General features: G+C 47.5%; 2 protein-coding genes across 6 annotated transcripts; one reads left to right on the top strand and one right to left on the bottom strand.

Annotated features, from left to right (window-relative positions):
- The first annotated feature begins 20,607 nt into the window (after positions 1 to 20,607).
- On the top strand, positions 20,608 to 43,367 carry LOC146772216 (spindlin-W-like). 5 transcript variants are annotated; one of them, XM_085639735.1, is made up of 6 exons: positions 20,675 to 20,747; positions 26,186 to 26,344; positions 28,768 to 28,812; positions 31,334 to 31,587; positions 34,194 to 34,427; positions 36,834 to 43,367. In XM_085639735.1, the coding sequence occupies exons 3-6, from the start codon at positions 28,793 to 28,795 to the stop codon at positions 37,037 to 37,039; spliced, it is 714 nt and encodes a 237-aa protein (XP_085495861.1). In that variant the 5' UTR covers positions 20,675 to 20,747; positions 26,186 to 26,344; positions 28,768 to 28,792; the 3' UTR covers positions 37,040 to 43,367. The 5 variants fall into 5 exon arrangements, with proteins under 5 accessions (XP_085495863.1, XP_085495860.1, XP_085495861.1 ...); XM_085639737.1 differs by lacking the exon at positions 26,186 to 26,344 and having other exon boundaries at positions 20,608 to 20,703; XM_085639734.1 differs by lacking the exon at positions 26,186 to 26,344 and having other exon boundaries at positions 20,641 to 20,747.
- A 131-nt stretch (positions 43,368 to 43,498) lies between these two features.
- On the bottom strand, positions 43,499 to 50,985 carry MICOS13 (mitochondrial contact site and cristae organizing system subunit 13). The gene is made up of 4 exons (XM_085639738.1): positions 50,801 to 50,985; positions 48,962 to 49,118; positions 46,673 to 46,724; positions 43,499 to 43,674 (listed from the first exon to the last, which is right to left on the bottom strand). Exons 1-4 carry the CDS (start codon positions 50,827 to 50,829, stop codon positions 43,577 to 43,579), a joined length of 336 nt encoding a protein of 111 aa, XP_085495864.1. The 5' UTR covers positions 50,830 to 50,985; the 3' UTR covers positions 43,499 to 43,576.
- Positions 50,986 to 64,558: the final 13,573 nt, after the last annotated feature.

The raw sequence follows: 64,558 nt of genomic DNA, 5'->3' as shown, positions 1-64,558 counted from the left end.
CCCCAGGCGTTGTCTCACTCCCAGGTCCAGTGAATCAGGGGTTCCATCTACCTTGAGACCTTCTCTGGTACGGGGATCTCCAAGTCCCGGCTGCGTTCAGGGACCGGTCAGGTGGTTGAGGGTGGTGTCACTGACGAAGATACCCTGGCAAATCCTGAGATCTGTCCATTCCCTGTCCAGCGCAGCCACCTCCCCACTCACGTGCCTTACTCCTGACTGACTCCACAGCCCCCTCGATTCTAAAATGGCCGCCCTCCTGCCACCTCTATTTATCACCTTGGGCTGGACTTGCCAGAGGGGTCCAGAAGGTTCTGGAACCTCCCATGGCAGTCATAGCCCAGGTGCTGAGGTGACAGTTGGAGCCACCATTTTGTGAATCCTACCTTCCTCATCTATCTACCTCAGGGGAGCACCTTAAGCCTTTCCCTCATGTGAAGTGGAAAAGACACCCAGAACCTCTACATCAGCACCAAAAAGTTAGGTAGACAGAAAAAATGAGAAGGGGGAAAGGGACAAAAATAATAAAATGAGGAGGGAACTGCCAAAGGGCTGACAGGTCTAACACGCGTCCCCCCCAGCTGAAAGTGGGGAGAGCTACCCAACCCCTTGGGAGTCCTCTTCACTAAGGCGGAAATACCTGGAGAGACCGTCAGCATTGGCGTGGTCCACTCCTGGGCGATGTTCCACCCTAAAGTCCATCCCCTGTAGGGAAATGGACCACCTCAACCGCTTGGGATTTTCGCCCCTCATTTGCATCAGCCACCTGAGGGGCCGGTGGTCGGTCTGAACCAGGAAGTGCGAGCCAAACAAGTATGGCCGCAGCTTCTTCAGAGCCCACACCACCGCAAAAGCTTCCCTCTCAATTGCACTCCACCTCTGTTCCCGGGGGAGTAGTCTCCTAGATAGGAAAACCACCGGTTGGTCTAGACCCTCATCATTGAGTTGCGACAGCACTGCCCCAATACCGTGCTCCGACGCATCTGTCTGGACGATGAACTCCTTAGCGAAGTCAGGGGCCCTGAGAACAGGTGCCGCACACATGGCCTTTTTCAAGGTGTCAAAAGCTTGTTGACATCCCTCGGTCCAGATCACCCGTCGAGGGTGCTTTTTGGAAGTGAGCTCAGTCAAGGGAGCCACGATGGTACCGTATCCCTTGACAAAGCGTCGGTAGTAACCAGTGAGGCCCAAGAAGGCCCGGACCTCCGTCTGTGTCTTGGGGGGCTCCCAGGCCATGATGGTTTCGATCTTGGCCTGGAGGGGTTGCACCTTACCCCGACCCACCAAGTGACCGAGGTACACTACCGACCCCTGCCCGATCTGGCACTTACTGGCCTTGATCGTCAGACCTGCCTGCTGCAAAGCCTGAAGAACGGCCTGAAGGTGACTCAGATGGTCGTCCCAGCTGCGGCTGAAGACAGCAATGTCATCCAGGTACGCAACTGAAAAGGCTTCCATTCCAGAGAGGACCTGGTTCACCAATCGCTGGAACGTAGCAGGGGCGTTCTTGAGCCCAATGGGCATCACACAGAACTGGTAGTGACCCTCGGGTGTGGAGAAGGCTGACCTTTCCTTCGCTCCATCCGTCAAGGAGATCTGCCAGTACCCGGAAGTAAGGTCAAAGGTACTGAGATATTGGGCAGCTCCCAACCGGTCAATGAGCTCATCTGCTCTCGGGATAGGATGAGCATCTGTCTTTGTCACTGAATTCAGTCCCCTGTAATCCACACAGAACCGGAGTTCTGGGGTAGTGCCCGGTGGGGCAGCTTTGGGTACCAGTACCACCGGACTGGACCAGGGACTTCCTGAAGGCTCAATTACTCCTAGCTCTAGCATCTTGGTAACTTCCTCATGGATGCTAGCCTTCACCTTATCCGACAGTCGGTAGGACTTGGACTTCACAGGTGGGCTGTCCCCTGTGTCCACATCATGGGTACACAGATGAGTCCTTCCCGGAATAAGGGAGAACAAGGAAGCAAACTGCTCCAGTACCTGGCGACAGTCCTTCCGTTGTTCAGGAGTTCGTGACGGTGAAAGGATCACTCCCTCCACCGATCCATCCTTCTCTTGGGACGCAAACAGATCGGGAAGAGGTTCACTTTCCTCTTCCTCTGACCCATCAGTCACCATCATTACCGTGACCTCGGGTCTCTCTTGGTGAGGCTTGAGGCGGTTGACATGGAGCACCCGATGGGGCTGCCTGGGGGTCTTAAGATCTACCACGTAGGTAACCTTGCCCTTTTTCTCAACCACCTCAAAGGGACCTGACCAGCGATCCTGGAGGGCGCTAAGCTCTCCAGGTTCCATCACCCACACCTTCTGGCCAGGCTCCAGCTCCACCGGGTGAGCGTTTCGGTCATACCATTCCTTCATGACCGTTTGGCTGGCTTCTAGGTTTTCAGAAGCTTGCTTCCACAACCTAGCCATTTGGCTACGAAAGGCCAGCATGTAGCTCACAACATCCGGGGGAAGTTTTCTGGGAGTCTTTTCCCATCCATCCTTCACCAGGCTGAGGGGTCCACGCACAGGGTGCCCGTACAACAACTCGAAGGGGCTGAAGCCCACTCCCTTCTGTGGTACCTCCCTGTACGAAAACAGCAAACAAGGTAGGAGGACGTCCCATTTCCTCCGCAGGCTTTCGGGCAGACTCCGGATCATGCCCTTTAAGGTTTTGTTAAACCTTTCCACCAGACCATTAGTCTGGGGGTGATAAGGAGTGGAGAACCGGTAGGTAACTCCACACTCTTTCCAGATGGCCCGCATGTAGGCCGACATGAAGTTGGTACCTCTGTCCGACACCACTTCCTTGGGTAATCCCATCCGGGTAAAAATTCCCATAAGGGCCTGTGCCACCGCAGGTGCAGTAATGGTCCTCAGAGGGGATAGCCTCTGGGTACCGTGTGGCATGATCCACCAGAACCAGGATAAACCTGTGACCGGCCGACGTTGGTGGATCCAATGGCCCGACAATGTCGATGCCCACCCTTTCAAAGGGGGTACCAACGACAGGCAGTGGTTCCAGGGGAGCTTTCAGCTTCACCCCTGTTTTCCCACTAGCTTGGCAGGTTACACACGTCCTACAAAAAGTATCGGACCTAATCCTCATCTGAGGCCAGTAAAAATGAGGGACAAGTCGAGCAAAGGTCTTGTCTTGTCCCAAGTGTCCTGCCAAGGGTATTTTGTGAGCCAGTCCTAATAGGAAGGCTCGGTAACGCTGGGGAACTACCAAGGCCCGGGATGAACCATGCACCGGAGCCTTGGGTTCGCTATACAGGAGTCCATCTTCCCAGTATATGTGGAAGTTCCCCGAATCGTTACCCGCTGCCTGGGCTTCGGCCTGCCGCCGTAAACCCTCAAGGGTAGGGCACTCCTTCTGGGCCCGACAAAACTCTTCCCTAGTAGGTCCTCCCTCCACCTGCCAGTCTGCAGGGGTAGGTAAGCCCTCCAGGGACGTTACATCCCCCTCCGTAGACTCCGGGACCACTTCAGTTGCCCCATCCACCTTTGGAGGGTCAGATGCCGGGGCAGGCTTCCCCCGTCCCCGTCTACCCTTTCCGGCAGCTGGTTGGGCCTTTGTCCCAGGCTCCAACCTCTGTGAATCCCCTCTTCGGGTGGTCACGGACCGAGTGTGGGCACACGTCCACTCAGGGGTCCCCAACATCTCCATGTGGGCCCTGAACTCAACCTCCTTCCACGCCGAGTGTTCAAGGTCGTTTCCCAACAGGCAGTCGACCGGCATGGCAGGGCTGATCGCAACTCGTAGAGGACCCGCAACCCCTCCCCACTCAAAGGGAACCTGGGCCACCGGATAGTGACCCTCGCGGTTGTCAGCCATCACAACCGGGTGGACTACATTGGGGACCACCTGCTCCGGGGACACCAGCTGACTCCTTACCATAGTCATGCTGGCTCCTGTGTCCCTCAGAGCCTCCACCCTCTGGGCATTGATGGTGACCCATTGCCTGTACTTAGTAGTATTCGAGGGCATCTGGGTCTTAGGAACCATCTCACAATCCCCTAAGGACACTAGGGTTAGCCCTGCCCACTCACCTCCCTTATCTAGGGGCAACTCCTCCCCGAGCACTACACTCGCCACCCCAGGGGTCTTTCCTCCAATGGGAGGGTGTGGTCTCTTGGGACACTTGGCATCCCCCTTATAGTGCCCAACCTCACCACACTCATAACATCGGACAACCCTAGGCTGCTGACCACGGTCAGGATAAGGGGGTTTGTGGGGACCAACCTTAGGAGGGAATCCTCCTCCCTTCCCTGGTGAACTCTTTTGGGGGCCTTTAGAGAACTCCCTCTTTTTGTCTCCCCCCTCTTTCTTCTGGGGGGCGCCCTGTCCAGCCCCTTGGAAATTCCCTCCAGTCCCTTTTGAGGATACCCGGGTACTTGCCCAGATATCCGCCTCCTCTGCAAGCTTCCTGGGATTAGTTAGCTTGCTGTCTACCAGGTGCTGACGCAGCTCTGGAAAACTTTTCTCTAGGAGGTGCTCCTTTAAAATTAAATTGTACAGTCCCTCATAGTCCTTGACATCACTGCCCTGCACCCAGCCCTCGAAGGCCTTCCTGGCATAGTCCAAGAAGTCCACCCAATTCTGAGTGGACAACTTCTGACTGCCCCGAAACCTCTGCCTGAATTTTTCAGGGGTCAGTCCAAATTTCCTTACTAGGGCTACCTTCATGACGGGGTACCTGATCTGGTCTGGCTGTTCTAGCGCTAACAAGGCATCCCTCCCCACCGGAGGCATATACCTATACAGGCCACCCCCCCCACTGGGCTTCGGGGACCCCATGGGCTCTTAGAGAGACCTCATAGGCAGCCAGCCATTTTACAATATCATCCCCTATACCATAGCTAGCAACCACATCTTTGGGCAGGTAGGGCCTGGACTCTCTCGGGACTTCTCTCGGTATGCTGCCACCATTAGGACTGCTGGGGGTTCCAAGTTGAAGGGCTTTGAGCTCTAACTCTTTTAAGTGAAGCTCATGGAGGAACCTCCTCTCCTCCCTCTCCTTTTCCAACCGGGCCAGATCCATTCTAAGCTGTCTCTCTTCCCTCCGATCAACTAGGTCAGCAGAGGACAGGCTCCCCCCTGAGGCTCTACTTCCCACTCTTGATGGGGCCCTGGACCCAACGTCCATATTAGCGCTCCCAGGGGGAAGAAGGACTTCCGGTTCTTCTAGGAGATCTAGTCCTGGTTCTTCCTCCCGTTTCCCGCTAGGGTGGGCCATAACCCAGGCTCTTAAGCTTGCCTGGAGCTCTGTCTTCTTCGCCCCCTGCTTAAAGAATACCCCCCGTTCCTGGCAGAACTCCTTCAATTGGGCCACTGTATACTCCTCCAGCCTACCCAATTCGAATTCCATCCTGCCAGATGGGACCCCAACACAGTTAACAAGAACTTTACTCAAGAAAGGGAATATACCCAGGACAATTTAAAAAAAATCCTCCAATTAGAAAACAATCTGGAGAAAACTCCAATCAAAACAATCCAGTGTAGGTGGTGATGCGTGCAAAACTGCTACCAAGCGGATGCAAGCACTGAATAAGAATCCCACCGCTGAGCACCAATTTGTTAGACCTATGTCCTAGGGGTAGCTTGGCTCAGGTCAACAGGCTTACACCTCCCTCTGGCTTCTCATGCTTGCATCCTACCCAGCTTGCAATCTGGCGCAGCCTCACCCAAAAAGGACTCTACACTGATTAAAGGTAAAGCTTTATTAAAAAGACTTTAATACCTCTCTTCCTTGTTAGGCTCAGATAATCAATTTCCTATTAACATCTCAGTACATTTCCAAATTAACATTTCCCCTCTATGTCGGGGCACCCGAGGTCTTACAGTACACAATAAACTTTTCATTCAGTGGTTTCAAAAACAGAAGCTTAACCCCACTACTACTTTCCCTGGGCCGTTGTACAGCACCTGGACACTCTAGGAGGTTTCACAACCACTTAATTTAAATAACAGCTTCTGATGCCTTTCATTGTAGCCATAGTAACAGTCCTGGCAACTAGAGATTAATAAACATTCCAAACAGTGCATTTCATCACAATATTACTTAGGCTCTAATCTCCTCGAGGTCTGTGTTTGTCCCCTAGGGGACTCGGCTCCCAAGAAAATAAAGTTAGCAGGTACTTCTACGATGCACCCTGAATTCAGCTGTGAGCCTCGTAGAACTCGCTCTCCCCCTCCCCTCTTTACCAGGCCCAGCTTACGGTTCAGTCTCGTTGTCCTCTGCTCCCGGTGTTCTACCAGAACGGGAACTGCGGTCCCCTCACACCGTGAGAGTCGGGTCTGTTCGTTTGGGTGGAATCATTTCCCCGATGGACGGCGAGAACCGGGAACTTCCACAGGTTTCCCCGCCAACTGTTGGAACAGTGCCTTCCCCCCTCCCTTCGCTACGGTTCCTTGACAGCCCGTCACGATGAACTTAAGTGGGGGCCCCGGCTGGTTCTCGTACTTCCTCCTTGAGCGCCAAGGCAATGTGCAGGCTTCCTCACTTTCCTCAGCGAAGGGCGGCGCTTCGGCCCCTCTTCACGTGATCGGAGGACGGCGGCCTGGAGGCCGGGCCCGCCCCCTCACCTCTCCAGCCTGCTTCCTGACGCGACTCTCGATAGACCTCCAGCGGCCTCGCCGACTCCCGGCCCCTCACCTCTTCAGCCCACGGGGCACTTCAAGTCCATTCAGAGGACCACCGGCCACTCCACCATCACAGGGTGGCGAAGGGGTCCACTTCAGGTAGGGACTTGACGCAAGTAGTTTACGGGGCAGTGGGGGGGTTTCTGGCGCTGCACTGTGCTCTACCAGGAAGGCTCCGGGAAGGTTGGACAATATAGCCCAGTCCTCCTACTGCGGGCTGCGTTCCACTCTTCACCCACCAAAGACACAAAGGGGGGTTAATGGGTGCCGGATCCCACACGGGGACAGTGACAGAGGCCGGATAGACTCTCGGGGCTTGGGCACGATCACCTCTGCTATCTGTCAGAAGGGGGTTGGCCACACCCGGCCAGTCCTGTAATCCCAGGCACAATGGGTTCGGGGAATAGGTGGCCCCAGGCGTTGTCTCACTCCCAGGTCCAGTGAATCAGGGGTTCCATCTACCTTGAGACCTTCTCTGGTACGGGGATCTCCAAGTCCCGGCTGCGTTCAGGGACCGGTCAGGTGGCTGAGGGTGGTGTCACTGACGAAGATACCCTGGCAAATCCTGAGATCTGTCCATTCCCTGTCCAGCGCAGCCACCTCCCCACTCACGTGCCTTACTCCTGACTGACTCCACAGCCCCCTCGATTCTAAAATGGCCGCCCTCCTGCCACCTCTATTTATCACCTTGGGCTGGACTTGCCAGAGGGGTCCAGAAGGTTCTGGAACCTCCCATGGCAGTCATAGCCCAGGTGCTGAGGTGACAGTTGGAGCCACCATTTTGTGAATCCTACCTTCCTCATCTATCTACCTCAGGGGAGCACCTTAAGCCTTTCCCTCATGTGAAGTGGAAAAGACACCCAGAACCTCTACATCAGCACCAAAAAGTTAGGTAGACAGAAAAAATGAGAAGGGGGAAAGGGACAAAAATAATAAAATGAGGAGGGAACTGCCAAAGGGCTGACAGGTCTAACACGCGTCCCCCCCAGCTGAAAGTGGGGAGAGCTACCCAACCCCTTGGGAGTCCTCTTCACTAAGGCGGAAATACCTGGAGAGACCGTCAGCATTGGCGTGGTCCACTCCTGGGCGATGTTCCACCCTAAAGTCCATCCCCTGTAGGGAAATGGACCACCTCAACCGCTTGGGATTTTCGCCCCTCATTTGCATCAGCCACCTGAGGGGCCGGTGGTCGGTCTGAACCAGGAAGTGCGAGCCAAACAAGTATGGCCGCAGCTTCTTCAGAGCCCACACCACCGCAAAAGCTTCCCTCTCAATTGCACTCCACCTCTGTTCCCGGGGGAGTAGTCTCCTAGATAGGAAAACCACCGGTTGGTCTAGACCCTCATCATTGAGTTGCGACAGCACTGCCCCAATACCGTGCTCCGACGCATCTGTCTGGACGATGAACTCCTTAGCGAAGTCAGGGGCCCTGAGAACAGGTGCCGCACACATGGCCTTTTTCAAGGTGTCAAAAGCTTGTTGACATCCCTCGGTCCAGATCACCCGTCGAGGGTGCTTTTTGGAAATGAGCTCAGTCAAGGGAGCCACGATGGTACCGTACCCCTTGACAAAGCGTCGGTAGTAACCAGTGAGGCCCAAGAAGGCCCGGACCTCCGTCTGTGTCTTGGGGGGCTCCCAGGCCATGATGGTTTCGATCTTGGCCTGGAGGGGTTGCACCTTACCCCGACCCACCAAGTGACCGAGGTACACTACCGACCCCTGCCCGATCTGGCACTTACTGGCCTTGATTGTCAGACCTGCCTGCTGCAAAGCCTGAAGAACGGCCTGAAGGTGACTCAGATGGTCGTCCCAGCTGCGGCTGAAGACAGCAATGTCATCCAGGTACGCAACTGAAAAGGCTTCCATTCCAGAGAGGACCTGGTTCACCAATCGCTGGAACGTAGCAGGGGCGTTCTTGAGCCCAATGGGCATCACACAGAACTGGTAGTGACCCTCGGGTGTGGAGAAGGCTGACCTTTCCTTCGCTCCATCCGTCAAGGAGATCTGCCAGTACCCGGAAGTAAGGTCAAAGGTACTGAGATATTGGGCAGCTCCCAACCGGTCAATGAGCTCATCTGCTCTCGGGATAGGATGAGCATCTGTCTTTGTCACTGAATTCAGTCCCCTGTAATCCACACAGAACCGGAGTTCTGGGGTAGTGCCCGGTGGGGCAGCTTTGGGTACCAGTACCACCGGACTGGACCAGGGACTTCCTGAAGGCTCAATTACTCCTAGCTCTAGCATCTTGGTAACTTCCTCATGGATGCTAGCCTTCACCTTATCCGACAGTCGGTAGGACTTGGACTTCACAGGTGGGCTGTCCCCTGTGTCCACATCATGGGTACACAGATGAGTCCTTCCCGGAATAAGGGAGAACAAGGAAGCAAACTGCTCCAGTACCTGGCGACAGTCCTTCCGTTGTTCAGGAGTTCGTGACGGTGAAAGGATCACTCCCTCCACCGATCCATCCTTCTCTTGGGACGCAAACAGATCGGGAAGAGGTTCACTTTCCTCTTCCTCTGACCCATCAGTCACCATCATTACCGTGACCTCGGGTCTCTCTTGGTGAGGCTTGAGGCGGTTGACATGGAGCACCCGATGGGGCTGCCTGGGGGTCTTAAGATCTACCACGTAGGTAACCTTGCCCTTTTTCTCAACCACCTCAAAGGGACCTGACCAGCGATCCTGGAGGGCGCTAAGCTCTCCAGGTTCCATCACCCACACCTTCTGGCCAGGCTCCAGCTCCACCGGGTGAGCGTTTCGGTCATACCATTCCTTCATGACCGTTTGGCTGGCTTCTAGGTTTTCAGAAGCTTGCTTCCACAACCTAGCCATTTGGCTACGAAAGGCCAGCATGTAGCTCACAACATCCGGGGGAAGTTTTCTGGGAGTCTTTTCCCATCCATCCTTCACCAGGCTGAGGGGTCCACGCACAGGGTGCCCGTACAACAACTCGAAGGGGCTGAAGCCCACTCCCTTCTGTGGTACCTCCCTGTACGAAAACAGCAAACAAGGTAGGAGGACGTCCCATTTCCTCCGCAGGCTTTCGGGCAGACTCCGGATCATGCCCTTTAAGGTTTTGTTAAACCTTTCCACCAGACCATTAGTCTGGGGGTGATAAGGAGTGGAGAACCGGTAGGTAACTCCACACTCTTTCCAGATGGCCCGCATGTAGGCCGACATGAAGTTGGTACCTCTGTCCGACACCACTTCCTTGGGTAATCCCATCCGGGTAAAAATTCCCATAAGGGCCTGTGCCACCGCAGGTGCAGTAATGGTCCTCAGAGGGGATAGCCTCTGGGTACCGTGTGGCATGATCCACCAGAACCAGGATAAACCTGTGACCGGCCGACGTTGGTGGATCCAATGGCCCGACAATGTCGATGCCCACCCTTTCAAAGGGGGTACCAACGACAGGCAGTGGTTCCAGGGGAGCTTTCAGCTTCACCCCTGTTTTCCCACTAGCTTGGCAGGTTACACACGTCCTACAAAAAGTATCGGACCTAATCCTCATCTGAGGCCAGTAAAAATGAGGGACAAGTCGAGCAAAGGTCTTGTCTTGTCCCAAGTGTCCTGCCAAGGGTATTTTGTGAGCCAGTCCTAATAGGAAGGCTCGGTAACGCTGGGGAACTACCAAGGCCCGGGATGAACCATGCACCGGAGCCTTGGGTTCGCTATACAGGAGTCCATCTTCCCAGTATATGTGGAAGTTCCCCGAATCGTTACCCGCTGCCTGGGCTTCGGCCTGCCGCCGTAAACCCTCAAGGGTAGGGCACTCCTTCTGGGCCCGACAAAACTCTTCCCTAGTAGGTCCTCCCTCCACCTGCCAGTCTGCAGGGGTAGGTAAGCCCTCCAGGGACGTTACATCCCCCTCCGTAGACTCCGGGACCACTTCAGTTGCCCCATCCACCTTTGGAGGGTCAGATGCCGGGGCAGGCTTCCCCCGTCCCCGTCTACCCTTTCCGGCAGCTGGTTGGGCCTTTGTCCCAGGCTCCAACCTCTGTGAATCCCCTCTTCGGGTGGTCACGGACCGAGTGTGGGCACACGTCCACTCAGGGGTCCCCAACATCTCCATGTGGGCCCTGAACTCAACCTCCTTCCACGCCGAGTGTTCAAGGTCGTTTCCCAACAGGCAGTCGACCGGCATGGCAGGGCTGATCGCAACTCGTAGAGGACCCGCAACCCCTCCCCACTCAAAGGGAACCTGGGCCACCGGATAGTGACCCTCGCGGTTGTCAGCCATCACAACCGGGTGGACTACATTGGGGACCACCTGCTCCGGGGACACCAGCTGACTCCTTACCATAGTCATGCTGGCTCCTGTGTCCCTCAGAGCCTCCACCCTCTGGGCATTGATGGTGACCCATTGCCTGTACTTAGTAGTATTCGAGGGCATCTGGGTCTTAGGAACCATCTCACAATCCCCTAAGGACACTAGGGTTAGCCCTGCCCACTCACCTCCCTTATCTAGGGGCAACTCCTCCCCGAGCACTACACTCGCCACCCCAGGGGTCTTTCCTCCAATGGGAGGGTGTGGTCTCTTGGGACACTTGGCATCCCCCTTATAGTGCCCAACCTCACCACACTCATAACATCGGACAACCCTAGGCTGCTGACCACGGTCAGGATAAGGGGGTTTGTGGGGACCAACCTTAGGAGGGAATCCTCCTCCCTTCCCTGGTGAACTCTTTTGGGGGCCTTTAGAGAACTCCCTCTTTTTGTCTCCCCCCTCTTTCTTCTGGGGGGCGCCCTGTCCAGCCCCTTGGAAATTCCCTCCAGTCCCTTTTGAGGATACCCGGGTACTTGCCCAGATATCCGCCTCCTCTGCAAGCTTCCTGGGATTAGTTAGCTTGCTGTCTACCAGGTGCTGACGCAGCTCTGGAAAACTTTTCTCTAGGAGGTGCTCCTTTAAAATTAAATTGTACAGTCCCTCATAGTCCTTGACATCACTGCCCTGCACCCAGCCCTCGAAGGCCTTCCTGGCATAGTCCAAGAAGTCCACCCAATTCTGAGTGGACAACTTCTGACTGCCCCGAAACCTCTGCCTGAATTTTTCAGGGGTCAGTCCAAATTTCCTTACTAGGGCTACCTTCATGACGGGGTACCTGATCTGGTCTGGCTGTTCTAGCGCTAACAAGGCATCCCTCCCCACCGGAGGCATATACCTATACAGGCCACCCCCCCCCACTGGGCTTCGGGGACCCCATGGGCTCTTAGAGAGACCGCATAGGCAGCCAGCCATTTTACAATATCATCCCCTATACCATAGCTAGCAACCACATCTTTGGGCAGGTAGGGCCTGGACTCTCTCGGGACTTCTCTCGGTATGCTGCCACCATTAGGACTGCTGGGGGTTCCAAGTTGAAGGGCTTTGAGCTCTAACTCTTTTAAGTGAAGCTCATGGAGGAACCTCCTCTCCTCCCTCTCCTTTTCCAACCGGGCCAGATCCATTCTAAGCTGTCTCTCTTCCCTCCGATCAACTAGGTCAGCAGAGGACAGGCTCCCCCCTGAGGCTCTACTTCCCACTCTTGATGGGGCCCTGGACCCAACGTCCATATTAGCGCTCCCAGGGGGAAGAAGGACTTCCGGTTCTTCTAGGAGATCTAGTCCTGGTTCTTCCTCCCGTTTCCCGCTAGGGTGGGCCATAACCCAGGCTCTTAAGCTTGCCTGGAGCTCTGTCTTCTTCGCCCCCTGCTTAAAGAATACCCCCCGTTCCTGGCAGAACTCCTTCAATTGGGCCACTGTATACTCCTCCAGCCTACCCAATTCGAATTCCATCCTGCCAGATGGGACCCCAACACAGTTAACAAGAACTTTACTCAAGAAAGGGAATATACCCAGGACAATTTAAAAAAAATCCTCCAATTAGAAAACAATCTGGAGAAAACTCCAATCAAAACAATCCAGTGTAGGTGGTGATGCGTGCAAAACTGCTACCAAGCGGATGCAAGCACTGAATAAGAATCCCACCGCTGAGCACCAATTTGTTAGACCTATGTCCTAGGGGTAGCTTGGCTCAGGTCAACAGGCTTACACCTCCCTCTGGCTTCTCATGCTTGCATCCTACCCAGCTTGCAATCTGGCGCAGCCTCACCCAAAAAGGACTCTACACTGATTAAAGGTAAAGCTTTATTAAAAAGACTTTAATACCTCTCTTCCTTGTTAGGCTCAGATAATCAATTTCCTATTAACATCTCAGTACATTTCCAAATTAACATTTCCCCTCTATGTCGGGGCACCCGAGGTCTTACAGTACACAATAAACTTTTCATTCAGTGGTTTCAAAAACAGAAGCTTAACCCCACTACTACTTTCCCTGGGCCGTTGTACAGCACCTGGACACTCTAGGAGGTTTCACAACCACTTATTTAAATAACAGCTTCTGATGCCTTTCATTGTAGCCATAGTAACAGTCCTGGCAACTAGAGATTAATAAACATTCCAAACAGTGCATTTCATCACAATATTACTTAGGCTCTAATCTCCTCGAGGTCTGTGTTTGTCCCCTAGGGGACTCGGCTCCCAAGAAAATAAAGTTAGCAGGTACTTCTACGATGCACCCTGAATTCATCTGTGAGCCTCGTAGAACTCGCTCTCCCCCTCCCCTCTTTACCAGGCCCAGCTTACGGTTCAGTCTCGTTGTCCTCTGCTCCCGGTGTTCTACCAGAACGGGAACTGCGGTCCCCTCACACCGTGAGAGTCGGGTCTGTTCGTTAGGGTGGAATCATTTCCCCGATGGACGGCGAGAACCGGGAACTTCCACAGGTTTCCCCGCCAACTGTTGGAACAGTGCCTTCCCCCCTCCCTTCGCTACGGTTCCTTGACAGCCCGTCACGATGAACTTAAGTGGGGGCCCCGGCTGGTTCTCGTACTTCCTCCTTGAGCGCCAAGGCAATGTGCAGGCTTCCTCACTTTCCTCAGCGAAGGGCGGCGCTTCGGCCCCTCTTCACGTGATCTGAGGACGGCGGCCTCCAGGCCGGGCCCGCCCCCTCACCAGCCTGCTTCCTGACGCGACTCTCGATAAACCTCCAGCGGCCTCGCCGACTCCCGGCCCCTCACCTCTTCAGCCCACGGGGCACTACAAGTCCATTCAGAGGACCACCGGCCACTCCACCATCACAGGGTGGCCAAGGGGTCCACTTCAGGTAGGGACTTGACGCGAGTAGTTTACGGGGCAGTGGGGGGGTTTCTGGCGCTGCACTGTGCTCTACCAGGAAGGCTCCGGGAAGGTTGGACAATATAGCCCAGTCCTCCTACTGCGGGCTGCGTTCCACTCTTCACCCACCAAAGACACAAAGGGGGGTTAATGGGTGCCGGATCCCACACGGGGACAGTGACAGAGGCCGGATAGACTCTCGGGGCTTGGGCACGATCACCTCTGCTATCTGTCAGAAGGGGGTTGGCCACACCCGGCCAGTCCTGTAATCCCAGGCACAATGGGTTCGGGGAATAGGTGGCCCCAGGCGTTGTCTCACTCCCAGGTCCAGTGAATCAGGGGTTCCATCTACCTTGAGACCTTCTCTGGTACGGGGATCTCCAAGTCCCGGCTGCGTTCAGGGACCGGTCAGGTGGTTGAGGGTGGTGTCACTGACGAAGATACCCTGGCAAATCCTGAGATCTGTCCATTCCCTGTCCAGCGCAGCCACCTCCCCACTCACGTGCCTTACTCCTGACTGACTCCACAGCCCCCTCGATTCTAAAATGGCCGCCCTCCTGCCACCTCTATTTATCACCTTGGGCTGGAGTTGCCAGAGGGGTCCAGAAGGTTCTGGAACCTCCCATGGCAGTCATGGCCCAGGTGCTGAGGTGACAGTTGGAGCCACCATTTTGTGAATCCTACCTTCCTCATCTATCTACCTCAGGGGAGCACCTTGCGCCTTTCCCTCATGTGAAGTGGAAAAGACACCCAGAACCTCTACATCAGCACCAAAAAGTTAGGTAGACAGAAAAAATGAGAAGGGGGAAAGGGACAAAAATAATAAAATGAGGAGGGAACTGCCAAAGGGCTGACAGGTCTAACAATGCCCCTGCGCCTGAAGCTGCAGCCCCTCCCTCTGTCACCTTCAAACACCTCTTAACAGCTCATGAAGGGCTGAAGGTGTGAGGGTTGCCATTCCGCTGTGCCTCTCCAATGCTGCTGGGTATCTGAGCTTTGGTACTGCATCGGAGTCTGTTACAACGAGTGTTGTGCTGCGGCTGCAATCTCCCACATCCTGCGCGGCGGCCCTGGCTTCTCATCACGGCGCACCGGGGTGCCACAGCGCACACTTTGGGAACCACTGCCATATGAGCTAAATCTCCACCCCCCCCCAACCTGTGGACTCAGCTAGAAAACTTGGGTTTGATAATGAGCTATCTTGCAAATCCAAAGTCTCTTCTGCCTGTTTTGGTTAACTGAACATGCTCTGCAAAATCCTTCATTTTCTCTTGATTCCCGTCGGACCATTATTCATGCCTTGATCACCTCACATCTCGACTTGGCAAATAGTCTTTATGTGGGGGCACCAGCATATTTGATTAGACGCCTGCGGACTGGTCAAAATGCAGCCGCTAGGCCGATACACAACATCCCATAGAGATATTTGATTACACCCCATTTGAAGAAGCTCCATTGGCTTCCAGTGATCAAACGTATTCAAGTCTCTTGTCCTGGCTTTCAGAGCGCTTCAGGGATGCGGTCCAGCTTATCTCAGAGCTCGACTCAAGCACTCCCAGTCCAACCGTCCCCTTAGATCGAATCATCTCCGCCTTTTGGCGACTCCCCGTTTCCTCCGGTCCAGAATGGGTGGTAGAGCCTTTGCAGTGATTACTGCCAAAACCTGGAACAGCCTGCCACTCTCTCTGCGTATGGCCGAGTCTGAAACAATTTTTTGATGTGTTCTGAAGACCTGGCTGTTTTCTAGCCCTTAGCCCCTTTCTGGTTCCTGCAACTGCCGCCAGTCTTAGCGCCGGGACACCCCCGTTGGGGGTAGCTGAGCGCTTTATAAGTTTCTAAATAAATTGGATCATTAGCAACACCACAGTACAGAAGGTGAGATGCTAATACTGGGGGGCTATCACCATTTCAAAAGTAATATTCTCAGAGGTATGAGATCAATCCACCCTAAAATCACACGAGGCATGCTTGTCTGCAGCTCAATGTATTTGCCAGTGACCGCATAATTTTGATAGTGTTCAAGCATTTAACTAAAAATGCTGGTGACTTGAGGGCGATGATTTAAGGCCCAACAAAGGTTTCTCCAAGGATACAGACTAATGCATTTGTCTGTCGTCCCCACAATGAGGACCATCCTTCCCTAAGCCAGTGCTAGAGGTGCCTCTGAAGTTCCCAGTGCCAGGGGGTGGGCTTCCCAGAGGCAGGTCTGCCCCTGAACACCCAAGTGCTCATGTCAAACGCCTGGTCACTCGGGTAATCCTCTCATCCCTGAAGCTCAGTGCCCAGTTTTCCAGCTTCTCCTCTGCACCCAGGGCCCCCTGGCCTGGCCAGGTCTGTTGTAGTCAATTTATCCCTGAAATGTATTATGCCGGGGGTAAGCATATGGGCCTCCCAGTGCTCATTTAGCCCATGGAACTCCCTGTGCCAGAGAATGGGTCTCCCGGAGACTGTTGTATACCTGGAAGTCCCTGTGGTCAATCTACCGCTGGAACTTTTTACGCCTGATGCAGGGAGGGCATCCAGAGGATGCTCTGCCTCTGAAGTTCCCTGTGCTCCAGAGGTCACTCTGTGCCTAGTGCTTCCTGTGCCAAAGGCTGGTTCTACTCAGAATGTTCTGCTTTAGAGCTCCCTGGGCTGGGTCTCCCAGAGGCGCCGCTGTCCCAGGGGCTCGCTGTGCTAAAGGCTGGGTCTCCCAGAGGTCAGTTTGTGCTTGGTGCTCCGTATGCTTCTCCAAAATCTCCCAATGGTTATTCCTCCCTGGCCCGTTATGACTTGGGGGCGGGAGTCTGCCAGAGGTCACCCTCCCCATCTCTATGCCAGTCACCCAGTGGTTACTCTCCCCCTAGAATTACTTGGGCCTAGGGCAGGGGTCTTCAAACTGTGGGGCGCGACCCCCAGGGGGGCCGTGGAGTGATGCAAAGGGGGTCGCGCCTTCCCAGTCACACTTCTGCTCAGGCCCAAGGGCTTCAGCCCCCCCCCCCCACACACACACTTCCCCCGTCCTGTGTCTCAGCCCGGGCTGCTGCAGTGAAACTTGAGCTGCTGGGGGCTCAGGTGGGCAGTGTCTGGATTCCTATCTCCGGCACCCGTGTTTTTTCACAGGTCTTTAAAGACCATTTAACATGCCTTTGTAAACTGCTTACAGAGGCTTAGGTTTTTTTGCTGGTTCCAGTACCCCCTGGGTCCCTACTGTGCCTATTCCTTACATTTGGATTTTACATTCACTGCCGTAGTGTGAGAATGCATTTCATGGAAAGGAATACAAAGTTGGCTTCCTGGGGGCGCTGTGTGTGAAAGTTTATTGTGCTTTGGAAGCACCTGCTGCAGCGTTTCTTTCCCCAGCAATTACCAGGCCTCACATAAATGTCAAGATAACTTGTGTGATTAATTATCTTCCTGGAGAGAGATCAGAATGTTGTATAGTTGAGGTTTTGACTTAGGTGATGTTAGTGCAGAGGGTTAATATGCCTGCTGCAAAGAACGTGTACCAAGTAGATTGCAGAGTGCGTATGATGTGAAGAGATCAGCAGGTTACTGCTTTCAAAAGAGACATCCTTTTGTTACTTGCAATTTATAACTTAAAGTCCTAATAGAGAATAGTGAGCTATTAACTTTCATCCTAGAACAGCATGCACACTACAAAGAATACATTATTAGACCATTGATTAATGTTGCAAAAAGGGTTGATTTGGCTAGAAATCAATTCTTATTATTAAAGAAAACTCCCAACTATGCCGTTTCTTTTTCGACTCTGCGTTTGTGCTTCTCCACACCAAGCACTCTTGAACTATACTGCCTACCAGTATGGATGACATGTGACTCCTATACTTTTAGTCCTTTGGCTTATGTAACATTTCCTATACACTGATTTACACACTTATGATTGATTGTCTCTGTGTAATGTGTGTGTGATGCAAAGTGCTCGGACACCCTACACTGGTATGAGTGGCACTATATAACTAATTCAATGCATCTGAGAGTGTGGGGTTATGGAGACTTGGTCACTGTTAAAGGGTGCTAGTGAGAGAATCCGTGGTGGGGGTGGTCATTGTGGGGGGCACCAACAAACATTGTCGCACAGGGCACCACCAGCACTAAAGCCGGCCCTGGGAAGTATGCACAGATAAGCGCTGAAAATACCGCTTTAGGTGACTGCTTTTTTTTGTACCGACTGGGCCACCAAAATAATCTGCTGGCAACCCTAACCATAGGACTGGAAGTTTGTTGCAGGATCAGCACATTATTTATTTCCTTCACCCTCGATCCCCGATTAATGCCGCAATAGTTTAACTTAGATATTAAAGTCTACGCCCCCGTCAATAACATGCTGAGTTACTTCATGGGTCTGGGAATGCACCCTGCATTCAGACAACTCATTCCTCATTCTCGCCCTTCATTGTCACGCTCACCTTGCACTCACAGCGATCACAATGCACTCACACTGATCACCATGCACTTGCACCATTCACCCGCTCACCTTGCACTCACAGTGATCACAATGCACTCACACTGATCACCATGCACTTGCACCATTCACCCGCTCACCTTGCACTCACAGTGATCACAATGCACTTGCACCATTCACCCGCTCACCTTGCACTCAGTGATCACAATGCACTCACACTGATCACCATGCACTTGCACCATTCACCCGCTCACCTTGCACTCAGTGATCACAATGCACTCCCACTGATCACCATGCACTTGCACCATTCACCCGCTCACCCTGCACTCACAGCGATCACAATGCACTCACACTGATCACCATGCACTTGCACCATTCACCTGCTCACCTTGCACTCACAGTGATCACAATGCACTCACACTGATCACCATGCACTTGCACCATTCACCCGCTCACCTTGCACTCACAGTGATCACAATGCACTCACACTGATCACCATGCACTTGCACCATTCACCCACTCACCTTGCACTCACAGTGATCACTCTGCTCTCAAAATGCACTTGTCCTGCTCACACTATACCTCAACCTGCAGTCACACGAGTACACTACTCATCCTGCACTCATGTGACACTTCACTCACCTGTCCCCCTCACTACTCAATATGCAACTCACTCAAACAAGCCCATCAGTAATCATACATTCATTCATCCCATTCTGAAGTTGCATCCGCACCCAAAATGAGAGAGGACAGCAAGGGAGTGAGAGAATTTGATTGAAGAGGTCAGGGATGAGGAGAAATGTGAATTGCCAAAGAGAAGTGTGGACACGCAAGAAGTGAGTGTGATCCAAAGGTGAGGGCTTCTGTTAGAACAAAGGGGAGATGTGAAAGAGGAATGGGGGGACTGGAGAGGTGTAAGATACAAATAGACAAAAATTTGAATGAAGAGACGAGGTGAATGAGAAGTGCTGAGGGGCACGAGAGGTGACAGGGCCAGAGAGGCCATGAGATACATATGAGAGACTGTTAGAGATGAGGGCAGTGAAAGGACAGAATGGCAATAGGTGATTAAAGGTGAAGTGAGAGGTTGAATGGGGAGAGTTCAGAAGTTGTAAAAAGGGGTGAAAGAAAATGACCTGCAAAGTGAGAGAGAGATCCGGGATTAGGAGAGGAGAGAGGGATGGAAGGGAGGGGGTGAGGGGAAAGCTGCATGGGTAAAAGGCTTAACTCTACACAAAACCGCCAGGGTTTTAAGGGACCCCTGCTTCTTCCGGTCAGGGCCAGGTGAGCTTCTAATGTGGCAGCACGTATTGCTGCAGAGTGGAAGGCCCTTCACAAAGGTTGACTTGAAATCTTTCTGATGATAATTGCTGTATTTTGGTTATAAATGGGTACTGATTGGGTGAAATCTTTCCTCAGCGTTACTGTGTGTAACAAATATCAAAATAATGAAGCAATGCTATCCCAAAATACGCGGCATCACATAACCTTATTTACATTTTCATCCCACGCAATTTAGTCAACAGGTTTAGACATTTTTGTCAAGAGGGGGTCCTTACGCCTCAAAATGTTGACAGGGGGGTCTCGGCATCCAAAAGTTTGAAGACCTCTGGCCTAGGGGGAAGGAAAGTTCCAGAGGTAACTGGCCCCCGTCCTCCCTGTGCCAGTCACCCAGTGGTTAACTACCCCCTGGAACTCCTGATGTCTAAGAGGAAGAGGTCTCCTGCTCCTGGACTTACCTAAGCCAGTCAGACAGTGGTTAATGTTTCCGTGGAACCCCCGATGCCTAGGGCAGAGATTCTTCCCCTCCCTATGCCAGTCTGCTGGTGGTCAATCGTTACTTACTTGGAAACCCCGATGCCTAGGGACAGTCTCCCCATGTCCTCCCTATGCCAGTCAGACCGTGGTTAATCTTCCCTTGGAACCCCTCATGCCTAGGGACAGAGAGCCTCCCCCTCCCTATGCCAGTCAGACCGTGGTTAATCTTCCAGTGGAACCCCCGATGCCTAGGGGTCTTCGAGAGCTCGCACTTCCCTCGTTCTCCCGGTGCAGGAAGCTGGGTCTCTAAGGGCCCTCCCTGCCCCTCGAGTACCCTCTGCCAGGCCCCCGGACCTCCACAGACCGGTCCTTCCTGAGGGCGTCCTGTCCCTATGCTATGCACGGACCCCGTGGGCTACTCTGCCCCGGAGGTCCCTATGCCTGTTCTTGAGACGGTACCCCCGAGGGATTTTCCTATCCCTGACCGCAGACACTAACATCCCTTGCCAAATAAAAGCCGCCGGACCACCACTTCCGGAGCATATTCGGACCCTTTCCGGGTCAGCGGTGGGCACGGTTTCTAACAGCGTCGTGCATGTCTTGCTCATGGGCGGGCTCTTTCTCTAACCAATCACCGTGTCTACGGCACAGGAATCCGCCGAACCCAGCCCAGCGCCTTGGCGTCGTCTGTCGATCAGTATAATCCGGCGTCCCCATTGGTTGCCACGGCCTTGAGTCGAAGAGGTCGGTTGGTGGCTTCGGTGCACCGGATCCGGTGGGAGTATAAGGTGGGGAGGGGCGGGGGGTCCCTGACACCGTTAAGTGGAGGGGGAGGATGGTTTGTGGTGCTGGAAATGGTAAAAATATATTTTTGTGTTTAAAACACCGTGCCCCCAATAAATGGACAATATGAAGGGATGCGATAATAAATCTTTTTTGAGTTTCTTCATTTGTCAGAAACAAGCAACATTTTAAAATATCTTTCTGGGTCGAGGCCTCGCCTGCAGTGATCCTTGTTTACCCTGCAAGTTCCAGGTTTTAATAGCTGCAGGATAGCCCTGGGGGTTAGTGCACTTGCATATGATAGCTGCGTGCAGTCTAGCAACGGGACAGACTCAGTAAAATTTCATAGTGGTTAATGCATGCTTGTTAATTAAATAATACATGCTTAGTTTACTGATTTGCCCGTGTTTGCTGTCTTGCATGGATTTGCATGAAGTTTAACAGTTGATCAGCTTATGCATCTAAGCTTCGGCATGCCAACAACCCTGCAAGGTACCACGCATCAAGCGTTAGATTGACTCATTTCAGTGTGGTGGTCCGCATTTCCGCCATGAAATGCAGTGTCATGCATTACAGTGCCTCAGTTGTCAAGCGCTGGAGTGTTCTATACTGTAGATGCAGTGGCAGCGCAAGGTGCGCGTTGCTCCCTGCAGGCTTGGGGGGCGCAGCTGCTGTAGCTCAGACTGCACAGTGCTACAATGTAACACACTTTGCATCTGATACTAGTACGGTATTAGCAATGCCAATCACTGACTTCCGAAAGGTCTCCGTGTCTGTGCCCAATGGCAACACAGATAGTTAATTGTGAGACACATGGTTAATAATAGGTGGGTCCGCCCGCTCCTGCTGCGGTGTGAGCGGCCGGGCCGTGGTAGCAGCAGTTAAAGTTTTAGCTGCTGCTGCACAGTACAAATGCTGGGCAAATGGCACTGCAGTTTGTCACTCACACCGCTGTCATGATCTCGGTGAGTCCTGCGACGCCGCAGTAACTGACCTGCCACCGTGACCAGCGACTCCCCGCTGCTCGTTGTGAACCTGGGTCACCACTGGAGGACCAGACTCCAAGGGGCGGCGGCTGAGGCAGTGTTTGTGTGCAGCTGAGAACTCAGGGCTGAGCCAGAATTACCACAGGAGTCCATTGGTCCATGGAGTCCATGCAGCCATGGGGCCCACCAATTGCTGTGGCTCCAGCTTGCTCACCGGCCGCCGAAAGAAGTAAGTGTGCCTGACTCAGAGTCCTGCGTATAGTAGTTGCTAACTTGGTAAGGCTGCTAAAATTTGCTTCATTCTGAGCTGGCTGCCATGCCCCTATATATTTCCCTCGTCTGCATTGCTTGATTTTGCTTATAAGAAAGTGTCACTCAGCTGTTAAAATGCCACTCATAATTTCACTGAAGTTATGAAAATGTTACACAAAGCAATCTGAAATCTTGGCAGCTATGTGCCAAGGTTCGTGGAGGTTCATCCATGAGAATAAAAAAGTTAATGGGGTGAAAAAAATAGTGTTTCTCATTTTCGCTCCTAATGAACATTTTCCACACATCTATGGTCCTAATTCCTAAACAGATTTACATTAAACGTGGCGTAAAAGCAGTATTTTACTCTTAACGCTTGCTTTCATTGGTTTGATATAAATCAGTTCTGTAGTTTTTGAGACAATAGCATTTAAAAAAGTTGCTGAGCAGATTTAAAATAGTTCACACTCTTCCATTCGGGACTCGTAAATAATTTGCCATTTGTGATTTCAAAAAAAAAAAAATCATGTGATTGGGTGAGGGAGCCTTTCCACCCCCATGTTCCCTTTTGGATTTCTGGTACCAGACTTAATAACACTGTTCCAAAAGGTCCTATTAGCTGCCACAAGAGGAAACATTTATTTTCTTTTATAGCAGGCATTACAGGACCTGGTGCACAGTCCCTGTGTCATGAACAAAACAAACAAGCATTTGCAATGCAATAGGTCTCGTATTTGTTAAAGTTAGAGTTGTTGACTTTGAAAATTACAATGTTTTTTACTTTTGTTTTTTTATTTGCAGTCATAAATATATTTGCATAGCGCAGTTGCTATTGGTATTAAAAAGTAAAAAACACTGTCCTTTTTAACGCCAACAGCTGTAACTTTAAGAAATGCGAGAACTATTGCATTGCAAATGCTTGTAGAAAGCTACTGATAGGAAGAAGAGAAACAGGAGCGAGCTTAATGTGTAAGTCAAAAACCTGGAGGGGAGAGGGTTATAAGAGAATGAGAGGAAGGCGGCTAGGGAAAAGAACGACGGGTAAAGAATATATATAGTGAGGAGTAGAGACAAGGGAAAAGAGAAGATAGGAGGTCAAAACAATAAAGAAATGGGAAGGAGACTGGAGTGAGAGAGAGAAAAAAATGTGTATGCCGAATAATTCACACTTTTCTCAGTTTGTAATGGCTGTTAATAAAAGGTGTTTCCGGTGACTACTTGCTTGTAACTCAAATATTGACCTAAGGAGAGTAAAAGTACAAGTCCAGCAGTGGTTTGAACACAAGACCTGAATTTCACCCCAGATGTCAACAACAAGCGCTTAACTCGCTGAGGCATCTTGACTGAGTTTTGTACTGTACTGCATATGCTTTTACACAGTACTTTCAATGCTGTTTGCAACGCCGAAGCGCTTTTTTGGGGGGTCCGCTTGCATTACTTAAATAGCCCTGGCATGCTTGTGACTGCTCCGGTTTTCATCGGTTCCAGAGCTCTCTTCGGAGTGCACAGCTAAAGGAAGGCTGTTTGCGGCTCCGCCTTTATGAGATAGCTTCCTCCACGCATAACACGCACATGACGTAGTAAGGCACGCTTCACACAGATAAGAAGCATCAGTAGGACAAGCTCACATCACGTATATCATGAGCAGCAGTAGGGCAAATTTTAATCGTAGACTGTCACCAGTGTTGTGAATCTTAACCTACCAAAGTGCCTCGATGTCCAGAAGGCAGGGGTAGACCTTCCTGTTAATATGCCGTTCCCTAAGAGGTGGATTGATGTATGTCTAACACGGTAGTGCACAGCCATACATTATGGACGGAACAATTGACATTTACTAAGCTATAATATATATGCATTGAATTGGGCAGCTTCGTTTAAATCATGGAAGTTTCCCACACTCAGAGGCAGTGCACTCCAGTTACCTCTGCACAGGATAAACCCCCCTCAAGCTATTTACACAAGTGTGAGTTTGTGCTGGGATATTGTTGTTACATGTTGTTCTATTGATAGAGGATTAATCCTATTGCCAGGTAAAGACTTGCATTTTTACAGTGTTTTTTTTTTTACGACCCACATAGATAATTGATGCAAAAGACAACCAACCGTGGCTTCACCTAGAACGCTTTCAGAATGACGTCAGTATGGGGAAAAACGCAATGATGTGCGGTAGACTTAGCGACTTGACCTGAGAGTACAAATATCGGATTTACTTTACTCGTCTTTGTTTATGTATATACTTAAGTTCATTGTAAATACGTGAGACAAGCTGCGGGACGCTGAGCTGCTTCCTGGACACTGTGTCCTCTTATAACGAGGCAGCAATCAATAGCCCTGAGAGTCAAGCTGAATCAGATAAAAGAGCTTTTAGCACATCCAGAGATCAGGGCAACAAGCCCGCGAGTGGTGCGCGCGCCACAGCGAGCGATCTGTTTTCAATTATCGCGCCCGTGTCTGGGCACGATAATTGGAAACAGATGTCGGCCGTGCGGGTAACAGACACCAATAGGCCATGGGCGGAGAAACGCGACCACCTTTGGCCTATTGCGTGCTGTCTTTCTGAAAAAGACGACCGCAAAGGCCAATCCCGTGGACCAAAAGGAATCGCACATGCATGAGCGTGTGCGATTCCAGGCTCTGATTTGGAACCCGCTACAAAAGGACTCTCGCTGCGCGAGCATTGCTACGCACTGCATCGCTTGGCGCAAGACCTAAAAAGGCACGTAACTGTCATGAACCTGATTCATGAATCCAAAATAAAGTTAAAGAAAGAAAGGCACAGCCAAAGGCCAAGATATATGGGCCAACCCTTGCGCATTGGCCTCAGGCCAGGCTCTCTGTCCAGAGCCCTATGGCTTTGCACCGCAGGGGTTGTTTGCCCAACAGCAGCAGGTTGGGCTCAGGGCTTGGTGGGGGTTGGGCATCCCGCGGTATGATGGGTACAGACCCTAGCTGAGTTCTGCACTCAAACCCAGTTGCGCATGGACAAAGGCCCCATGCCGTGGAGGTTGCCTCCTGCATCCAACCCCCACAGTGCACAGCCAAAGGTCCTGTGCAGTGCGAGTTGCATCCCATGCCCAACTCCTGCAGTAAATGGCAAAAGACTGTGCACAACGGAGGTTGTTTACCTGCAGCAGGTTGGGTTTCGGTTTTGTGCTGCAGGGTTGTTAAGTAAGTACTCTGCAAAAAACCGACTGAAAAGCAAATATTAAAAACTGGGCTATGGTCCTTACTCGAACTTGTAAAACCCCTGAAATTCACCAGTTATGGTTACCAACATACACAATACATGCCATAACTAACACTGAATGTCAGTGGTTTCACATGTTTGAGCTAGAACTATTACAGAGTTTCACTGAATATATCGGACATTCTTACAATGCATGCATGCATGTTAGTTAGATACAGCGGTAACAAAAGTAAAAACCTGCCTACAAATCATAGTTAATCTTGTAATCATTTGTGAAGAGACAAGCAGATTGTCTTTGTTTTCTTCATGGCATTGACATCAGGGTGTTAGGTTCCAGATAATATCCAGCCATGAGGAGACTTGAACAAAAAGGCTTCTGATGGCACTTTAAGCAATACATTTGTGTGGGATCTAGCTGGAATTGAAAATAAGAGAATTCCTTCATCCCCTGCAGGTTTGCTGCTTTGCAGGCAACGCAAATAATATGCAGATACAGCTGAATGTGTCCTGAGACGCATTCAGCATATTCACTGGAGCCAACCAAGATCTGGCTCAATAAATGCTGCCATGTACGTCTGGATCCCCCTATCTTTTACAACATTGCCGCCACCTCCTTTGGAGCTGGGGCAAGGAAGTGCTCTTTGGGAAGACTAAGGCAGAGGGGTGGGGAATGTCAAAGGTGCTTGTGGGAGAGAGGACCAGTTTCATATAAGTAAACACTACTGTTGGTGTCAGAGTTGTAAGCTATGACATAAGTGAACACACGGCTGAGTCATATCACTTACTGCAGATCTAGTCGTATCACTAGATAATGGCCTATGGTTAATTGGGTGAAAGATTGGAATTACTAGATAGCCCTTGTTGAACAGTTGGAGACAAGTGTTAGTAACCCTGGTTGAGTTGGACACCAGCAGTTATAGACTGTTCTGAGGAATCTGATGGTTTAGGAGTTGGCTTCTGTGTGAAGGGTGGGGTGGTCTCAGTTCCCGTAAAACTGGATTATTGGAATTTTGTGCTTCAGGTGCAAGGTTGGGAGACGTAGAGATGTATGTTGGGATACAGTTGTACGTGGGGTCTGCTGGCTGCGCCATGGTTCTTCAGTGGGATGTCGTAAAGAAGACTTAACACCAGCCATCTGTCTCTGGGTCATCTTCAACACTCACCCAGTTGGACATTTTAGGTGAAGGCATTAAAATCTTTTATAGATTGTCTAATTGTAGTGTGACTGCCTTATAAAGATTTATTTTTTCTACTGTACTTGAAATATTGGAATTAACCGTGTTATAATATATCTATACGCTGTATGTTCTAGTCTTCCTTCTTTGTAACTGAAATCCATTAAATGGGTCACAGGGTCCTTGTATTTTGACTTGCACCACATACTATAGCTAGAAGCCCAGGGCAGCTTTGCTTGCAGAGTGCAAAATGATCGTAGCCTTAGTGACTGGGCACTAACCCCACCTTTGCTTCCCTGCACTGCTCCTGCACGTGGCGATCTGGCAGCTTGTGTGTCAGAGGCTCAACAGTCACTGTCAACTCCTGACTTCAACTTCCATATCACAGACTACTTTCTTTTCCTCTACCGTTGTCTATGTCTCTCTCTCTCGTCTTGCTTTTGACACAGTATTATACAACCAGTCTGTTGCCCTCCTCATCTGCCCTGCATCACCTGCAAGCCCGCCATTGGCTGTCCATTCCTGCACAATGTAGCTGCTTTCTTATGTTGGTCATTGTGAGTTGTTGTTTTTTTTCCCCTTCTCATCGCCTACCTTTATCTGTCTCACTCCCACTGTCCCCAAGGTCCCTTTATGCAGCTTTTTAGCTGCGCAGATTTCACAGACCTTTAACATTGGAGAAATGTGTCATATTCCCAAAACTTGTTTTTTAAAAAATTATTATTTGTTTATATTTTTTATAACCTGGGATGTAGACTCCGTTTACCCTTTAGAATGATGCCCTTCATTCTAAACTATACGTTTCTGTTCAGTCATGGCCACCTAACCCTTTCTTACCTTATGCCTGACTCTTACACGTTCCTTATCAAGTATCTTAACTTTCTCTTGCTCTTATTCAATATGTTCTCAGCACAAGACTCAACACTCGCCCTCCCCTAACCATTTATTTCAACCAAACCCTTTATCTACCCAAAAGCTGGTTCTCTACTGTTGTCCTCAACAATCTCCTGGACCAAACCCCTCTCCCTTCTCTTGAGGCTGGCACTGTTCTGTTCTTACTCCTCTCCCCACCCTTTTACCGGACCAAAAGTCTTTCCCCAGCTATGAAGGTGGCACTGATCTTTGTCTACCGATTTCTCTGTACCTAACATTAACCCTTTCCCTAATGCTAGCTAGCATTAACCTACCCCAGTCATAATCCTAACTCACCTTTATTAAACCAGTTCATAGCCACTCTCTAACACTAACCCTTACTTTATCCTTAGCACTGATTCTAGCACTGGCCTGAGGTTCCCATTAACCCTCACAATAGGTATATAACTTTCTCTCAAGTAGTTGTTTACTCCACTGCTATTACAGTCCTGTTCTTTCCGGAAGCATATGGTATGGTTCCACGTGTTGCGGTACCTCCACTGGTGCTGATCTTGGGGGTAACCAGAATAACTGCCCGAATCCAGCTAGCAACCTGTGAAAGCGTTGCTAGGGAGCTTGACAACCTGCACATCTCCTGGTTCATCGCAGTGAATCTACGCCCATGGATATGTGCCATGTTTGGTAACCTTGTCCATAAATCCGGAAGGTTGTCAGGTTTGCCAGCTTAAGAAGTAGGTTACGAACTAGGCAGTTTCAGTTGTAAACACCCGCAAGACCGGGGAAGTCTTCGAAACTGGGCGAGACCCTCGTAATGTGTAAAAGAAGTTGAAAATCTGGTAGATGAGACTGAAACTTGGATGATTGAGGCTGAGAACAGTCAGGCTCCAAACTGGGACTAACGTTTGTTGAAAGAGGGGCAAAAGCAGGTCCAAGAGGGTAGAACATGTTTAAAAGTGAGACGACAATGAAGAGGAGCTTAGCAAAAAGGCATACATGTTCATGAAGACTTTGCGGTAAGCAGACATCTCACACGAGAAGAGTGCTGTGTTGTACGCTCTGTGTACTGTGTGAATTTTCAAGGCACAACAAGTTGAAAGATGAGTGCAGCTGACCTTTGAGTTATGGCTTGTGGAGGCGCCTGGTCCTTCATGCACTCAAAGCACAAACACTGATCTGCTGCTGTCGTCTGGGTTATTCGCCTTGTTTATGAAACCAAAGTCCTTGAAGGGCTGTAGGAGTGCAGTGGGGGAAATAAACAAGTCTGCAGGCCAGGATTCTGCCGCCTTGTCTGTGTACTCCACTGGTTTTCAAAGTGAAGACCTTGAAGGGCTTAAGGCGGGCGTCAGAGCTTGCTTCGCCTCTCACGTCTGCAGCTTCACTCTTTCTTAGAGGCATGGAGCCCTGTGCTGCAGGTTATGTATTACAATTTGCAAAGAAAGTGAGCTCCTTTTCAACCAAAATCTTACCTTACTGAATCGGTTTTAGAGACTCCAATGCCTTTTGTAAATCTGCGATCTATAATACTTTACTGAAGATGTAAACCTTCTTTTCTCAGCAGTGTGAAGCGCTCCAAGTCGGCCATGGCCCCAAGAAAGATAAGGTATGTTTGAAGATAAAGTATTTGTATGTACCATTTTTATGGCAGTTACACAGTCACTGCGCTTGGCTAATTCTATCTTTTTGACCTTGGGGAGGAGTACTCTCATGTAGGTAACAGATTTTTGTTTTTTAGTCCAATGAAAGCTGGGGTTGGGGTTAAGGGGTATTGTGGTGCACAGAACCGAATATTGGCTTATTTTAGGTGATTTGGATTCAGCAGAAAAAGACATTGATTCCTAAATACGTTCTAGAACATTTCACTGAGAAGTTCCACCATTTTAAGTGTGCAATCTCATTTGATCACTTTTTGTTTAATATCACCTATCGTGTGTAGGTACCTTTTACACCACGAAAAAGGTGTTATTTAATTACAATCTCTCAAAAAAAATTCACTTTGGTATTTGATGCCGAATAATACTGATTTTTAAAACAGCTTTTCCTTACAGAAAAAGTTCTTGTCACTTCTGTTCTTGCTTGACATGTTTTTACACATTTCGTGTTTGAATATTTAATCAATAAAGTGAGTGGCACTCAATTTGAAATCAGCAACGTCCAAAATAACAATTTTTTTAGCCATGCGAAATTTACTTATGGTTGGAAATTCTGCACATCTGGACTTTGTATTCCTTCTTTTACTGTCTTCTCCTTCATTGTTCAGTTCCCTCCATACAGGTGGGCGAGATCAGAGAGAGAACATTTTGAAGTGTATGTCGAAGGTAAAGACGCAGTTCATGTTACCGTGGCATAGCTCTCACCTTGCTGAGGGAAGGGTAGCTGACCACACAATGGCAGTGTTATTGTACTGGGAGTCTCGCGAGTTCCTTGGATTTAAGGAAAACCTCTGTTCCTTTCTTTGTTTGCCACAATGCTGTCAGCCTAGTGTTCCTGTTGTCTCTACTCCCAAGGTTTCAGCCCTGTGATTTCATTCTACAATGTAATGCATTGTGGTAGTTGCAGACTGCGTTTGCCTGCTTTGAACCGGTTGAACTTACGCACCTTATAAAACCACCAATTACTAACAGAAAGGCCCAGGACTGGAAAGTAGTGACATTGAGCGAACAGGCAGAGAGGGGTCGGACGGGATTATTTTTGTCTCCGGGACAACGATTATTGCTCCTAAAACTTTCAGTTCCTCGAAGTAATGTGTTCTTAAGAGACCACGCAGTGATATCGGTGCAGGTCTGCCTTTGAAAACAAGGGAACTAGACCAGACTGTAAAATAAATTAGCTCATGAAAGTTAAACCCTGGGAGCGTACACGTCATCGTGCTGCACTAAGCCTTATATATTAGTTTATGACTTAGTGCTGCTTAACCGCGAGCCATGGCGATGCTTTTTACAGCGATTGGCTTAATACATAGGGCTGGGCGACGTTTGTTGAGCTGGCAATTTCTGTAACAGCATTGTACGTATAACACTAGGGCATGAACAAAGATATGTAAAATTGTAGGAAAGACCTAGGGTATTTAACAGACAGCATAGAAATAAGATTACAAATGTCAACTATGAGGAGCTTTCAGACAGCGAGATGTTCAGCATCATGTACTGAACACAAAAAAATGCACCAAAAACATCCGGGAGAAATTTTCAAACTCTATAGAGTGTTAATGCGTTTTCATTCGAGGATCCAGCTTGAATTTGAAATGATAGACACAACTGACTTATGACTGATCATTGTCCAGCCCGGCCTTTCAGAATTGACCCTGACATGTCACGGACTATGCCCAGCACCACTGAATATTAGCAAGTCTTTTACTGGGTGAATGGGTATTTCTCAGTTCTGCTGCTCAGTAGGTTTTAACGCTGACATTTCATTGGTTTTCTCCAAGTCTGCCTGTCTTTTGGTTCAGACCGTGACATGAATGCATTGCTGCCAAAGGGCCCGGTTTCATGTATGCCACGTTGACACAGCATGGGCATTTTAATCAATAGGACACTGCCTTTTTAGACCTCAAGTCCATATTTGTCCTTAATCTGTGGGCTCCAGAGTTTCAGCATCTTGGCTGCAATTGGCTAAAAAGCCAGACCTTGTTGCGGATACTGCACTTGACATGGGGCCACGTAGCCAATTCGTGACTGACTGCTCTCCAGGCCTACCAATCAATCGTAGGATGGCTATAGAGAGCAATGAGATATGCAGTAAAATGCAAATTGTGTTTTTTAGAAAGACCAGTGCAATAAGTATTGCAGAGATATGAAAATTATACAGATCTGACAATTTTTAACTATGTATTTCAATTTCCTATTACCGCATAAAAAAAAAAAATAGACGAAACCTGAAACACCTCACTAGCTGGCTCTCACACACACAAACCTACAGAATTTCAGCATTTGCTTGCTCCTGATTGGCTAGCCAGGAGACCTTACACGATAATGCGTTTACAAGCATTTTGGAAAAAAATTACACTTCTGGTCTGTCTCTCATTCACAGGGACATGTCACTTGGTAGGGCACCCATGACTTTCCCCCGCTTTATCCATTGTGTCCACATCATAGCAAACCATTCTTTCTTATCCCTTATAGGAATCGCAGTGCTGAGGACTCTGAGGATGTCGTCGGGGGCCTGCAGGGGACCAACCTCATTGGGGAGAGGGTACAACATGGCTGGCAGGAAAACAATGGCAAAATCAGCCAATGGAAAGGCTTGGTGCTGGATCAGACGGCAGTGAATCCCGGCCTGTACTTGGTGATCTACGATGGATTTGACTCTGTTTATGGGATTGAGCTCTTCAAGGATAAGCGGGTGAAGAAACTGAAGATCATCCCTAGAAAACCCTGTGAGTACAAACCCTTGACCCATTGGGGTCCAGCACACAGCTGCACACAATGAGACACAATACAGTCCTTGCATCACATCTGTGAACTTTGAGGTTAACACATGCATATACTGTTAATTTTGAAATGTGAGGGATTGATTAAAACACATTGGAAGATGGTAAGGGGAAGCCATTGATTACACTAACCATTGTGTTAGGCAGGAGGTGGGGGAAGCAAGCCATCTGAGTATCTGAAAAGAGAAACAGTTTTTATGGACTGATAAAAGAAGTTATAAAATCTTCGTTGACCTGCTTGCTGCGTTTGGGTGGATCAGAGAAACGAAGGGTGGCTTCCGCAACTTTCTCAAAGTAAAAGTGCCATCAACCACCCAGTCTGCCTGGTGGCCATTGAACAGACCAATTTAGGGAGCGCTTTGTTGTTGTCCACATACAGCCTTCCTCTCCCAAGCAGTGAACCCCAGAATCTATGAGTAATTTAGTTTTTTGTTCCTTATATGGAGACCTCCCTCGGTTCCTTCTTGTCCCTGCAAGTCTTGTATGTTATGTTATGTTAAAAGCACTTATTAAGCGCGCATACACCAACAGTTTCTTGGCGCTCGGGTAAGGATCGTGGCAATGGCAGGGAGAAAGCTTAATCAGAATATGCTTGAATAAACAGCCAAGTCTTTAACTGTTTCCTGAATTGGGCGAGAGAGGTCAGAGACCTTAACTCCGCTGGAAGGGAGTTCCAGAGTTGCGGAGCAAGGACAGAGAACCGTAGTCCGCCATACTCCTTCCGTTTGGCTGAAGGAATTTCCAGCAGATTCAGGTGAAAGGATCTAAGGTTTCGAGAGGGAGTGTAACGGTGTAAACAAGCCGAAATGAAGACCGGGCTGTTACCATGTAGTGCTTTAAAAATAGTACAGCCCATCTTCAAGATGCAGCGCTTACTCACTGGGAGTCAGTGTAGGCTTTTCATTAATGGGCTGACATGATGCCATTTAGGCTGATGAAAAATCATCCTAGCTGCCTGGTTCTGGACTAGTTGAAGGCGCCTCAGTTGGTATGCTGGAATGCCAACGTACAATGAGTTGGCATAGTCCAGACGAGAGATCACTAAGGCTAAAGTGACCTCCTAGATCAAGGCTTCCCTACTCAGAAATCTGCTGATCTTCTTTATTCTACGCAACTGAAAGAATCCAGCAGAGACTACCGAGCGGATCTGAGCCTTCATGGACAAATCATTACTAATAATGATCCCCAGACTCTTGGAAGAGGCAGCTGGCACAGGGGGATTACCAATCTTATGGGGCCAGAAGCTGGAGTGGCAAGGGTTAGCCAACCCACCTGTGAGGATCAACTCCGTTTTCTCCGGATTCAACTTCAACTGGTTGTTGTTCATCCAGTCACTTATAAAAACCATTGTGTCTTGAACATTGGACTCGGATGAAACAGATGAATTAACATGAAACACCAGTTGAAGATCGTCTGCATAATTGAAAATTCCGACATTCCTTTCCCTCAACAAATGAATTAGGGGGAAAAGATAAAGATTGAAAAGGAGTGGAGAAAGAGAAGAGCCCTGAGGAACCTCACAGGTGATATCTCTTTTGTTAGAGGAGAAATTGGCAAGGCGCACCGCTTGTGTCCGATTACTCAGGAAGGAGGAAAGCCACTTTAAGGCCAGACCCTGAATTCCGGCATTGCTGACACGGTCGATCAGGATACCATGATCGACCGTGTCAGAAGCTGCCGAAAGATCAAACAGAATCAGGGCCTGGATGGTGCCTGTATCAGCCCCCCAGAGCACGTCCATAACTTGTAGGTTTTGCAGCTCTGCGGCGGGGCTCTATAATTAAGAATATAATACAGAAAGGAACACTAAAGCTGGCTAAAAATTGGCAAGAAGTGTGACTTAAAACCACATCTCTTCACTAGAAGTGTATGTATTGACCTGCGGTTAAGCCTGCTGATTCTACCTGTCTCCTATTTCGCAAGCTTGTTGCACTGCTGCAGTCTCTGCTTGCTTCAACTTTTCGGTACATACTTTGCATATATTTTTGACTGTTGCCCAAATGCTCCCCAACTCCTCTCCCTTGTGACTATCCTTTCACAGATGAGTCTTCGACGGTGTGCTGACAGTTCCTTTAACTGACACACACAGCACATCAGAATGACAGTCACCATCCTGCTCTTAATTTTGAGCCTAATATACTGCTGTATGAGCCATTTTCGTGTGGTGGCCCTGAGATATACATGCATAACTAGGTGGAGAGAGATGTTTGAGCCTAATATACTGCTGTATGAGCCATTTTCGTGTGGTGGCCCTGAGATATACATGCATAACTAGGTGGAGAGAGATGTTTTGGAAGATGCTGCCACAAGCCTTATTGGACAGAATTTGGTGCCAGACAAAGGCCACGGATCCGTTTAGCTGCCACCTTCCTGTCTGCTGTAAACTTTTGGTTTGCTTCATCGCCAGCTTTAAAAAATGCATGCCCTGTACATTTCCTCAACAGCTTGTGGCACTTCTTTCAGACTCTGTTTCTTCCCTAACCCACAGTAATCTGAGTAGACAATCATGTGTAAAATGCAGTGCCCTAAATCTCTTATTTTTCCCCATGCAGTTCACTCCACCCCAGAGGAGGAGAGCAAAGCAGAAGAGCTGGTTGGGAAGGCAGTAGAGCACGTCTTCGAGAAGGATGATGGAAACCAAGTCCAGTGGCGCGGGATGGTGCTGTGCCGTGCCCCGATCATGAGCACCTGGCACTACATCACCTACGAGAAGGATCCCATCCTATATATGTACCATCTCCTCGATGACTACAAGGAAGGTGACCTGCGTATCCGGTCAGACCAAGGTAATATGAGCAGCCTCTTTGGGCTCTGGTGTACTTTCTCGTTCCTGCTGTCTGCAGCTCTGGTGCCCTCCGGAAGCAGTGTTCAGCCGGGGGAGGGGAGGTGGGTGCACACGTGAGACTGCACCCCACGGCCACCTCCTGGCGATGGAGGTGCTACAGAAAGGGTGAGGGGCCATTACGCCCTCCTCTCTGCTTAAGGTTACTTTTACAGACACCGCATTGATTTCAGTACCTTAAATATTATTGATTATTGGCTATGTATTGAGTTTGTTTTAACTAAGAGTTTCTGTTGATGCACATTACATTATTCTAGTCATTTATTTGTAACTTCAAAAGCTAGCGGCCCCCGTTTCATAAGGGCTATAGCTCCAGCCCGCAGTCCTTTGCGCTCTGTTACCCACTGAAGTAACAACAGTGGAGCACGAGGCGGAGCGAGCAAAGATGACAGCATGAACATTTATTGACTTTCTAGGTACCAGGTTGGCATCTATCCGAGCCGTTCACTAAACTTAAGAACACTCAGTAATCACCCTTGTGAGCGACTCCATGTGGCTTATGACTATAGGGAGAGATGGAAAGGGTAAAGAGGGCAGCACAGAGCAAACAAATGCAGAACAGAAGGATATCACTCCCATCTTTTCCTCGGGATTTCATCCGCCTTTACTCTGGCCTCTGGCTGATGTGGCCTCTTTAGCCGTCTCATTAGACTATTCTTTTTTCCATGAAATCATACTTAATATACGTAGAGAGAGTATTCAGCTCCAGGCTTCATCCGTCGGTCAGTTAAATTATCTTTCACGTTTTGCTTCAGCCCACCACACATACACAGCTGGAGCCATAAACATTTTTGTAATTACTGCATAGCAAACCTGCACTGCCTTATTATCAGCTCAAATATATTGTGTTTACTATAATATCATGGTAGGTATATCACAATAACAAAAACATTTTTTTTTAACTTATTAGATGAATATTGATGGTTTAAATTTTGTTAACAATAATATTTTTATTATGTTGTTTTTACTTCATTATTTTTGTTACTATGAACTTTGTGTATGTAATATTATAGTAATATACGTTTTGGGGTTTATTTGGGGATTGAATGGCCCGTTTGTAAAATTGTATATTTGTTTTAATTGATTCAAGTGCTATGTTTTTGTTATTTCTTTCTTATAAGTTCAGTAAAGCTTTAAATTGTTTAATACATTTTAATTTAGGGTTGTGGGTTTTATTGGTAGTTTGGGAGGGTTATATTTAAAATGATGTGTTAATTTTTGTTAGTCGATTAATGTTATGTATTGTTTTTTGTGTACACGTCTAACACATTTTGATATTGGGTTGTGGGCTTTATTGGTGTGTTTAAATAACACATACAAATTGATATTAATTGATTAAAGTATTAATTATGCACATTTCTGTTTGAAAATATGTTATATATATTTAAGTGGAATACATAAATGTTTTGATGGTTTTAAACAATTGTTTTAGTTCTGTTATGGATATTTGAGTGTATAGAGCTTTGAGTTAGTATTGTTATTTTTTAAAATGTATATTAATTATTGTAGGGTATATTTGGAATTATTGATGGCATTTTGTGTTTACTTGTTTAATTATTTGTTTATTTTTATTTTTGAGATGTTTGGTATATTGTGGAATGGAGGGGTAGCCTGTTACATTAGAATGAATATATAATAGAAAAAATACTCCCCCCTCCGAATAATTTTATTACCTTTTTCCAATGTTTCTGAGACTGGAGTTAAAATAGGAAATTGGCCTCCCAAACCACTCCCACCTCATGCAGATAGACATTTAACCCAATATTTGTCTGACTGGAGCTAGAATAGTAAATCTTAGCCAGCTCAGTGTATACATCTTCCGGTTTGATGCAGTAAAATGTATTTTTATGAATAATTTGTTTGTGAATTTATTATATATGTTTGTTTACTTGCATTTAAATTCCTAATATTTATGCTGTTGGTCGCTTGAAAGCAAGAGAACCCCATATATAGCAGTCTCTGCAGGAAAATTGATTCTTCTACATAAAGGCTGTTGATTGTTTTCTCCCTCTTTATGAGCACTAGCTTTAGTGTTGTGGCACAATCTAATGTCAAAATCTCATGATTGTGCATGACCCTCAAAAGACCTGGCAAGGTAATAACCGTAATCCCTAGCGTGGTCTTGCTTGGACCCCTAGAGAATGTATAGGAGTGTGGGTTCCAGGCATTTTGAAGCTAGGCATTTGTTTAGCCTCAGTACTGCACCTCGCCAGCAGCCACTTCCAAAACTCAAGAGACCTGTTTTGCGAACACTGAGTGTTGTTCCAAAACCCAAAAATAACTGGAACTTTCTTCTTATGTGCACCGTCTTTTGTTCATTATTTTAAAATGTTTTCTTTTTTTTCTTCAGAGAACAAGCCTCTGCTGCCACCAGACCAGGGGTTTTCTGAGGAGGAAGAGAGCTTAGTTGGCAAGCCAGTGGAGTACGTCAACGAGAAAGGAGTGAAGAAGACTGGAATGTTTATCTACCAGGTACCAGCCAAGTCCACCGTGTACTTCATCAAATTCAATGATGACTTTCACATCTATGTCTATGACCTGGTTAAAACCTTCTAAAAAAGAGGGGATGAGAGAGAGCAGGCACCTGGTGAAAGGGCCCGTGGCTTTTCATTTATAGAGCTGGTTTTGCCCCAAGTTCCTCTTGATGCACAATTCTGATTTTCAGTCCTTCTAGAGAGACAGTAACACTTGCTTAAAAACTGCAGGTAAAGTTTGAATGCATGTGCTGTGGAGTATTGGGGGTAGATTCTGTGGCTGCTCGTGCCATTCACACCGACTCCGATGTGTTTGCTCTTACAATGGTCAATGTTCTGAAACTGAGAACAAGTATTCGATAGCTGCAGCCTGTGACCTTTAGATGAAAACAAACTTGCACAACTGCTTTAGGAGTAACTTCCAGTTTATTCTGAGATCTTGTTTGAGATGTCTCTGTTTTGCATATCACTTCATTCAATAGGAAAAAACAGTGTTAGTGGTTAGGGTGACATGTGGCTCTGGCCATCTCCATCATTCTCCACCAGGATACTGACAACACAAACCCAAAGAATTGGTTACTTGCAGCAATCCCCAACAGAAAGACTGATGGGGTGTGTATTCCACCACAGTCAATAGTCTACAGAGGCCTTAAACTGTAAATCACAACTTTAGGAACTGGGGCTTAGAAAACACGAGAAAAGAGTTTTTTCTTTCAATGACTACTCGAGTCCCTGCCCTACATCGAGGAGCTGGTGGTATGTGTGCGTATGCATGTTCCAGCTCCTCAAGTGGACAGAAGAGTCTGTGTGAGCCACACTGGCTATTTGCTAGTGCTGTGTACTGGAATGACACAAGAGCACGTCTTAGCAGAGCTGGCACCTAGGTCACTTGGCCAGCTCTGGAATTTCACTTCCTTAGTTATGTATTACACAGCTCTAATGCTGCACTGGGGGAGAGCTATTCACTAACTAGGTAGCAGGTCTGGAATATTGCCACTGTTTATATGTTTGTGTGGTTCGGTCTTCCAACAGGTAATTACACACGTAGCTTCCATGCAGCCACTTGTGGCTTTAGAGGATAAGGCAGCATCTTCCTGTTGAATCTTCATCAGCAAACATTTAAAACGGTCCCATACAAACCCTTGGCACACATCTCTTAGCACTACAAATCCCCGCTTTCCGTTGTTTGCATGTTTGTTGGCTCAGCGTGTGTGCATGCTACCGGGCAATGCTCCAGAAGGGTATGGTAACCCATGATGGTCTCTTCACGGCAGCCATACTGGAGATTCTCTTAAATTTAAAAAGATTGAGACACTACATCTAAAGCAAAGCAGGATGTCCATTGAAGGCAAATTTACCAAGTAGAGGTCTTGCTCGTTTCCCTGAATTTAATTGAGAAAAATATAGAAATGATCTGTTACCTCTACACAAATCCCTAACACAATAAGAATACATTAAATTCAGCAGGAGTGTTAACCTGGCCTCTGCAGCCCCAGAGGACATGATCCCAGATCATGTTGTCGGTGTGACTCCTAGCTCGGTGCATGTGAACCAATACGGTAAGAAATGGAAAGCAGTTTCAAGCACTGTGTGGGAGAATGTGTTTTACTGTCAAATAGTCCATAAGAGGCCAACAAAACCAAAGGTTCGCAGCTCCCTTTCCCCGATATTGACTGCAGAGATCAAGCAGGCTGGCTTGTGTGAGGGCCCCTGCGATTGGCTCCGTATGTAGAATTGTTGTTTAATTTTGTATTGCTGAATATCCAGCGATTAGTAGTTGGTCGCATGCCCTCTTTCCTAATCATTTCTGTGTTTGGGGGGGCCTTACAAAGATGCTCAGCTATACCATAAGGCATATGGTTTGCTCTCGTCCTCTCGCTTCTGACATACATTTGACTGCACAAGGGGCGTCAGATGTGACTATAATAATCGGATGCATTCACTCTTAGCGAAAACCACCACCAACAGACGTCCTATGAAATTATGCCAGTAAATCCTGTTACTTTACGGTAACGCACCAGTCTAAGTTCACCCCAGTAATGATCTGTTTTGTCAGGGAAGAGCACGGAGTTCAGCCCGATCACAATGATCATCTTGTGGCCAGGCTGCGGCAGCGTGGTCTCTGCTGCTTCCTCTGCTCCAGGAGAGGTGAACTCTAATCAGTCACTTGTAAAGGTGCCTCGAGATGGATACTCAGAAGGGCTTTTGAGTGTGGTATTGCTTGTCATTCCATCAGTGTTTGAGTTTCTCGAACTGGAACTGCATAGAGCGGTTATGCACTCCTGCCAGGAGCGGTCATTGGTTAATAACTCGAGTGTGTTTCTGAGCAGACCGTTCCTTTGTCTTTGGTTATTTGCAATCGGTCATAGCTGATCTTACAATTGTCAGATGTTTTCCTCTGCAGCAGAGTTTTAAGCTGTAGAGAAGGGGATCACTGCCTTGTTCGTTCATTTGGTTAAGAGAAGGTTTCGGCGAAACAGCGTCCTCAGTTTGCAGATTCTTTTCATTGGCGACACTAAAAGTTCAGTTTAAAGACAAAACTCTTGCCCTGGGGGCCTGTGAAAACACTGTGCTCAAAGGCTGATATTTCAAAGCTGAACATATTCGTTGGAGGCTGGTGTGATTGCACGTGTGGCCTTTATCTAGTTTGCAACCTTTCAGATTCAGCTGCTCTTTGCCCTGATTTAATGGGACCGTGTGGAAGCCCCTGGCTATGAAGCAACGCGTGGTTATAGTGGTGGCTCCATTAGCTGTTAAAATCCGGCAGAGAGCCCGGTGAGTGGACACCTTAACCTGTGTAAATCTGGTTTAGGCTAAAACGAACGTGTTTGAAATGGGAAGAATTGTCAGTAACTTAAGTGAATCCCCACTTCATAGTAAAGCACATCCCAGCATTGAAATTGGCAATTAGTATTCTTTCCCTTGTACTTTCAACATTCTTCGACTTGTCCCTGGTCAGGCTACGGGTGAAAACAGTGCAGTACATGGCAGGAGACGCGTGGTTCCAGTCTCATGCAGTGGTGGCCTGCTTAGCAGCAACTTTGAAGCCTTTGAAGATTCTTTGTGGAGAAGTTTTAGAGCCCGAAGGAGAGGTGAACTTCACAGCATTCTGGGAGTACACTTTAAACTGACACAGGCCAGGATTGTGCGAGGGTCAAACTGTTGTCTTTTTTATCCAGTTCTTCACCTCACTGTCGCTACACCCCGTCCTCTTGAAGACAGCGACTGGGGAAATTGGAGATGGCTTTCTTAGCTCCAAAAAGATGCACTCCCTCTCCCAGGGCTACTCTACCGGGGGCGTCAGGGCAGAATAGTGCCAAACATGTCTTTTGAGTTTTAGCACGAGCTCGGACGTAGTTGTTGGTGCGCCTTTCGGAAGCTTCATCACAGAGGTGTGTCTGTTTTAGGGCATGTGTGATCTTTGCTTCCATGTCTGGAGGCGCACCGGTCTGACAACGTCCCTCACTGCGTTTGGACCTTTTCCTTCTGTGACTTTAGAGCCGTTTGCTGTTACTGCCCCCACACAGCTGCAGTTTGATGAACGGTGCCTTGTGAGCAGTTTGCATCGTAAAGGTGCTACCACGCCGGGTTTAAGAATGTATATGGAGACCGTAGTCGGGCCTGGTCTTGCGCCATCCCTGGTGAAGCCTGTGATTGAAGTCACTGTTCGGAAACATGGAGCTCTCCTTGGATGTGATTCTAGTGCACTATATTTATCTCCTGAAGATCCTCAGAACGGTTGCAGGACTTCCTTCTAGCTATCTGGTCTTACCTGCACCCACTGCCAAATGTTGACGACCTGTCCCGTCCTACTTGCTGTGCTGTGGGGAGAAGCATTGTACAAAAAACTGTAGAGGAGACGCAAGTGTGAGAATGAACGTAGAGTACTAGGAGTATCCCTCCGTTTATCAATCCTCGTGTATCGCAGTCTCTGCTGCGTTGAATGGAGAGGAAGCTGGAGCTGGGTTCACGAGTGACCCGTCGCTTTTCATAACCTTTTACGCACTCTTGCAGTAGTCTTTGATTGTGCTTGGCACAACCAGTGCATCCCTGTTCAAATTTTCTATGAAATATGTTGTTGCGTTGTAAGATTAGCTAAGACTTGCAATTAAAAACAGCATTTTTGTTTTTAAGTTATAAAAGCACTCTGGTTTGTATTTCATTGAGCGGAGTTAGTGAATCATGAACACTATTATGGTGAGTGATGTTACCAGAGCATGGGAAAGGTCAGACTTCCTTGTGGAGCTGCACCATATCATCTTCCCCCTTGTTCGCTTCCTGCCAGTGGCAGCCGCCAGGGACGGTTTTAGGGCAGTGCGACTGGTGCGGCCGCACTGGGCGCTGACTTGTGGAGGGGGGGTGCTGTGACCTGAGAGGGGCACGGTGCTAAGCAATATCTTATGATAGGAGAGATGAGGGGCACTTTTGCAGGTGGTAGTGAGAGAATCTGAGGAGGCGGTCATGGGATGTGGGGGCGCCAAAAGCTTACTGTTGCACCGGCTGCCACCTGCCCTAAAGCTGGCCTTGGCAGCCGCAGTCCATTGGGCCTGACCTGTGCCGCTGTGCTTATCAGACCACTGGGATTTCATGTGCTGCTCTTCGGAGCGTCTTGTAATTCTGATCTTCGGCCTGCACTGCTGCTTCTGTGCAGAGCTGGTGCAGTTCTTTTTTTATTCCAACCCTGCCCTGCCAGAGTTCTGTGCTGTTTCCTGCCCTATTTTTGGGTGGTATACACAGTCTAGCAGTGCTCCTCCACCTACCCTACCCACAGGCCTGTCCAATATTGCTACAAGGGTCTTGCACACAGTTCTCCCAAATTACCCAATCCTTTGGTACAACCATGCTTGCGCCTTCCTCCAAGACCTACATACAAGCTCCTCTTATTGCATATTTTCCTTCTGCTAACCACGTTTGTTGCTGTGACTTTTTTGTAATCTTCCAAACCTTGGTGTTGTATCTCACTCGACCCAGAAGTGCGCTGGTTGCCTCCTTAAAACAATCAGACTTATCAAAACCTCTTGGGTAGACGTAGTACAACTTTATTACAACCATTCTTCTAAGAACACACCAGTATTCTTTCTAACACTTACTGCAGCTTTATTTCCACTTTTGATACTCCCACACCTTTAACAAAAACGCGAGTTTCACCTCTACCATCCACCAAATGGCATTGTTCAGGAAGAAATATTCAGCAGCCCTAGGCTAACAAGGCCCTCATTGAATTACTAAGGGTAGCCCTGTCTCCCCCGCTCCACACACAGGAACGCAGTCAACACACTTCACTGTCCGAGGAACCTGTATCCAATCTTCATCGTATGCCATGCTAAACTAGGGGCCATAAAAAAGGTATCTCACTGGTCCCGGTACTCAAACTCACCCAGTTCTACTACCATGCATGTACCACACAATAATTGCACATACATGCAGTCGACATGCACAATTAATGTTACTTTAGGGACCTGGAAATCACATACGAGCAAAGCTTTACATGATTAGTGTAGACTCCACTCTCCTTGACACAGAGAAAAAAAGGTCTGCTCACACTATGATCCACAAAAACTCGATATAGTGTCAAACCCACTTTATAGGACTTTCCAAGGAGCTGGACAGTCGTCCTATACCCATTATGAGGGCACACTTGGTACATCCTCCCCGCTCACTCTTCTCATTATCAGGATAGGTATAGGCCTCTGAGCACATGGTAGGTTATCATGATGCCCAGGCCAACAAAAAGTCAAGATTCGAGTTTCACATGCAATCGGGCACACAGGGCAGGGGCACAAGACGGTTCGCTATGTAGGTAACTGTCTTATACCAATGCTTCTTCAACATGTGTCGACCCGAGCTTGCATGCTACCCCAGCATTCAGAGTAGAGCACACCCCATCGATTGACAGTGACAGGCTGTAGCAGCATTCCATTGGGGAAGTCCACCCACCCCCATCCTTTGTAGGGACCCAGCACTGCCAGCCGCACCACCATTCCAAGAGTAGAGCCCCTTCCATCGGGTGGTGACCGGAGACATCAGACTGAGACCAGCATTCCAATAGAAGAACCCACTCGTCCTTGGTTTTGACACGGGCCCGCATGCTTCCATTCTCGGGACCCAAACCTGCAGACACACCACTGTTCAAAGTTGTAAGCATGCACTGTCGGCAGTGAGCGCGGACCTCGACTGCTGCGGCTTCGGTACAAATGTGAATGGAAATTAAAAGTAATGCAGGGAAGCAGACTGGTAGAAGGAGCTTCAACTGGCAACCACCATATTACGTCCTTGTCAAAGAGTCAACCAGCTCGCGTGCAAGACACAGATTTGCTTAGAAAATCTTATGGCTACTTTGGCGAGCAGTTTGTTCTTGTTCTGTTGGCAATTAATTCCTGAAGTCTTCACCCAGAGCCTGAAGGTTGTGTTCAGGTGGGTCTTTTACATTTCTGAACGAGATGATGGGTCCCAAAATCACAAGTAAGAAACTCCCCTTCAACCCGCCATGCCCTCGGAGGGACACCAGCAAAGCCCCCCAGAAAAAACTTCACTCTGAAGATTTCAAAAGAAGCCCCTTTATTTAGGTTCATATGTAGTTGTGAACAGCCGACCGCATGGAACTTATCGCTTCACGTCTTCATTTCACGAGCCCCTTCATGTACTTCCAACCATCCTGCGTGTACTCACAGGCCCGGGTTGGGGCTACAGACAATGCAGCAATGGACTTCTGCACCCCTGCAAGAAGAAAGCAAGTAGGGATTAAACTTGGTGGAAGCCTCAGTTTGGCAAAACGCCCAAGCACGAGTTCAGTGAGTTTTGGGGTCAAACTACACCAGCTTGTGAGAAGGCAAAAAAACACGGCAGTTTGCACCAAATTTGTACTAGTGCAAGTGCCCTTTTACACCATTGTTGCTGCTTTCTAACAGGGAATGGATCAAACAGTTCGGTTCACATTACAGAAACGATACTGGAACCAAGGGAACAGAAGGAATTCACTGTGAAACATTTGCACACAAAATACAACAATTGAAAAGTACAGAATTTTGCTTAGTGAAATTATTTAATAAAGAGCTACGGAAAATATGCAATAACTGAATTTAGACTGCTAAAAAAATTAATTTAAAAGAGTGGTTTTGCGCTTTTTAGGCTGCCTCCTTGGTTCAATGAAGCGCTTGCTCCATTTTCTCACCAGTGCAAACTTCATGTGGTCACTCCTCTGAAATGTGAAGACTGTGAGAACTGACTGTGCCGTCTGATGTTTGGAGCGTCAGGTGAGTGTTTTGTTATCAAGACCTCGAGATCTCATCACTTGGTGCAGATTTCACTACATTGTGTTTCTCAGGACAAAGCACCATGTTAGGTTTACAAAGCACCCAGTAAAGAACCTTCCACCCTTAAGATCATCCTACTAATCGCAGCCGTCCTTGTAATAAGCCGCTGTATCAAACCCCATTACTAAAACCATTCCTTTGGTTAGCTGAAGTCTCGAGAAACGACTTCACCATGCTGAACGGGTCAAAGTGTTGTGCCGCCTACCAAAGGTGTTTATCGCAAGTCCATAACAATCAAGCAGATTTGTATGCCAAAGTTAAAAATAAAAACACAATATGAAAAAGACGCAATAGTCAAATGTAAGTGATGCTTATGAAACAAAATTGAAAAATAAGTGTATATATATATACGTGAAGAGTAATATACTATTTATTACCACTGGAGTGTGGGGAGGGGCTCCGATTCATGAAAGGTGAAGCCTCGAGTAGGTCAGAATGCCCCTCCCTCAACAATGGTAGTTAACAACCTATGATATTCTGTGTATTTGCATACTTAATTTATGCCATGGCTTTTTTCATGTTTTTAAGAAAAGAATTAACAAAAACCAAGGTGCATGGGGTTAACTGTGTGTAGTAAGGTACAAACCATACTAAAGTAGTCACTTGACTGTAAGGAGAGTTGTCTCCGTGTGTAAAACACCTGAAGTATGCAATCTGAGAGGCAGTAGTGATTCTCTCATGCCATGTTCGCTGCACTCTGGTAATAAACTGGAATTTGACCTCTGCACTGTAATAATAAACGTGTGAATGTGTGTTTACTAGTACGGTTGCGCCAAATAATGTGTTATTGGGCCACGTTTATTTTCACTGCCGCCACAATTACTAGATTGGAAATCTAGGCCCTCGTATGAGGGCGCCAATAAGGGTGTGAAACGCAGACTGCAATTAATGCTAGGCTGCTTTGCCAGATTCTGCGAATGACTCCCGTCTCCAGTTCTCTTTGTGAAATTCATTGGCTCAGGGTCGAGAGTTGTGTAAAGTTCAGGACCCTGAGCTATATGTTTAAGGTGAAGTCTGGTAGTGCCCCTCAATATCTAAAGGCCATTGTTCATTCTTATCTTCCTTCGCAGTCCCTCCGTTCTACTACCCAGGCTAAGTTTTTAGTACCTAGGATCAAACGATCCCGTCTGGGTGGTAGATCCTTTGCTTATTTAGGTCCTCTTCTTTGGAACTCTCTACCCTTACTTCTTAGGAAAAAAACTGTTTTCAGCAACTTTCATAGGCACTTAAAGGCATGGTTATTCAATCAATAGGTTCGTGACAGCTTGGCTACTTGTACTTTCTCCTGCACAGTGGCGCTGGGAAACCTTTTTGGTAGCTATGCGCCTTATAAGATTAATAATAATAATAATAATAATATGAATTTATTGGTTTCTAAAAGAGCTGGATCCGAACATGCAGACCGAAGTAACGCTGGGTACGATGGCCGCAGCAAAGCAACATGAATGGTTTTGATGAATGCGCACCACTGCTGTGGCCTGACCAGCTTCTCTGATGCCAAATCGAAAACAAAAGAGGAGGGGCTCATAGGGTTTGTGGATGGGAGAGTCGACTGGAGGGGTTAGTGAAGGCTCTGGGGCATTGACGTTGAAATTAAGGTTGCTCATTTAAATGGCGCACAGCGCAGAATGGAGTGGCTGGGATGAAACTTTGTGCTCGCCATCAGCTGCTGCGCAGCAGAGGGCGGGTGGTCACTCTACAGATGTCTTTGGCAAGCAGACTTTGTGAGCTTCTGTTAGCAGAGGTGAAACTCTAGTGCTAGCCTCTTAGAAGCCAAGGTCGTGGAAAGTCGAACTACTCACCACAAGGGCGGTAAGTGGAAGTCTAGAACCGGATTTAGAGTTGGGTGGATGACGTCTGCCAAAGAGTGCCATGTGTCCAGCCTGCCTCATTTAGAGAGCATAGACCTCTGTTCACTCTGAAGAGGTTGGATGGGACAGCCACACCTTCTTGGTGGATGTCCTGCACATTTAAAACTTTGACTCACGCCCCTAGCTCGAAAGGCAGACCAAAGCTTGAAGAATGGATATGAATATATCACATATTTACTTAAACACAAACCTACTTGGCACTGTGAGAAAGTGCAAAGGACAGAGAAAGAAAGTCATGAGAGTTGTTTCCAGGTCAGGTGTTCTGAATTTTCTGCATAAGTACAACCCCAGTCCACGTAAGCTGTTGGACACAATGCAAGGCCTAGTCTGGAAATGCCAGTCCATCGACACACTGATCAAGTTGCAGGAAGCTAGGCAGCTATGGAGTGTAAGGTACACAAGAACCCCCTCCCCCCCCCCCCCCACTGGATACACTGAAACAAAAGAACACCCACTATTAACAACAACAAAAATACTTTCATTTTAATCAGTTCATACAGTGAAAGTCTTTTTCTTAAATTACTTCCTTACCCCAGTTCCAGGAATCACACAATGAAAAGTCCAAGTTTGGCGTGGCCGGTAGCTGAAAAGGGACATTTAGAAGTGTCAGAATTGTTGTTTCAAAGTTAGAGTATTTTTATGTGGTAGACAGCCTCATCAAGCCACACAAAATCAGTGCAAAAGCATTTCGCTGGTCATTACAAGGTGGTACACTGCTCTGCGAAAACCTGATCTTGTTAAAGGACAGTTACTCGAGGGACTACCCCCACCCCATCAATAGTACTATGTAAGCACTCTCTCTGGAAGGAGGACGGAGATGTCCTATAAAAGTTATAGAGAAGAGGAGTGACTTCACAGCGCCTCCATTTATAAGATCAGGGCAGCTTCGGAATAATCCTGCTGCACAGCGGACACACAGTCAATCAACTTTTGCAGGTTATAAATCCCAAAAAGTTATTTTGTAAAAAAAAAATCCTTCCTATACGTTCTACGCTGTTTAATTTACTAGCACATATTTCAGATCCTCTTAAAGCCTCCCCGATTTACTCATAGGACACTGCACTGGAAGGTTCCAAGCTTCATTGCTGGAGAAGCTTGCGTGCAATGATCCAAGGCAGCACCGAGGCCAGAGAACCCTATGTTACTAACATTTCGAAAGTTCAAAAGATCTAGATGTGGCAGGTGTGCCTTTTCAGTTCTGGCCGTCAAAGCGTGGACGATGACCCACATATGTAGGTGGTATTTGCAAAGCACAAACTTATCTGAAAAAAAGCAGAGCCACATATACAGCAATCGGTGATGAGGGGGGAGTCTGGGTACGAAGAGCAGAAATATTTTCATGAGTCTGAGAGTGGAATATAAACACCTCAGATTTATTAGGAAACTGAGATCTCTCCTGTTGCAGCTGGATCAAGGCACCTGGCTTTTAGGAAGATGTATGTCTGTTTGATTCAGAGAGCCAAAAAACTCTTCATAAAGGTATTAGTTGCGCTTTACAAATGACCAGCGTGCACCCTGTATTTCGATGCTAGAATAATGAAAGGGCACACTATCAGACAAAATATCCCCAAAAAATTATCGATAGGTAACAAACCTCCAAAAATCATTACAAAATGTTACCAGACCTGCAGTCACTTAAATAATCTACTCAACCTAATTGTAATGCTCTCGACCCATAAACTGATTTCAAATTATGTGATCCTGGGCAAATATTTTAACTCACGGAGCCGACATTTTTTTCATTATCTAATATGAGAGCATCTGCAAATACGTGTGTTCAGCATGTCTGCTGCACAAAACTCTTTTGTTTTAGTTAGACTAAACTTTTGCTTCATAAATAATACAAATTTAGCCCTATTTAGGATACACACGACCCCCTTCATTGTCATCCGAGCGGGGGCAGGAATGTTTCTCATATCTTGTTTAAAAGCTATAATTTTTAATGAATACATAATTAAAGCATGAAGTGATAGCACACGTATCTGTTACCAACAGATTTTACTTTGAAATGGCTGACAATTTCCCACCGACATGCAGTTTTACTGATAAAACTATATAGCGTACAAACAATGTTCGGAAATAGTTTCTGCAAATAAGTGTAATTTGCACATCACCAAATAAAGTTTTCCTATTTAACTCTTTGCATCACACTTAATTACAAAACAAGTATGCTTTCATAATTACTGATATATTTTAAAGAAGATTTAATGGCATTTTATTGCTCATTCACTTTCTGAATGAATGAAAAGAAAATCTGTTCCTTTCCAGCTTAAGTTCACTCACGAGATGAGACAAGTACGTACTAAAAATAGCTTGACCTGATAAAATTTGACTCGCAATTGCGAGTGGCCGAGTAGATTTGATCGAGGCCTGGGTAAGTATGTCTTGATTTTCTATACCTAACTCCACATATATGTAACTACACTGCATATATAGCTACATGATACTGTACATCTGGAGTCAAGAGTAGTAAATCTAAACTTTCCCTATATACACTTACCTTTTGTCCCTTGATATTCCATCCGCTATAATCTTGTACCACAATATTCAGTAGGCCAATCCAAATGATCTAACGTTGCATAATACAGTGTAAAAGTGAACATGTTGGCACTTGCTTTCTTTCTTCCCTCCCATGACCCACACTCCGTCCCGTCCATTGATGCTGCCGGACAGAAGTCAGGCGGCTAGCCAGCAGAGATGAAATGGAAACTTTAGTGATAAAAGTTTAAGGCCTAAACTTTGCACCACTCCACACATCCGGTCTGTTGCTTGGTGGCATTGGTCTCTGCAACCTTCTTCCTCGCACCAGTTGGTCCTTACCTGCCAGCCAAAATAGGTGGCCCATTCATTCACTGCGGGTGGCAGAGCAGCCTTGGCCTTCTGAAGGGCTGCTTCCCCTTGGCTTCCACTTCCCAAAAGTCCCTGGTCATAAGCCACATACACAGCACCACCAGCCAGACCTACTTTGGTGACGTGCCTAGAGAAAGAAGGAGAGCATCACAAGAAAGCTATTACCCACAGTACCCCACTGTGACTTCCTTCTGACCACAACAGACGCTGTCCCTCTTATCTGAATAAACACGCTTTATAATGCAAATTTAAGACAATATGCATGGCTCATAATGTCCTAGAATTTATTTTTACAGAGATTGAAGAATCCTTAAACCAGTGGTTCTTAACCTGTGGTTAAAGGACCCCTGGTGTCTCACGAGACCTCAGGTGGTCAGCGACTGTTTTACAAAATGAAACAATATTAACATTAACAAAGTATTTACAAATAATGAAATAGAATTTAAAACTTTCTATATCTGATTATGAATTAAATTAAATATTTTGCTATGTGAGCATTTTGTGAATTCTTTTGTGGATTGTTTTGAGGTTCAAATCATAGAAATTGTTTAGTCTGGGGTTCCCTGGTTTCCATTAACGACTCAGTGGGGGACACCAGATTCTAGTAATGATTCAGCTGGGGTCCTCAGAAGTGTAACGGTTATTACCCCCTCACGGACTCTTCCTTGTCCCAGTACTAAGAAATGAGGGGCCTCGCCTCCCTGACAGCCCGCTCACACGCTATAGACACTAGAGGTGCAGAATATGCTCTTTACGAATACTAGAGGTGCAGAGTAAACCTTCCACGATAGCTATCGGTGCAGACTAGACTCTACGAAAACTAGAATTGTAGAGTGTATGGTCTATAATTACTACAGGTGCAGAGTATATGCTGTACAGTTACTACAGGTGCAGAGCATACTCTGTCATTCCTAGAAGTGCACCGTGGATTCTATGATTACCAGAGATGCAGATTATACTCTTATTACTAGAGGTGCACAGTATATATACACACTCTACGATTACTACAGGTTCAAAGTATACTGTCTAGGATCACCAGAGGTGCAAAGTATACTCTCTACTATTACCAGAGGTGCAGTGCCATCTTCTAATAATTAACAAAATAGTGCTGTGCAAAGCGTTCTGCACTGCAGCAACACTCTTACTCCAATGTTGGGCCTCATCGTTCTGGGGTGTAATGAGACAGGGAGGCGTCACTGGAACGTGCACTTCTCGAGTGGGTCTATACCCCATGACAACAGAGCTCTACAGCTTCTGGCATCTAGTCAGGGCTGCAGACCTCCACCTGCTCCTTGTCTCCATACCATTTATGGCTAGATTCGAACCATCCTTCCCCCTCAGTCTGTCGAGAGATCCTGTTTATCCCTACTCTTCCCAAGTGGCTATACTTGCACACGGCATTTCCCTCAAAACTAAGGTCACCAGATGACTCCATATCACAAGGGGCTCAAACAAGCTTGCTGGAGGCCCTGCTCCAGTCTGCCAGGGGTGTTGCTTGGTGAGGGTTGCTTGGTATACCCTTGGTAGCGAGGGGGGGGGGGGGTCAGGGAAGTGAGGAAAGTATTATAGGGAGGGGGTCACATGCTTGGTAGAGGCCTGATGCCTCTACCAACAAACCTCTGATCAGGACATTCTGTGCCAATCTCCCCACCCCTAACACCGTTCCAGCTGCATCCTGCAGAGAAGTGCAGGTACTCGCCCTTTCCAGTTAAAGAAGTGCAGGTACTGGGCACCAGCGAGTACCTGCCCAGTTAAAGCACTAACTATACCATACACTGGAATATGGCACCGAGGCCGGGCTCAACTCACTTGAGAAACCGCAGTACGGCGGGGGCCATGGGGCCGGTCGGAGGGGCTGTGCTGTAAGGAAAGAGGCTTCTCCCACAGCAAGGACACAGACCGGTGGCCGAAGGAACGCTACTCACACCCTGACAGCTCCTGCGTTTCAAGCCTCGCTCTGATCTGCAGTTCCCAGCCTGCCTTCCGGTGTGAAGAAGATATATGCGCCGCGAGAGTCTGCATTTCAAGCCTCGTTGTGATCTTCCGTTCCCAGGCAACCTTTCGGCATAAAGAAGCTATACACACCACGAGAGCCTGCGTTTCAAGCCTCGCTGTGATCTGCTGCTCCCACTTTTTGTTTCGTTATAAGGGCATGCGCTTCGAGAGTATCCGTTTCAAACCTCGCTCCGGATCTACGCAATAGTCTTCAAATGTGCTGCCAAGCACCACCGGTAGATTGCGTTTCACGCCTCGCTACGGATCTTTTCTGCCTATGTTCCAAGCCTCTCTCCGGAACTCTGCCAAGGCTCCATGCGATACAACAAGCACTGGCAAAGCCAATTGGTTTCGCCTGCATTTATTAGCATTGTCAATGCTTTTTTTTTTTTTTGCATCTTTTATATAGCGCGAACTCGACCCGAAGGTATTGGAGCACTGTACATGAGCACCGTATTTACATAACATATTCAGGCACGGGGAGATTAAGTGATTTGCCCAGAATCACAGGATGTGGACGCGACCTCGAGGCTCGAACCCTGGGGTTTCCTGCACCAAAGTCGGCAGTTTAAGCTGATGGACCACATCCTCTTGTATTGCTATCGTTTTGAAGTGTTTACTTGTAAATCCTCACAAACATGCAGTTGTACATCTGAAGTACTATTCTCGACATGCAGACATTGACACTTAAACCTGTGGTCACAAAAGGCTTGTGTATTTGCTGTTCACGTGAGACACTTCCTTCCTACACAATCAAATGCAGTTGTAAGGCTGCTGTATCATTGCCATCCGTATGCCCCTACAGATGACACGTCTTTATAAGAGCAAAAGGAACAAATGATGGACGGAATGCTGAATAATGCAATCATTCACTCCCAGTCACATAGGTCTGCGTTGAATCTATCGTTATTTAGCTCACTTTGCCACCCTAGGTTGGACCCAGCCATATGCAAATCAGTCTTCACTCTGTTCCTCATGGGAACAGTCCAGCCCAAACTGCCAGGCCAGGTCCTCCCTGAACCGTAAACAAGCACCCTGGGACCGGTTTTGGTGCATCGCCCCTCAGTAGTCAGGCTAACTTGAATCCAGTTGCACAGCGAGCACGGGACCCACGTCTGGGCATTCCCATAGCCGCTTAGGCCCCTCATCAGGCATACAGTTTGACACTCCTAATATTTGTCAAACAATCGGACAAGTAGCTCAGCTGTCTGTGGGATAGTTTGTAGGTTGATGCATACAGTGGGCTAGCTTGATGGATTTAGGCTCAGATCTCTGTACTGCGGTGAATGTTTGACATTGTTCAACATTCTGTGCATCAATTGTTCTTTTTAGGTCTCGGCACGAAGGCTGCGCTTGCGCAGTCTCGATCCGAGATTTAATGACTTGGAGAAGAGGGGCTTGAACCTGCCCCTGTTCTCCATTGGCTGGCCTCTTGAATGCTGGCCAGCCATTGGAGAAGAGGTCCGTCACTCCGAACAGGCCCCGTCCTTTTCGGATTCGGGGGGGGTGTTTTTTTCAAGAAGTCTAATTATCTCCTCCAGCCAATGGCAAGAGGAGAACACGCCCCCGAATACGAAATTGCCGCTGCCTTTCTCCGAGGCATTTCTGCTTCGCCTCGGAGAAAGGCGGCGGTGTTCATGGCGTCCTCTCCCCCTGCTCTTGGCTCCCGTGTTGGCTGCTGCTCTGGTGTCCTTCTGGACGCGGAGCAAGGAAAATATGTTTTTGGTATGTCTGCTGTTATAATTTTCCTTTTTTCCTTATTTCGCCTTTCTGGTGCTTCACTGCGCGCGGCCACTCTTTCTGTGGGAAGCATATAAGGTGCGTGTAGTTGCCTCTGCATTTCCTTACCTGCGAGTGCCGGGTAGTGCTCAGATTGTGCGCGGAACTTCAGGTCTGGGCATATGTGCGTGCATGCAAGGAAGCTGAGCCCGGACCCAGTCTGCTAAATTGCTCTACCTCGAGACTGCGATGTTAGCAAAAAGTCGACTCACTTCTGAGCATTCATATTTGCAGTGCGAGTGTTGCTTCTGGGTGCTCTGCAGACTGTGTGAGGCGTGGGGTGCTGGTGGGTGAAGCTGTGGTTGAGGGGTGGTGGTTGTGGTGTGTGGGAGTCACTTTCCACTATTCGGGGCGCTCCGGAGTGTGGTGGTGGGGGGTGGCGGAGGGGCGAGGGCAGCACACACTGTCTGGGTTCAGTGAGAAGACACTCAAAGTCACCCGGCTTCCCACCTTGCATCCAATGGGTTTGGGATGAAGCCAGAGGTCTGACCCACGCCCTGCCACGCATTGACCCAGGCCCTGCCACGCATTTACCCACGCTCTGCCCCACCCCCTGCCACTCACAGCGCCGCAGCCTGAATACTCCGTTGCTTAAGCAGAAGCAGTGCTGCACCATTTGCGGTTCAGGTAGTCAGCGTCCTTAATTCTGCTGAAGCAGTTTCCTCCCACGGCCAGACTTCACGACATATAACAGAACAATGTAGTAAACAGGGTTGCAAAAATACACTGGAGCCAAGACCCCAGTGTGGCGTAAAAGCCGCGCCTCACCCGAGATGAATAAAGACGTGTGTTCTCTGTGAGCAGGGTGCTTTGCTGCTGACGGCCTGGCTCTCTCTGCTTTACCTCCTTTTTCAGCATGACAACAAAATACCCTTTACCCCCCGAGCGGTTGGTGTTTCCACGGCACAGTGTAGATACTGAATGAAAAGCAGCAATGGAGTGGTGATTTTTGTCATAAAGGCAAACATTGCAAGACATTTGACAAACGTGTCTGTTTATATTTGACAAATGTGGCTGTGTAGTGTCTGTGATCAGACGCCAATGATTCAATTAACAGTCACTTAAGTACAGACTGCTCCAAAGTGTTCATATAAAAACTGGGACATTTTTCATATGCTGTATTCTCTAACTGAAGCGAATGCCATTTTAGGAGGGGGGTCAGGGGGCGCTTACTGATTTTAAAATTATTTTACCTCATATTACATTTCTTGTGAGACCTAGTGAAGGCCTTTACGGGCTCCGCCAAGTGCAAACTGGACGTGCGTCTGTATATTTTATACAACGCACTTTCTACTTTTAAAATTTGGGAATGAAGGGATGAGGCGCCCCCTGAATCTTTTCAAAGCCACAACACTCCGTCTGGTTAGGTTAAAAGTGCTTAGGTTGTGTGATTACTAATTGCCCGTGCTTTTGCCTTTAACCCCGTGTCCGTGCGTGCCTCGTCGCGCGCTGCTCATCGCCGCTCACGGAGCCTTATTTTTTAAGAGTTTTTGTTCAGTTTGTTCGGCTTTATAACAATCGAATATAGAGGTTTATATCGGTGATCGCTGCTCTGGGGATGAATGGATACAGGATAAAAGCAGTAGTTTTAGTGGTAGATAGGAGTTTGCTTTAAGGAAGACAGGAAAAGAAAATTGCACTATACATATATGTGTGTAATGCATACATATATGTGTGTAATGCATACATATATGTGTGTATAGCATACATACATACATATATATATCCCCCTGCTCTTGGCTCCCGTGTTGGCTGCTGCTCTGGTGTCCTCCTGGGAGGTTGCCCGTGGCAGGACTTCGAGATCAGTATGGATAGAAATCACGTCTGCACGTGCATTTGAAATGCGTTTCAAAATGAGGTATTTGATTATGTAACGAGTTAGATGTTGCTATGTGAAATTCCAAAAACGCCTCGTTATTTTTTTAAATACCATAACACGATGCAGTAGTTTAATTAGAAAAAAATATTCCGATCTGAAATGGCTGCCGCGCTTGCGTAGAGCCGGTATCGGTTCCTCGGCAGCTTATAAGGGTGTCCCTCTTCTCTATCTATGTAGTCCAATTCCATCTTCTCCCGGCCGCAGAGGAGGACGAAAGGAGGGGAAAAAGTGACATTGACCCGCCTACAGTTCCTACTCTTGACGCCTTGCGCTAAGGCAGGATCAACCCTTTTAGCCACCCCATTGGGCGAGTCCAATCTTATCCCCTACTCACCCCGCCCTGTTCAACCCTACTGATAACCGATTGGGTATACGGAACGGCAATCCTTTTAAGATTGGGCCCCGCTTTGCGCTGCCCATTCATGTAGTTTGGTTGCGTGCTGGTGTATTTTACTGTTAGCAATAAAGGTCTTTTAACATCCCTTCTGAAATATCTGCTGCAAAGTGGGATTTGCTGCACGACTGCGCAATTTAGCAAGGGCTTCATATCATGGAAGCGCCCTGAAGCAAGCAGCACTTTGGGCAAATGTTGCATTGAAGATGCAGTGCTCACCGGGTGAGAGTGGGTGAAGAAGCGAGTTCTGGGAGAAATATTTTCAAAGTAGTCGCTCACTGCTGGTTTTCGTGCATTTTGGAGTAGTAAACATAAAAGTAATATCACCAATAAGTGAGCGCCCTTGTTTTACAGATGTGCCATAAATGTTCTGTTAATCGGGCGAGAAGTGTTGTGCTTAAAAATAGTAACAAGCATTTACAATGCAATGGTCTCGGCATTGGTAAAGTTAGAGCTATTGGCATTGCTCATGACAATGCAGTTTCTTTAAATGTTTTAAAAACAAAAACATAAAAATAATGTCATGAGCAATGCCAATAGCTCTAACTTTACCAATGCCGAGACCATTGCATTGTAAATGCTTGTTGCAATTGTGACCCTGAGTGTGACGGGTAGGCCCAGATGTGGGTACCGTGCTCTTCATGCCACTGAAGTCAAGCTAGCCTGGCTGATGATGGGTGAAACCCCGAAACTGATCCTAGGATGCTTATTTCCGGTTCAGGGAGGACCTGGCAATTCAGACTGGACTGTTCCCATGGGGAACAGTGTCAAGACTGATTTCGATATGGCTGGGTTTAAACTGGAATAGCATGGGGTGCAAAAAACGATGGATTTAGGCCCAGATTTCGGTACTGGGGTGAATGTTTGACATTGCTCAACATTCTGTCCATCAATTGTTATTTTTGCAGATGTCTAAATAAGTGGCTGCCGCAGTTCCGGTCTTTATTTCATAGATCTATTCATACACATGAAGAGCCTCAGTTATGAGATTTTGGCGTAGGGCAGTGCCACAAAGAGTCTTGCTGCGCTGTCCTACGTCAAAACAAAAGGGCAGGAATGCAATGTATCGATGTGATACGTGCATTCCTGTCCTTTCCCCCAGCGCTGGCGCACAGTGGGCTGCCATGCACCAACACAGGCACCCTTGCACCATGGTGCATGGGTGCGTGTGTTACGGAGCTGAATTATTTTGTCTAGGAAGGGATACCTTCCTGCACCAAATCAATCAATTCAGGCGATTTCCTCTTTCTATGTGTGCTACATAATGCAGCACACATAGAAAAAGGAAAAAACGATGAGAAATGAAAACATTTTTCTTCGTTGCGCCTCCTTAACACCACCCCTGTGGTGGCGTTAGATTCTGACGCATTCCCAGGTTTACAATTTCTCTTTCCCACAGCAACACCCATAGAACGCCCTTTTCACGCAGTTTCTGTGTGAAAGGGGCACATATTACAAAGCCATGAAAAGCCATGTATAATGGCTTTATGTGGGCTTGTAAATATGCAGAGGCATATTGTGCCACCGGAACATCAAACAAGCATTGGCATAGCCAATAGGTCTCGCTTTTGGGACCTTATAAGTATTTAGTTATGCAGCACAATATCCTTGGTGCAATACCATCAACTGTTGGCTAAAAACTTATAAGGTCCCAAAGGCGAGACCTATTGGCTATACCAATGCTTATTTTTAGAGGCCTGGCATGCAGTTTTAAATGTAGGCTGGTAAAAAAGGTGCCAACACGAGGGGCACGGTCTAGAGAGAAATAAGATAGGAAGAGAGGTGAGTTATAATGAGATAGCACAAATAGAAAGGTGAAGCACAGAATTACAGATCAGGTAAACAAAGTAGCGAGGCAGAGAGGCAGGTAGAGCCGGTGGGATGAGAAGTAGAGAGAAAAGAGGTGCAGATGAGGTAGAGAGGTGAGGCTAATACAGAGGAAGGGCGAGGGAGTAGTAGAGAATGGTGAAATACGGAGAGAGAGACAGAGGTAAGACAGATGTATTAAACGAGCGAGACATTGGAAGCCGAGAGAATGAACTGAAACAGTGAAGGAGATAGAAAGAGAGATGAAAGCAAAGGGAGTGATAGATGGAGTGGAAGAGGTAGAGAGAGCATTGTAGAGAGAAAGAAATAAAATAATGTAAAAGGTGAGGGAAAGAGGACATCAATAAAAAGAGAGACATAGAAGGCCAATAGGTAAGGTAAATTGAGAGGCTAGCAAAACGAAAGTGAAAACCAAGGAGAAAACCCACCCCACAGTAACTTTCTGTGCACATGGATTTCCAGAGAATCCCTTCAGTTTCCAAGAGTTACATAAGATGTTTGCATATGTGGGCAAAGAAGTGGGATGAAACAGGGCTGGATAAGAAAAACCACAAACGGGGCAGCGGTACGCAGGCAGGGAGGTGTCAGAATCAGATATAAAACAATATGCAGTGAAAAGGGGAAGAGAAACAGCACGCGGTTATGAATATATTTAAACAGACCAAGAATGCAGCCTGGCTTGCGCACAGACCTGTTTAGAATAACTTTCACGAATATGTCTAGCGCCCGCAGATGCTCACGGTTTACTTGCGCTCGTTCGACGCTAGGAGAAAGGGCGTGTGTGCTGCGACTTCTGAAATCTCAGTGGCAGTATTTAAAAAACGAAACAAAAAACATAACTCGCAATACAGGACTTCTGAAGGTTTGTTTCCTGGAATCGAGTTGGCAATCTCTGAACAAGGAAATAAACGAGCAGCACGCGTGTTACACAAGGAACAAACATTGAGCAAGAATCTGCACAGAGCGTGCGATAAATGACAAAACCCGGAGTGGAGTTTCAGAAGTAACTGTTATTGCAGAGAAGTGCAAACATGCGAATGCGAACGGCCTAAGCACCCCGTAACTGCTGTGTCTTGAAAAGTGAAGTAAAACAAATCATTGCGTGTGACAAGGATGGAGGCGTGGGAGAACAAAGGAAACAATGAATGAGTGAATAGAAACAATGAATGAACATGAAAGGGAGTGTATTTAGGAACACTAACAAGCGAGGGGGTCCTTCTTTAAAAAGAAGCAACAATGACAGGGCTACAACAGGGGTGAGATACTGGGCTAGTAACAAAAGGGGGTGGAGAACGGGCGGGTGAAGCAGCAACGCATGAGAGCGTTGGAATAAAAACCGTAACGAGAAAGCGAAACCGAGGGGAGGGGAGGGATTTCGAGGCCAAGCAAACCAATAAAGATAGAGGGGGAAGCAACAGTGCAGTTCGAGAGGGAGAGACGTAGTGCAAACGTGTGCACTCTTGTGGAGTATTACAAGTTAAAGAAACAAGAAATCAGGCATAGAGGGCATTAAAGCACTGCAAGCCTCGGGTAAATCCTCAATAACACAGTGAGAGAGCCGCGCGGCTGTGAAAGTGACGCGACCGGAACACTAACAAGCGAGGGGGTCCTTCTTTAAAAAGAAGCAACAATCACAGGGCTACAACAGGGGTGAGGTACTGGGTTAGTAATGGCATATTTATAGGGTACTGCAGAAGGTACCGGCAATGCGTGTGTGAGTTTTGGGAGAGGCATTAATGCGCGTGTTGCGCACGTGACGAAAAAAGTGAAAGCAGGCTGGTGAGTGGGGTACGATGTGCGCGCACCATGACGAGAGAGGAAAGCCAGATGGCACCTCTGCTCGTCATTGTGCGCGTAACTGCACGCTCTATTCCACCCCAAAAGCTGTGGTCGGACTTTTGAAAGCCCACTCACTAAATGTCTCGCCAGAGCAGCGCATGCGCTGGCTCAAGTGAGACCTAAAAAGTGATGTTCCGGTGCCGCAAGACGCCTTATAAATGAGGCCCGATGTGCGATTGTGAGTCTGCAGCACTGTTTAACGTATACAGGCTACATGAACGTGATAGAAAGGTTACTGCAGTTTACAATGACCAGCAATCCTTGCAGTCATTACATGTACTAAACAAGCAGTGGTAAATGCATTTGGTGTCACCTATGTGATTAATAATAAGCTGTTTTTGTTGTAAGTTGTTTCCTGCTGAGTAGTTGTACAATATAGGTTACAGAAAGTCTGTTAAAGTGTTATGATTTGTTTATGTACAGAAAGGCAATATATTGTGCTGTTACTAGTGGTATAGTGCGGTAAGTAATAGCAATATTTTGAAAAATGACATGAAAGAGGGAAATAATAAATTTAATTGATGTAATATTTATTTATTTATTTAAGAGTTTTATATAGCGCTGGCCAGACCTGACGGTATCGGAGCGCTTTACAGCATTAGTAGCGGGGGAATCACACACAGTATAACAGTAGTATACACATTTACTCATGACGAATCTGAAGTCTCAGAGCGCTGTACAACATTAATAGCAGGAAATTTCATAATAAAGCAGTAATATACACATTGACTCGTGACGAGACCCGTTCAGGGAGTGGGGGACAGAGGAATGATTCGGGAGGTGGGTGAGGTAGAAGTCTTAATGTCATAGTGGCTATGTGCTGCAATGGGCAAGATTCTGTGATTTGGCAGCAGCTATCCATTCGGAAGAGATCGGTTGAGGAAGACATCTTTGAGCTGCCTTTTGAATTTTAAAAAGGAGGGGGTAGTCCTGATATGCACTGGGATGGAGTTCCAGATTTTGGGCGCATTTCCTTCGAAGTATCGGGATGAGGTTTTTTGTTTACATGTTTTCAAAGGGATGAGGAGTAGAGTGTTGGTACTCCTGAGGCTCCTTGTCTGACTGGCCTTCTTGAGTTTGGAGGCCAGGTAGGCGGGTTTCCCAGTGTGAAGAGCTTTGTGCGTGAGACAGGCAGTTCTGAAGTTAGCACGCATTTCGATTGGGAGCCATTTTAGGTCTCTGAGTGCGGGCGAGATGTGTTCATATTTCTTTACTCCAGTGACCATTCTGGCTGCTGCATTAAGAGTTGATCTGAGGGCAGCTAAGTGAGATTTTGCTGTTCCTGTGAGGGTTGCATTCCCGTAGTCCAGTCTGGATAACACCAGGGATTGAGTAGCTTGTTTGAGGTCTTTGGGAGGGATGAAGGGTTTTATTTTGTTGAGAAGTTTTAGGTTGAGGAAGGCGCTCTTTGCGGTGTTCTTGATGTGTTTGGCCATGTCTAATTTTGGGTCCAGATTGATTCCCAGCGATTTTACAGAATCAGCCAGGGTGAGATTGCAGTTGAGAGCATCAATAGCTTTTTGCCATTCTGTGATTTGGGGGTTCTGCTCCTTGTTGGAGATGAGGAGGATTTCCGTCTTGTCTTGGTTGAGTTTCAGGTGGTTGAGTGCAAGCCAGTGCTGGACTTCTCTTAGAGTATTGTTTAGTCTCTGAATGTCATCAGTGGAGGAGGTTTCGAGATAGATCTGGGTATCGTCTGCATAAAGGTGGAAGGGGATGTTGTTTTTTTTGTATGGTGCTGAGGGGTTCCATGTAGATGTTGAAGAGTTGCCGGGAGAGAACTGAACCTTGGGGGACACCCCTGCCGACAGGGAGTAGGTCAGACGTGATGTTTTTGATTTTTATTCTTTGGGTGCGGCTCTGTAGAAAGGAGGTGAACCATTGTAAGACCACCTCTTCCGCTCCTACCCTTTCTTGAAGTACCTTAATTAGTAGTTTGTGGTCAACTGTATCGAAGGCTGCCAATAGCTCCAGGAGTATGAGTAGACAGCATTGGTCCGTATCGAGTGATTTGTGGAAATCGTCTATGCCATTCAGGATTGCTCTCTCTGTGCTGCAACTTTTTCTGAAACCCGATTGGTGAGGGTCTTGGAGGTTGGTGCTGTCCATGTGTTGAGTAAGTTGGAGGAGAACACATCTTTCCAGGATTTTAGCTAGGAGAGGGAGATTGGAGACGGGTCTGAAGTTATTAAGATCGTTTGTGTCAGAGCCCGATTTCTTTAGTAGTAGCGTGACTTGGCCGATTTTGAGACAATTAGGCATGACTCCGGTTCTCAGGGAGCTATTTATAATCTTGGTCCAGAGCGGTGCTAGGGAGATTTTGAGCTTTTTGGCCAGTTGGGCAGGAATGGGGTCCGAGACGTGAGATGAGGGTTTGGAGCTGTAAATCATTTCAATGATCTCTGCTTCGGAGATGTGGTTGAAGGATTTTCACTAGTTTGGGGGATATCTTCTGTCCCTGGGGGGTGAGCTTCTGTAAGGGGGACTGCGGTGATCGTCAAGGGAGAGCTCAATCTTGGTGATTTTATCATTAAAGAAATTGGCAAAGTTATCACACAGGTCTTTGGAGGCCTGAACTGAGGATGAAGGGGGCTTGGAAGTTTGTTGCCTAATGAGATTGAAGAGCTCTTAGGGTCTGTTTTTTTGCGTTGTCAAGAACATCACAAAAAAAGGACGTTTTTTCATTCTTGATGTGTTTTTTATATTTCCTGCGTACTGATTTGATAATAGCAATAGGTAATAGCAATATTATGTGTTTAGAAGAGTTCTGACAATGTATGGTGCCTGTGCAACTGCACCTGCTGCACTATTCAAATCATGACCCTGTTGCCTGCAAGGTAACTGCATTTGTGGTTGCATGTTTAGTAATAAAATATAGCAATATTAGGAGTTTAGTGGGGTGCCTGTAGCTTTTGGTCCCAGTGCCACTGCACCTGCTGCACCATTCAAATAAGGTCCCTGTTGTCTGCAAGGTAACTGTGCTTGTGACTTCCTGTTTAGTAGTCAAATATAGTATTGCTGTTGTATATAAACCTTTTTTTAACACCCAACGTTTCTTACAACATTTAGAATTTGATCATAATGACCAAATAGATAAAGTTGAAAAAAATCAATCTGAAAATGGCCACAAAGAGCTAAGAAAGGTACTGAGTCATGAATAGGAAATGCCACAAACTTTCTAAGGCTAAATCATCTGCTTTACACAACTAAGTAATAACAAGCATTGGTAATGCATTGGTTTCGTCTATGTAATGAATAAAGAGCTGTTTTCATGAATCATCATCCGGGAGAAGGAAATAGCTCGCTCACAGATAACACAGGAGTGGAGAGGATGTTGTGCAGAGGCCAGAGCTGGAGATACCGGTTCGAGTCTCGGCGGCGCTGTGCAAAATCCTGTGATTCTATGCAAATCACTTAATCTCTCCGGGTGATAAAATGTTATATAAATATGCTGCAAGAGTGAATGGCAAAACTTTATGAAAAAATAGTTCCACCCAAGAGTATGTTAACAGTATTTTGGCGGCAGGAAACTGATAAGAGAAGCAATCGAGGAACAAGCATTGGTAAATGCAGGGAAATATGCTACGGCCAATAGAAATGGAGGAAAGGTAAGTGGCACGCACAGCAGGAACCAATGAGAAGCCAGAAGTGAGAGGAGGAGGATGTAAGTTCTTTTTAAGTTAATATTAAAAACCGATTTCTCGTGCAGGCTAAACCTAAAAAGCAAGCATTCCAGCATACTGTTAGAAGCTGTCTGCCTTTTCCTTTTGACAGTGAATGGGGCTTCAACAGTGTGAACAGCTTTAGTAGAAGTATCATAAATGTGTGCAGACAGGGGAAGTTAACAAAATAAAATGTTCCACACATGAGCGAATGAACACAGTAATTTGGCGTTGGGAACTGATAAGAGCCCTCTTTTAAGATATATGAAAAACAAGAGATTTCACGAGCACAGAGCAAACGGGTAGTCATAAGAGCAATTATTTGAAAGCTTTAGGGTCGTGATTTCAATAGTGCAGCAGGTGCAGTGGCATCGGGACCAAAAGCTCCAGGCACTCCACTAAATACCCATTATTGGTATATTTTTTCCTAAACAGGCAGCCACACGTGCAGTTACCTTGCAGACAACAGGGTCATGATTTGAATGGTGCAGCAAGTGCAGTATCACCGGGCCTACAAGTTGCCAGAACTCCTCTAAGCACAAAATATTGCTATATCTGACTACTAAACAGGCAGCCACACTTGCAGTTAATAGGGACTTGATTTGAATGGGGCAGCAGGTGCAGTGGCACCGGGGCCAAAAGTTTTAGGGACTCCACTAAATGCAGACATACTGATAAACGTTACTACTAAACAGGCAGTCACAAGTGCTGTTATCTAGCAGTCACTAGCCCATTATTTCAATGGGGCTGCCGGTGCAGTTGCACGGGCCAAAAGTAATCAGGACTCCTCTAAACACCAAATATTGCTATATTTAACTACTCAGGGGCATATCATCAAGGCCCCGCGATAAAATTATCGTCGCTTTAGCGTCCGTTTTCGGGTGAAAAGCGGCGATAATTTTTTCGCACTATCAGCAAAGACACGCTAGCGCGTGTTCCCATGCCTCAGCGCCCTTTTCCTAAACGCCCAGCTTTGCATCTCTAATGATATGCAAAGTGGGCGTTCTTCACCAAAATAACGTGGTAAATGACGCTAACAGACATTTCTCCTATCATCAATCTGCACGCCAACCTGCACAGCGATAAGAAAAGTAGCGCTAACCGCGCTTATCGCTCCTTTCCTTACGCCTGCTTTCCTTCTGACTTTGCCATGATAGCCTATGTGAGGTGGATTGTGTGGATGAATCACCCTCCCCTATCATCAACATATCACCTATCTATGTGCGAATATCGCTGGATTTTCTGCGATAATCCCACTTTTTGCAACTATAGCTGGATTACTTTTCGCATTGGAGATAAGCGTTGCTGATAGCATGCTATCTCTGCAATATAATCCAGCGATAGCCGGCGATAATTTTCCTCGCGCTAAGCGCGCTTAGCGATAATTATCGCCGGCCTTTGCTGATAGGCCCCTAAATAAGCAGTCACAAGTGCAGTTACCTTGCAGGCACTAGGGTCATGATTTCAGTGGTGTAGCAGGCGCAGTGACACCAGGGCCCAAAGCTCTAGGACCCCCTCTAAACACCAAATATTGCAATATGTTAAACAGGCAGGCAGAAGTGCACTTACCATACAGGCAATAGGGTCATGATTTGAATAGTGCCGCAGAGGGAGTGGCACCGGGAGAGTAAAATGTTGTCAGAATTCCTCTCAACACATAATATTGCTATTACATCAATTAATTGTATTATTTCCCTCTTTCACTTCATATTTCAAAATGTTGCTTTTACTTGCCAGCGCTATACCACTAGTAACAGCATAATAAATTGCCTTTTTGTACATAAACAAGTCCTAATACTTTAACAGACTTTCTGTAACTTATATAGTACAATTAATCAGCAAGCTAAAACGTAAAATAAACATGCATTGAAAATTCAATAGGTCTCGCCTTTTATTAAGTTTAAGCCATTTGCTTTGCTAATGGTATTGTATAGCAGAGCAAATGGCTTTAACTTAATGAAAGGTGAGTCCTATTGCATTTTTAATGCTTGGTTTTTTTGCACATTATATTGCGCGAACTTGACCCAAAGGTATCAGAGCGCTTTACACGAGCATCCGTTACGTTACACAAGGACACATTCATATTTGGTATGTGCGGGGACATGATGTGATTTGCCCAGAATCACAGGGTGCTGAGCCGAAGCCCAGACTCGAATCTGTTCCCCAGCGCCAAGGCCGGCAGCTCTGGCCGT

Source organism: Triturus cristatus, chromosome 12 (assembly GCF_964204655.1).
Source record: "Triturus cristatus chromosome 12, aTriCri1.1, whole genome shotgun sequence".
NCBI classification, from domain to species: Eukaryota; Metazoa; Chordata; class Amphibia; order Caudata; family Salamandridae; genus Triturus; species Triturus cristatus.
Note: the sequence above shows the minus strand (reverse complement) of the source record. Positions and strands in the feature narration are given on the sequence as shown.

Bases quoted from the DNA above. Each gene is read 5' to 3' on its own strand.
- LOC146772216 (XM_085639733.1), top strand. From the start codon at position 21,905: ATGGGGCCCACCAATTGCTGTGGCTCCAGCTTGCTCACCGGCCGCCGA. The intron at 28,813-31,333 runs GTATGTTTGAAG...TATCCCTTATAG, and splicing joins ATGGCCCCAAGAAAGATAAG to GAATCGCAGTGCTGAGGACT. The intron at 31,588-34,193 runs GTGAGTACAAAC...TTCCCCATGCAG, and splicing joins GATCATCCCTAGAAAACCCT to TTCACTCCACCCCAGAGGAG.
- MICOS13 (XM_085639738.1), bottom strand. From the start codon at position 50,829: ATGGCCCCCGCCGTACTGCGGTTTCTCAA. The intron at 49,119-50,800 runs GTGAGTTGAGCC...TTCTTTCTCTAG, and splicing joins GCCGTACTGCGGTTTCTCAA to GCACGTCACCAAAGTAGGTC. The intron at 46,725-48,961 runs GTAAGGACCAAC...GTCCCTTTTCAG, and splicing joins CCACCTATTTTGGCTGGCAG to CTACCGGCCACGCCAAACTT.